The sequence below is a fragment of the Argentina anserina genome, chromosome 3 (assembly GCF_933775445.1).
Source record: "Argentina anserina chromosome 3, drPotAnse1.1, whole genome shotgun sequence".
NCBI classification, from domain to species: domain Eukaryota; kingdom Viridiplantae; phylum Streptophyta; class Magnoliopsida; order Rosales; family Rosaceae; genus Argentina; species Argentina anserina.
In genome coordinates, this window is record NC_065874.1 from 27,642,316 (window position 1) to 27,713,869 (window position 71,554).

General features: G+C 38.7%; 7 protein-coding genes and 1 long non-coding RNA gene across 17 annotated transcripts; 4 read left to right on the forward strand and 4 right to left on the reverse strand.

The window, feature by feature from the left end:
* The first annotated feature begins 9,461 nt into the window (after positions 1 to 9,461).
* LOC126789282 (BTB/POZ domain-containing protein At5g60050) lies at positions 9,462 to 12,091 on the forward strand. Its single transcript, XM_050515409.1, has 2 exons — positions 9,462 to 10,344; positions 10,937 to 12,091. Exons 1-2 carry the CDS (start codon positions 9,754 to 9,756, stop codon positions 11,885 to 11,887), a joined length of 1,542 nt encoding a protein of 513 aa, XP_050371366.1. The 5' UTR covers positions 9,462 to 9,753; the 3' UTR covers positions 11,888 to 12,091.
* Positions 12,092 to 21,219: 9,128 nt separating this feature from the next.
* Positions 21,220 to 22,659, reverse strand: LOC126789291 (uncharacterized). Its single transcript, XM_050515420.1, has 4 exons — positions 22,251 to 22,659; positions 22,031 to 22,150; positions 21,863 to 21,946; positions 21,220 to 21,712 (listed from the first exon to the last, which is right to left on the reverse strand). Exons 1-4 carry the CDS (start codon positions 22,335 to 22,337, stop codon positions 21,644 to 21,646), a joined length of 360 nt encoding a protein of 119 aa, XP_050371377.1. The 5' UTR covers positions 22,338 to 22,659; the 3' UTR covers positions 21,220 to 21,643.
* A 13,552-nt stretch (positions 22,660 to 36,211) lies between these two features.
* Positions 36,212 to 37,227, forward strand: LOC126789288 (nucleolar protein 58-like). The gene has a single exon (XM_050515417.1). The coding sequence runs from the start codon at positions 36,308 to 36,310 to the stop codon at positions 36,971 to 36,973; it is 666 nt and encodes a 221-aa protein (XP_050371374.1). The 5' UTR covers positions 36,212 to 36,307; the 3' UTR covers positions 36,974 to 37,227.
* A 716-nt stretch (positions 37,228 to 37,943) lies between these two features.
* On the reverse strand, positions 37,944 to 39,654 carry LOC126789284 (chitinase 2-like). The gene has a single exon (XM_050515411.1). It carries the CDS (start codon positions 39,269 to 39,271, stop codon positions 38,309 to 38,311), a length of 963 nt encoding a protein of 320 aa, XP_050371368.1. The 5' UTR covers positions 39,272 to 39,654; the 3' UTR covers positions 37,944 to 38,308.
* A 412-nt stretch (positions 39,655 to 40,066) lies between these two features.
* LOC126789280 (laccase-17-like) lies at positions 40,067 to 42,969 on the reverse strand. Its single transcript, XM_050515407.1, has 6 exons — positions 42,815 to 42,969; positions 42,549 to 42,700; positions 42,200 to 42,444; positions 41,860 to 41,988; positions 40,739 to 41,719; positions 40,067 to 40,555 (listed from the first exon to the last, which is right to left on the reverse strand). Exons 1-6 carry the CDS (start codon positions 42,923 to 42,925, stop codon positions 40,425 to 40,427), a joined length of 1,749 nt encoding a protein of 582 aa, XP_050371364.1. The 5' UTR covers positions 42,926 to 42,969; the 3' UTR covers positions 40,067 to 40,424.
* Positions 42,970 to 43,805: 836 nt separating this feature from the next.
* On the reverse strand, positions 43,806 to 44,847 carry LOC126789286 (chitinase 2-like). Its single transcript, XM_050515414.1, has one exon. It carries the CDS (start codon positions 44,810 to 44,812, stop codon positions 43,904 to 43,906), a length of 909 nt encoding a protein of 302 aa, XP_050371371.1. The 5' UTR covers positions 44,813 to 44,847; the 3' UTR covers positions 43,806 to 43,903.
* A 7,231-nt stretch (positions 44,848 to 52,078) lies between these two features.
* LOC126789290 (aspartokinase 2, chloroplastic-like) lies at positions 52,079 to 55,119 on the forward strand. Of its 10 annotated transcripts, none has more exons than XR_007671502.1 (7): positions 52,079 to 52,237; positions 52,506 to 52,579; positions 52,683 to 52,722; positions 52,817 to 52,927; positions 53,355 to 53,476; positions 53,680 to 54,020; positions 54,632 to 55,119. XR_007671502.1 is itself a non-coding variant. In XM_050515419.1 (4 exons), the coding sequence occupies exons 1-4, from the start codon at positions 53,348 to 53,350 to the stop codon at positions 54,739 to 54,741; spliced, it is 363 nt and encodes a 120-aa protein (XP_050371376.1). In that variant the 5' UTR covers positions 52,936 to 53,347; the 3' UTR covers positions 54,742 to 55,119. The 10 variants fall into 10 exon arrangements, 1 of the variants encoding a protein (XP_050371376.1); XR_007671507.1 differs by having other exon boundaries at positions 52,849 to 52,927; XR_007671501.1 differs by having other exon boundaries at positions 52,079 to 52,579.
* Positions 55,120 to 58,426: 3,307 nt separating this feature from the next.
* On the forward strand, positions 58,427 to 59,793 carry LOC126789293 (uncharacterized). Its single transcript, XR_007671510.1, has 3 exons — positions 58,427 to 58,629; positions 58,713 to 58,788; positions 59,622 to 59,793. It is a non-coding gene; the product is annotated as an uncharacterized LOC126789293 (long non-coding RNA).
* The last annotated feature ends 11,761 nt before the right edge of the window (positions 59,794 to 71,554 follow it).

Below are 71,554 nucleotides of genomic sequence, written 5' to 3' on the forward strand. Positions count from 1 at the left end.
ACGTATTTCTGTACGTATAAATATTAATACGTATTTTTGTACGTATACGTACGATTTAAATGTAAATACAACTCAGTAAATAAAATTTACTAAATTACCCTTTTACAAATTACTTTTTACATTTACTGAAAGTAATTTATAATTACATTTACCGAAGGTAAAAAATAATTACATTTACCGTAGTAATTAAAATTTACATTTACATTTACCGTTACACAGTAAATTACCAAAATACCCCTTTCAGTCAAAACTATTTACACCGCCGCCACACGGCGGCGCGTGTGGCACACGCGCCACCTCCGGCCGGCCGCGCGTGGGACCCACGCGCCGAGGCTAACCACGGCGCGTATCGCGCCACCGCCGCCTCCAAAATCACCCTCCTTCCTCCCTTCTTCCTTTACTCTGTCTCACGCTCCTCCAGGCCACCCCACAACCTCACACGCGCCGCCTCTAGGCGGCGGTAACCTCTCCTTCCAACCCCCTCCAACCCCCCTCCGATCTCCACACATCCAATCCAAAATCATCCAAAATCCACACACAACATCAATATCATCAATCCTTACCTTGAATCTCACAGTAGAGCTCTTGAATCGACGATGAAAGTGGAGGAGATCGAGCAGCAGTGGAGGTAGACGGCAACTAGAGGCTCAACCCTTCGGCGCGGGTGCGAGGGTGAGGCGGGGCGGTGGCGAGCTTGCCCGAGCTCGTCGACGACGGGGAGGCACGGTGATGAGGTCCCCAAGCTTCAATCTGTCGCGTGGAATCGGGGAAGGGACTCGGTTTCGAGAGGAAGAGAGAGGACCTCGAGAGAGAGAGAAGAGAAGAGGGAAGGGAGGAACTCGGGTTGAGAGGGAGAGGTGAGATTGAGGGAAAGAGAGAGTGAGGTTTTCGGGGTGGGAGAGAGAGAAGCCGAGAGAGAAGGAAGAGAAGAGGGGAGTGCGGCGGGGTGAGTGAGGGGAAGGGGTTTCCACAAATGGAAACCCTAAAACAAAATGGTTCTATTTATACCAAATTCTAAAATCGGAAACAACTTCTATCGTTAATAACTTTTACATACGACGTCCGATTCGAACGCGTCACATACTCACGAACTCGTATCGACGAGCTCTACAACTTCCGTGAAGAAAGTTTTCACAACCGAGCGACGAAATAAAAGTCGATAAATTCGTTCGGAAACGTAACGTTTTCTTATTAAACGTTCTCGGAACGTTTCCGTTCCCGTTTCGTAACGTTTGCAAGTAATCATATTCGGTTTAAATCAAACTTCACAACTTAATAGAATTTAATTCGATTCAAATAATGTTTGAAAACGAGGGTTATTACAAAATCAATGTTGTGGATTTTGGGGCTAGACTAGGATGAAGCTCAGAGAGAGAGCGCAAAGTCATTCAGCTTTAGGGCGCGCCGCTCACTGCAAAATGTATATACATATATTTTTGATTCCACATACTTGGTCAGTGTGATTGGAGAGATCGTCAGTGTATGATGTATTAACTGAAATGTGATGCGCATCATTTGTGGTTAGCTGTAATACTAATATCATGTTAGTTATTGAAGTGTTTGTGTTGTTTATTCTAGGTCATTACAAAATATTTATTGAGCTCATTTTCTAGCATATTGTTATTCTATAATGTTTTAGTAATTAATTTGTTATTTTATATAATATATTTTTAGATATAAATATATATTATTTTATTATGACGCTTTTAAAACATACTCGCTTCTAAAAACATTCAAAAAAATCGTTTCCACGTTTCCACGTACCCGCACTAGATTTCATAGAGCTTACCTCATTCGTTCCTCAAGCCTAGCTTATGCTTATTGAAGACTTAACCCATGTTTGGAGCAAGTACGGCTAAATTACAGTCTTCCATCTGCTCATAATCAAGTGTTCTTTGAATTCCATCATCATCACCGCCCTGCAAAATTATAGTAGTATGACCCACTAAGATTTGCACCAATTGTTAAACTAATAAACAAATAAAACATAAATATCAATCTGAATCAAAGCCATTGAACCCAGAAAAGCAAAAATATATTGAATTGAGAAGATAAAAACCCAGAAAGACAATGATCAAGCATCCATTGGTTGAATTGAGAAAATCCTAAAAAAGCAAAAATATATTCAAGCAACCATTGTTGAATTGAGAAACTAAAAACCCAGAAAAGCAAAAATATTTTGAGAAGGGAAAAAGCCAGCCATGAATCAACTGAAATTCACCAAATCCTTAAAATCAAATCAATAATTTTTTTTAGCAAAATCAAACTACCGAGAGTCCAAATCCTTAAAAAAAGTGACAACCCATATACAAATCTTCAAGTTTAGTGGAGAGAGAACGATGAAGTCTTCTAGCACTAGCAACAATAGCGCAAACTTGGGCTTCAACAATACCAAGGTTTTTTGTATCGCTCCTGTAGACGTTGGTTGTGGTTTGGGGACTGCAAAGTCCAATTTAATGTATCCCTACTTATCGCCAAACACGGGTTTCGCTCTAGCACAGTACCCAATCCCATCGGCATCCAATCCTACGTACCAAACATCTCCCAAGATCTCGACTGACCTCGGTTTATCGAAAACAAAAAAACAAAAACAAGCAAACAATCGATACATGTAATTGTTGAAGGAAAAACATTATTAGTGTGTATTCGTTAAAGTAAATAACGGAATGAGTTAATGTCGTTTATGGTCAACGGATGTAACATACCAATCACCATTATGTAGCCTTAATTATCATTATAATTATCATTTATTCCTATTGTAATCATGACCCATGTATAAAGGGGATTATCAACGAGATGAGTAGACAATTCAATTTTTCCCTACAACAATAATTTGTTTATTTAAGTGTTGTTCATTTCAGATTTTATCATTTCATTACATTTTTCCCTACAACAATAATTTGTTTTTCCCTCTGGACACCCAACCCATCTCCGATATGCCATGATCTGCCTCCGCACTTCGTTGCTGCACGTGTGAGGAGCCATCGACGCCATCATCGTGAGCGTGGCAGCGTGGTCCACGCTTTCAAACATGGCTGGATTGACATCGATTCTGATCGGCAGCGGCACTAGGATTAGGAGTTGCATGGGCGATCCACTGCTGCGGGCTTGAACCGGCAACTCCCCGATTCGGTAAGCCACGACGATCCTCAACAACGCAGATCTTACAGATCATTTCCCGACCCAGATCGATGGCACAAAATGACTTCAACTCGGATCCCCAGCGCCGCCAAGGACAGTCGCGCTCCGCTCCGCTTGTCGCCCCGACAATCAGCGCACTGGTGAGGACGAGATCCATCGGCATTTCGCAATAGCGACCAGCTCCTCGAACTCGAAGTATCTACGTCGCCAACGCTGCATGGAGAATGAGATCCATCGGCGCTGCCCAGATCCAACGACGCCTTGCGGTGATCTACGGTTGCAGATCTACAGTTGTAGACCTCGACCCGGCTACCTCCAACCCGGATATGCCCGACCCAACCCACGAAGAAAAAAGGAGATTCTTCTCTTGGTAAATTCGGGATTTACGGTTGTTGGTAAAACAAATTTTTTAAGACTTTGTTACTCAAATATAAATTCATTTAAATTAAACTTGTCTAGTTACAAGTGACTAATCATTTACATGTGATTGTTTTTGCATGTGATTAATTAATTGTCATTCACAATGGAATCGTGAGAGCAACCGTTTCACATGACGATCAAATTCGACATATGTAAGAATAACCGTATTATATATAGTTTATTTGGTAAACTGACAAGTAAGATCTAAATTAGTATTGCCGGTTGTATTAAATTTCATTCATATAAATGAAATTATATATATTACGTGAGTAAAGTAGTATCTGAATATCGTGACATGGTATATGCTATACAGATTTAAATTTATTTTTGATTGATTAGCATGTAATTGAATCGTAATGTTATGATTTACATTTTACGCATTATATTTATACATGGTCTTTGGCACGAGTACAATAATTGCCTTAATCATGTGTATTATGTAACCATGTTACATGCTATGCTTATTATTAAAATTTAATTACTTAACATGTCATTAAATCGTGATGATGCTATGATTTAAATTTTTAAGCATTATATATTTATACATGGTCATTGGCATGTATCATGAATACGATAATTGCCTAAGTTTTGTAAATTACTTAACCATGTTAAATTATATGCTCTATTTGTTGCATATGCTATGTTTATATAATTTGTATAATTATGTTATTTAGCATATGATATGAGCATTGTCATGATAATGAAATTTCATGATAATTTTATCAAAAACAAAAAGAGGACAAACATATTCTTGTGATAAAGTATTTTCATGAAGTATCGAAAAATACGACCATTTTAATTCTTAGTCTTGCAATCCGATTTGTATTTCTTGGAGATTCATTAAATTGTATATCTTTACTGTGATAAAGAAACTTCATAAAGCTTCAAAGTTGCCATAATGTATTTTGGTATGTTTAATTTTCGTGTAAGTCTATTTAGAATTTTAGACTGCGAAATTAATAAGTCTCGTACTCTATTTACAGTTGGTTAAATCAACACAACATATATTGGACTCTAAAGAATTTGAGTACCAACCTTCCCTACAAGCCAACCAAGGCTCAACCATGATCGAATTATGCAAACATGTTTTCTTGCACGTAACTTGGAAGCATATTTACAATCTTGAATGACAGAAATGTCTCTCAAGACAAAGAAATGTCTTTCAGAAAAAAAAAATTTCTCAGAACGAATTATGGATAATAATAACCCTAAAGCAAAGGGAAAATATTATGAACATGTCGATTCATACAAACCGATCCATGTCAATTGATAATAATGTACCGTTTGAAATATGCATAGGGGATATGATATGAGCAATGGAATGCCCTCTTATAAAAAGAGTATAGAATAATGAGAGTATGACAATTTTGAAAATATATATTCAATATCAAACTACGAGGAGAAAGCTCCTCAATTTTAAGAGCGATACAAATCTATGTTAATTCAAAATGTTTCAGACTTCGATTACAGTCAGCCACTAATTTTTCAAGATATAATTGCAATGACTATTATATACCTAAAATTTTATTAAACTTCGGTATTAAAGTACATTTAGATTGGACAAGACCTTGATGCAATCGTTGACATACAATCAAGGTTATGAGTTTTCTCAATAAATTGAGAATATTTAAATATTAATATACATGGTTCGATTTTTAATATTTTGACTTTGCGAAGTACTGCATAAAGTAAAGCAACTTCACAAAATATTAGTATGACATGAATACATAAATGCAAAGAAATGCATTATGTGATTCCCAAAAACAATAGTATTGAAGAATAATACATACCTTTCTAATCCTTTGGGATTCACAAAATGCATACCTTATGGGATGAGCATATCGTTTTACAATTCTATCAAATTACTCTAAAGAAAATGAGTTTATATTCAATTTTTATGTCACAACTATGTCCATTGGCATTTTATGTAACAAGAGTCAACAAGAGACAATCGAACCGTTATACATTTTTAAATGTTTTTATATCAACGACTATTTCATGTGAAAAAAATAAGTGAGATTACAGTTTACTTCTTTTGCACTATCTCTAAATGACTGCGGATGTAACCGAGTATTAGAGAAGTGTATATGTCCATTTATCAAGTATATATGAAAATTGCTTAATGAATCCAACAACGTCAAAATAAATTGACCTTCGGGATTTTAACATATTTGGGTTTGACACGATTTACTGGAATACACAGGTCGTGATATGTATGTCTATATATTATAGGAGTTACACCAGAACACTCATATTTTGGATAAATAGAAGTAAAGAAAAAAGAAACAAAGAACTGTGAAAATCTATACAATATAATTTTATGGAGAAATTGAAGATGTGATTTAATTCCCATATTTCGTCGCTCCTCTAAGACGGAACCGTAAAATATTTGATACACAAGTTGGTTGAGGTGTTGACACGCTGGTCACGTGTCATCACACCATTCACTACTGAAACTATTGTTACTTATGCTAGTTACAAACTCACTTGGTCTCACGGACAATGACTAAAATACTAGCCTTGATATTGGTAAATGGTAATGCGCACCAATTTTTCTGTTTAGGATAATGTAATTTTTGCATAAACAACTTATTACTCACTAGTTTTTTGGTTATCACCTTAATCATTGTAAAAGGAATTACAATCGATAACATCGAAGGGTCGAAATACTTGACCTCGCCAGGATTGACACGGATCTACAATCCTTGAGCTTAAACTAGATTAACCTACGTGCCAAATTGCGACGATACATCGCATAATGGTGAAGCCAACTAATGTGAATAAATTTTCTTGCTGGAGACGAGCATCCAGATAGTCCGCTATATTGCAACTTTGACAAGCGATCTCTTTTTCCGCTAGATATGTGGAATATCACTTTGATGTGACAGTCTTCCCGTCGTTAGGGGGAGATAAGAACAAAAAATGTTCAAGTGGAACGACATGAATTGTTGTGGTTTGTCCCCACTGTGTCTCATCTTGATCCCCACTATTGCACAAAGTGATGAGATCACATATATTAGCTGCAAATATGCTTGCAAGGTTCAATGTCCTAAGAACAGGACATGACGCCACCCAAAAGGATTTGGACATTGCGTTGCCACCATAAATTGTGACATGTTGACATCATAAAGTGGCATAAATGGTGTCATAGGCCGTGGCTCTCTAAGGAAGAGGGGGAGACCACCTTATGTTTGATATATACTCAATTAAAGGAAGAAAGCGAGTTTGGCACGATTAGATCCATAATCTCAAATTCGTCTCATGAGAATTCCTGGATTTTGGTTATCACTGGGGGACACCTAAGATGTTAGAACAAATCCTTGAATATATAGAGATCTCTACAAATACAAACCACATGAGGATGTAGGATATTGAGTCTTCATATCGAACCATACTTCGTTGAGAAATAACAACGTAGTAATTTTGGCTTAATGGAAAGAAGCGATCCAACATGAACCAAAGTTCACTAACAAAGAGATATGTATTTGGGCAGGTGAAGCCGACACCGCAAGTGTAAACCCTATCATATATCTTTGTTAAGATGCGTATGAGAATTAAGAGTATAGACTCACTTTATGGTGCAAGGTTTCTCACTAACGCACTGGAATTGACTACGAGGAGATATTCTTTTGTAATTGACCACAAAGAGATATTCTCGTAATGGATGTCATTGCACTCCACTACCTTATCAGTTTGGTAGTTTTCGAAAAACTGATAAATGCAGCTTATGAAAGTTGTAACAAGATATCTCTATGTGGGATCGAAATTAAGAGATATACATGAAAGTCATAGAACAAACTTTATCCACCCAAGAAATGGTTCTAGATCACGTAGCATTACAAAAAGAATTGAAACGTTCACGAAGTAAGATACTTGATTATGAATAGTGATCATGTGTTATATCATTGCGTATTCAATATGGATTTGCAGAGTATTTTGATGAACTAAAAAAAGGATGTCGCCATTATAAATCATAAGTCGAAAATGAAAAAGATCATTGGGAAGACACAGTCTTAAAATTAATCTTGAGAACTGTAATATTGATGATTAACCATCAATCGGTTTTAAAGATCTCTAAAAGTTAAAAGTCAAGCTTATATAGCTCGCATGATCAGTCGAAGTTTTTAAATATAGATCAGTTTTCGTCTAAATGAAAGATGACGAATAAGTGTCAGGAAATGAGATTCACTATACAAGTGCAAAGACGCATTATTGCACTTAACACAATATACTTGACTCGACATCTCATTCGCTATATAGCTTAGCGCCTATGCAACAACAGTACCTAAATGTTTAGGTTTATAGTCCCTATAAAGAAAAGAGAAAACGACATGATGAGAATGAATTTTATTCACGTCGTTGCATATTTGGCGTAAAGAAATACGTATCAAATAAGATGCATAATTAAATATGCAAAAGTTATCAAAGCTCTCATGATTAATTTAAAGATCAGAGTGAGGTGCAGACATCAGGGGGAGTGTAGCACATATATGTTAATCTTAAATGTAATAGGTGCGTTGTGCTATTTTCCACTTCGATCAAAATTTTATTTTCTCCCATTGGGTTTTGTTACTTGGAAAGATTTTTAATGAGGCAACACCTTATGCACCATTATATATTCAACTCGGCATAAGGGGGAGTGTTGAAGGAAAAACACCATTAGTGTGCATTCGTTAAAGTAAATAACATATTGAGTTAATGACGTTTATGGTCAACGGATGTAACAAACCAATCACCATTATGTAGCCTTAATTATCATTGTAATTATCATTTATTTCTATTGTAATCATGACCCCTATATAAAAGAGATTATCAATAAGATGAGTAGATAATTCCATTTTTCCCTACAATAATAATTTAAGTGTTGTTCATTTCATATTTTATCATTTCATTCGTTTGTCTATTGTAAGTGAGGGAATCCGTTAGTGAGAGCTGCGTGAGACTTCTTTGTATCTCCTTAATCCTGTGCTTCACGGCAACTCGTGCCCAAGTAGTTAGGGTAGGGATGTTTCCCGGTAGGTTAAGGATATCAATATACACCTATTAATGATTTGTAGGGCATCCAAACCAAACAGCTTGGAAACACCGTTACATGAATGTTAGAATCGTAATCAAGTTTTGGTGGACACATAGATAGAATGCACCTTTTTTTTTTGGACGTGAAATGCACCTTAACTTGGCCAAGCTTAGTGATACGAGTCGATCTCAAAATTCTCATTTATCATTAAGATGTTGATAAATAAAAATTAATGTTCATCAACAGAAAAAACAAACTAATATGAAGTAAAAATGTATAGAATGTAAATTCAGAGACAACAATAATTGATCCAATAAAGGTTGGAGACATGTCAAGTTGCCCCATGCTTGTTTGTTGCAATGGCAGGCTACTAGTTTAGGGGCTAGTAGACATGACTGATAGGACAGAGACTCACTGAGCAAGCACAGAATGAGCAGAACTAAGCTCAGAGGCTCTCAATTCTATAACCCACAAATTCTAGGTCTAATACTCTTTCCTAATCAATCCCCATCAACCCAGAAACAAAACAAGAAAATGAACCTCACAACTGGTTGTTGTTACCAGTAGAGTAATATTCAAAGCCGAATTTGCCAATTTGGTGTCTCCGCCCCAAAACAAAGAGAATCTCCAACTATTTTCACCAAAACAAACAAACAAAGGCTAAGCTCAGAGCTCCCCTAATAAGCTACACTCACTGGCCTTGTGGGTTGGCATTACCTGTGTCCTCCTCACCTCTTCATCTTTTTCTATTAATTAACTCTAAAAAAGCTTAAGAACAGATTACCCTATAATTAAACATGATCTACACAGCCACCTTGTTGGTCCTTAAACTCCAGTCCTACCTTAAAAGCTTAATAGTGGGCCTTTCGGGATTTATAATCACTCCCATCATTACATCACAAATCCAAAGCTCCATTTTCTTGGATTCCTACTTTCCCCTTCCAAATTTCTCCAACTTCCCAAGAAGGAAGCTTTAATAGAGATTTTCCTTTAAACCCTTCTCTCTCTCTCTCTCTCAGATAAAGTTTACATCTTTCTTTGACTCATTGATTACCCACTTCAATTACTTCAATCCTTTAAAGAACCCAGTTCTTCAATCTCTCAATCTTTGCTTCCTAAAGAAACCCAGTAAAACCCTAATTACTGGGTTTATCCAAGCTTCACACAGACCTCCAATGGCGGCCGAGAACGCACTGAAATCCAAAGAAGTCTCGGCGATGATCAAACACGGCTTCATCTCCGACCAATCCCTCTCATTCTCGCCGTCAAGATCCACCATTTCCAAGCTCCACTACTCCTCCTCCTCCCCCACCTCCAAAACCCCACCCTCCCCTCCGCCGCCGCCCTTCTCCGCCGCGCAATTCACCCGGCCGAGCAACTCCCAGACCCTCTACGAGATGATGTCTGGCGAGCACCACCACCGGGACTCCGACCGTAGTAGTAGTAGTCTCCACCAGAAAGTCCACAAGCTCATCGAAACGGCGCCGTTTAGGAACCCGGCCCTTGTTTCTGGTGACGTCAGGCTGACGGTGGTGGCCAAGGATGGGTTCAAGGTGTCAATGGATGTGCACAAGAGTGTGCTGGCTTTGAAAAGCCGGTTCTTTGCAGAGAAGATGAGGAAAGATAGAGGGGTTGCACATTGTGTGGAGATTTCTGATTGTGATGATGTGGAGGTCTATGTGGAGACTGTGGTGTTGATGTACTGTGAGGATTTGAAGAAGAGGTTGATGGGTGAGGAGGTCTCCAGAGTTCTGGCTTTGCTAAAGGTGTGTGCTTTTTTTTATGCCTTGCATTTTATGTGTTTTTGGATTTTGCTTTGTTTCTTTGTGCTGTGTGATTTGGGTTGCTGGGAAAGTTTGGATGAACACATTGGTTGAGTGGTTGTCGGGTATTCACTTTTTCCTGAGTTTAGTGATTGTGAGGTTTTAGTGATGGCAAGACATGTCTCTAAAAAGAGGAAGGATTTTGTCTTGGGGGGATTGTGAAAGCTGCAGGACCTTAGGTTATGGAAAGCTTTGGGTTGTCTTGGCTTGGTGGGTTTTGGCTTTTGAATGCAAGTGGTCATGACAATAAATTTTGGGGTTCTGAGGTTCCTTAAGAGGTACTGAATGTAAAGTCTATTTTAGGTTTTTCAGTGCTTGTTGCTTCACCAGATGTTGTGAGAATTAATGTAAGTTATATTACAGTAGCTTGAGAAAATGGCATGGTTGGAATTTTAAAATGGCATGTGTGTGTTTTAATGCCATTCAGATTACAGTCTTTTTTCTGTCTTTATGTGACTGTTTGATCTCTTATTTGATCTCTGAGCTTGTTTATGGTGGAATGTATTGGTGTAATCCTCTGTTTGTTCTGTTTTAGGTCTCTGCGGCTCTCATGTTTGATGAAGGCATTGCCTCATGCTTGGAGTACTTGGAAGCAGTTCCATGGTCCGAGGAGGAAGAGGAGAAAGTTAAATCTCAACTCAGTGATCTTCAGCTTTGTGACAAGGCCAGTGATCAAGTTTTGCTCAGAGTGTCCTTGGAACCATCCACGTCTGCTAGAGCTGATGAAATCTTATCAAGACTGCTCACTGGTGTTCTTCAAGCAAAAGATGATAGAGCCCGTCGAGAAATGAAGACTCTCATTTCCAGGTTGCTGAGAGAAGATGCAGTGAATGATGGGAATAGGCTTGATGTGTCTAAAGAAACCCTTTACCATCTTTGCCATAGATGTTTGAGTTCCCTTGTCTTGTGCCTATCCGAAGCTACAGGAGTGGACGAAAAGCGAGACCGGGGGTTATTGATGGCCGAGATAGCAAGAGAGGCTGACAACATGCAGTGGATTGTTGATATAATGGTAGACAAGAAAATGGGTGAAGACTTTGTGAAATTATGGGCAGATCAGAAGGAGCTTGCAGTCCTCCACTCAAAGATTCCAACCATGTACCGACATGAAATCAGCAGAATCACAGCCGGGTTATGCATCGCAATTGGGAGTAGGCATTTGCTGGTGCCAAAAGACACAAGGTTCTCTTTGTTGTCGACCTGGCTGGAAGCACTTTATGAGGACTTTGGATGGATGAAGAGGGCGTCGCGATCTGTTGACAAGAAACTCGTTGAAGAGGGTCTAAGCCAAACGATTCTTACACTTCCTTTGCATCAACAACAGGCCATAATGCTGAACTGGTTTGACCGATTTCTAAACAAGGGAGATGACTGTCCCAACATTCAGAAGGCGTTTGAAGTTTGGTGGAGGAGAGCTTTCATTAAACATGTGGCAGAGCAGGAAGATCATAGGTTGCAGATAACTGTTTGTGATTATCCCAGTTGAACAAGTTTATAGAATCGACACGATATATAGAAAGCAGCAACCTTTTGTTCTCAATTAATTCTTTTCAACCCTTGGTTGAATCTTTCAACGAGTAGTGATTCCTACAATAGCGTTTGAATGATGTTTTCCAAAGACCCATCTTCACCTATCACCCTCTATACTCGTTGAAAAAGAAAAAGGCTTGAATTACAATATAACTATGTAGATGGCTTGATTTTTCGTTTATACTTCGGGTTTCATATGAAGAAATGGGCTGAATTCTGGTTTCAGTGGTTTGTGATTCTGACTTGTTTTGACGAAACAGAGAAGATAACTGAATAGCTAAAATTAATTACTTCATAGACAACTTTATGATGCAAATCAAGGGGAACCTTGGGTTGATCAGTCGATCGGAAATTAGAGCGTACGACATTATTCAGGTGCATATCCGTCAAATTATGATGCAAAATAAGGCAATGATGAACTCTTATTCGCTTTCCAGAGATGCACAGTTTTTTTTCCCCCAAAGATGCATAAGTTTATGAGAACTCTAGTCACAACCTATTCAATTAGAGCAGGTATACATTTTCTAATAGTCACAAGTTTACACGGTTAAACGATACTCTGTTACTGTTAACAAAGTATCAGGATCTGCTAATTATCAAGCGGCACCGTGGGTACCAGTCTCGGCAGGTTTGGTGGTTCTAGCCATCTGGTTACCAATTTGCGTCTTTAACATTCTGCATAAGTATGCTTGTGCCGGAAGACAATGATGTTTCCATAAACGCAAAGATGGTTTCACATTGCAGGGAGGCTACATGATATGAAACTACTCACCCTGAATGTCATTACATCCGCTAAAAGCATCATATGGCGATCATCTATGTTCATCCCGTGTGATTTCATAGTATACTTTATCTCCTCAATGATACAAGTTCTTGCAGCTTCAATTCCAAGTGTCTGCTGCACTTCAATAATATCATTACTTGTGGTTTTACAACCATCTACTCCTCTAGTGCTCATTACTTCCAGAAGACCCTTGCTAAAAAGTTACACGATTGATGTTAAAATTCGAGAAACAAGTACGGTAGACAAACAATTTTGAAATTCAAACAAATTTAACCATGACAACCAAGAAAAATACTACAAAAAGCACCCAAAATCATGCCACCAAATGTGAGAAAAATAAAAGACCATGACATAGAGGGAAAATGAGTAACATAACATGCCATGTGTATGCTGATATCGACATAGAGTCGAGGAAGTATCATTACAATATAATTTGACCCAGTATTGTTATTAAATTTCAATTGTCAGCAAAGACAAAATTCCAAAATTTTGACAATTTGATTTGGTGAACTTTAAACTTGAGCCAATGCCCTTCCATTAACTCTTCCAATATTATCTTTTAAAAGTGAACAAGCAGAGTGGTCAATAATGTTACTCGAGGAAAAATGTACCCTATGAGGGAATTAGACTTGGCATATCAATCTTAAGACTTGATAAAGTAATCATGTCTGCTCATTTTGTTACTTCTGAATTACTTTTGAACACATTGATAGAGTTTGCCGTATGTGCAAATTAGCACACCTCAAAACCAGAAGGGTATGTACTGAACTCAGGCAGGGTCGTAGTTTGGGCCTAGGGCAAAATATTTCTCATTTGATTATTATGTGCAGCCACTGATATTTACATGGAAACATGAAAATATTTTAGTAAGCAATGCAACAAATTGTATCAAAAATATGCTGAAATCATCAACAATTTGCATGACCTAATAATGAAATTAGAAATTTAAACATGCCAACATCAAAGGAACTCAGTCATTACTAAATCCAGAAATATATATTCCAAGAGATACAAACTCACCCTTCAGCAAACAACTTGTACTTCTTTGCTTCTCCACATTTAACGTCAATATCTTTTTTGTCCCTTTTAACTTTTTCTTCATCAATGACAACACGTTCGATGGTCTTTATACCCTATTATTATAGGAAAAGAATTGATTCATATCTTCATGGAACAATAATTTTGAGATAAAAAGAAAGACAAAAAGTAAACAATTCTAGAAGCCTCACCCGTACTATGACATTGGGGAGCATACTCTTCAAATAGTAGAGGTGAAAATGTAGCTTTCTTCTATCTTTCTCGTGAGAATGTACTTCAACTGTTTGATTATCTGGAACCCTAATGTGCTGCATATAAGACGTGATCATGAGATATATATATATATTGAATCACTTATGTTGAAAAAATTTGACCGAAAAGTGTGCCAAAATTGGAACTTCACTCTGAAACTTCAGAGTGAACCTTCACTCTAGATAGAGACTGTATATATATATATATATATATATATATATATATATATATTTGATAACTGACAATTAAAATACACACCTCATGTTTTAATTTAATCCTTGGAGTACCCAAAATTGATTCTTTTACAACATTGGAATCTATAGACAAGTGTGCGTCTTGTATCACGGCCATATCAAGCTTGATAGCTACATATGCTGCTCTTGGACTCATTACAATCTCAATATAGTCAGCAACCTTCAAGACAACAAGACAAAATCTAAGTGAAACCATGCAACCTTCACGACAATAATCCTTAATTTTTTCTTCAACTTATCACTTTCAGTGGGTAGAGCATCAAATACTATAGACTTGATTGAGAGATGGATATGACCAGACAAGCTACTGACTTAATTGAGTGATAGATATGAAAAGCAAGCTACTAAAATATAAGGACAAGTTAACTCTTAAATGTCATTGGAAAAATAGTTTCACGCATACCTGCCCAAGATTTGTTTTTCAATTCGACCTGCTACCATCCGTGCAATCATTGGATTATCATCACACTCTAGTACTGCAGTAATGATAGGAGTATTGATTTTTTTTGCTCCATTTATTATCTCCTTGATGCGAGGGACTCCAAGCGTAACGTCTAACGATGTGTTAAGGATCAAATAACCAACCAAGTAATAGCCAATAGGTTATGCAGGTATACATATTCATCTTCATTAGTTCTTATGAATAAGAAAATAAATCAAGGATACTCATGCTTGCAACTCCAGCAAAGTGAAAAGTTTTTAATGTCATCTGTGTCCCAGGCTCGCCAATACTTTGAGCTCCAATAACTCCAATTGCAGTACCAGCATCAACTTTTCCCGAATGATATCGGGAAATACAAGTATCAAGAAAAACCTACAGTTTGAACAAATAGGAAAGTTAATATAGGCAGACAACAATATTTCCTAAACACTACCAATAAAAATATATTGGGTGAACTACCTAGAGTTGTATAGGGTCATATATGCAACGGTTAAACTCACGGTTCAAAAAACTTCTCTCCTCAATGTAATACAAAAACAGAAGAGCATTCACAAAATGACATTTGCTAGTAAAACAGAAAATATAACAAGTACCTCTAGCTGTCTACGAGTGACACCAGATATATTTTGGACAATCTTCTCCAGAGTTGCAGACTTCACCTTCCAACCAGGACTTTGATTTAATAAAAAAGCCTCCTGTGTTTTACTTAATGCTTTTACATATTCATCCAGGAATTTCTCTATAGAACTTTTAAAACCCATAGAGCAACCACCATCAGGAGTCATATCTTTTTCCAAAAGCCTGCTTCTCACTATTTCAGATACTTCTTCAGGAGAAAGGCTTTCGCGTTCTCCAGCAGGGAATGTGGCCTGTATACAGATATCACATTTAAGCATTAACAAAATATTATTTTCACCCTTATCAGGAGAGAATGATTGGTTCATACCTTGGCTTTGAAAAACAACCGGTAGAAGTCTAATGGTGCTCCACCTTTTCCTTCCATCATTGCAGGATCCATACCGTCATCTCCATAATAAAACTGAACAATACCTCCATTTGCGGCCCGAACTGTTTTATCATACTGAACAGAGAGGTCCTCTAGAACTTTAGACAATATACGAGACATGTAACCTGTGTCAGCAGTTTTGACCTGCATCAATCACAAACAGTCTATTAAGGAAAGGGGCCAAGGCACAAAGATCACTTTCTAATAGGTTGATAAAAACTGAACCCTAATAACGCACTTCACCATTATAGAGTGAGACCATTAATAAAAATACAGGAAGAATATTAGAAAGATATCTAATCAACATTATCTACTTCAGCACCTTTTTTTAATTTTTTTTAACAACAGCTACTTTAGCAGCTTAACACCATATCAAATGTAAAAATAAGCACAGGCCACAGGGTAACATTATTAAAAGGTATTAGAGATACTATTACTTCACAACTACAAAAAAGTGCAGAACCCATAATCTGAACCACAACTGATAAGTCCTAGCTCAATGATCCAAACAATGGTTCTGTATATTTCATTTTAGGAGAAACACAAACAGGGAGATGCATTGCCTGAAAGTGCACCAATGAAAGACAACAAAGAACCAACAACTAATACAAGCATAGCATTTGCATAGCATACAAAGACAATCCCTAAACCCTGAAGAAACCAGAGCCTGCAAGATATAAAATCGAACTCAAGTATCCTTAGTTCCTTCCCATTTCTCAATCAAAGACCCAAAACACTGCCAGAACAACATATCAACCTGATCAAATCCCTCTTCCCTATGAAAAAACTTAGAACTTCCCCGACCTCTTGACCTGTAAACTTCAAAATTTTAAAATTAATGTAGCCGAATCCTAGACACCATATACACAGAGATTAACAATTGGGTACGAATACCAGATATTTCACTTCATAAAATCAAAACTGTATTGATGACAAGATAAAATAAAGTGAATAAAGGCTGACAGGAGGTCCAGAACAGGAAGGAAAGAAACAGAAAAAAAGAAATCAGAAAACAACAGCTAATGCACTTATTAGTGAGTAGAAATCACAGTGGAGATACTAATCTTAAACTCGATATGCCTTCCAGCTGGTTCAAATATTCAGCAACATTTCTGTACATTACACAGCATTACGGAGAGATGCACCAAAAAGGTTCCCCCTCTAAACCATATCACACTTAATCAGCTTACACAAAATCTAAGGACATAGTATAGCATTCCAATTTGCATAAGACATTAAGAGGGACCAAAGAGCAAAGGCTTAGGAATGATCTTTAGTGAAGGAACTTTTAATGTCACTGAGAGATGAGTATCTGATACTAAACAAAGTCCAAATTCACCGACTCAATCAAATCTCTATAACTTCATCTGCTGGAATGTTAGACTGAATTTACCCAGGAAAGATTTGGAACTATTTGAGCCTGGGATATGCATGATCATGAGAATGCTACAATGGGACTTTGACGGTATCATGATTTTGACCACAGGGGTAACTACTTTTTTACCACAGGGGTAACACAATATTCATGACTTCTAGCCAAAATCAAAAGAGGGAAGTAAACCACGAGTTGTGGTTAATACGACTTGCAAGAAGAATGACATTATTTCAAACACCCTACATTTTTATCCTGCTCTGATGAAACAGCTACACTAATTCTATAATAAAAAGGTCATGAACTCAAATAACAAGATACAAGAAAACAAGGATTTAAACAAAAATCAGTAATGGCAGCATTATAACAACGATACAATCCCTACACAAGAAGGCATAGGCTTGAACCCATAAAATTTCAAAACATAAACTTCATGATTATGATCAGGCATCAGACTCAACTGCGTAAATTTTTATCTCATATGATCTTCTCTCTCCAGTATATACTTTAACTACATGTCTACAGGAATGCTGCAGTAATTCAATTAAAAATTGCTACAGTGGCAGGTAAAATGCAAATTCAAGTGCCACAAAATAAAATAAGTAAAAACAATAAACAAGAAAGAAAGAAAGAAAAGCAGGTGTATGAAAATGTCAAAATAATTAAATGAGTGGGAGTCTATTCTAAGCAATAAACATACAGCTGTATCCACAAGGCCTTCTCAACCTCCCATTGTATGAAAAAAGAACTCTGTAGCTATCAAGCCACTGTAAAAAGAACTAGCAACAAAGCCTTTAGCCTGCATCATTAAAGAGAAAAGGACCATTAATATATTTTCTTTTATTTTTATTTCGAGAAGAAAATAAGGACCATTAATTCACATAAATATAAATAATGGGTTATGTAAACAAATTCATATATATCTTATCCAACTAAGAATGTTACAGAACAAGAATGGAAGCACGACAATCAATAATAATACCAGAACTTTTTGTCATGCAAATACAAACAAAGAATGTTATAAACAAGAATAGTTTACTTTTATATTTTATCGAATCACAGGGGCAAATAAGAATGAACATAAAATAAGTAAATAACAATGAATATGTACTATTATAGCGTATCATTTTGTTTTCTAACACAAGTAGAAGGTTTTAGTCACTTATCTATAAACCAAAAAATAAACCACAATGAACTTGTTAAACACATGAGACTAAGGACACACAATCAGCTTACTGGCAGTTACAGTGGCAACAACTGTCGTTGGAATGTGCAGTTTTGCAGCAAAGCTTCAGCAATGGAAGTAAATAATCAAGAATATTTAATATAACTGTAGTAAGATTGCTGGCAGCAGTGGCGGATCTATCTATAGCCTTGGGTGGACCTTTCACCAGAGATTTTGACAATAAATCATCAAGCATACGCCTAATGAACAAATGTTGTAGTTTTGCACGCTTGGTTCAGTGTTTTGCTAAATACCAAGCCCACCCAAGTTTGTTGAGGGCTGCATCCAAAATAAAGAAACCAATGAAGTAAAATTGAAAACATATAAAAGGAAAAAGGAAGTAAAATAGACCAGATGGTTGCATTTGTTGGGAATATTCAGTGGACTATTTTTCCATTTACTTCCTTTTTCCTCAATTCCTTTTATATGTTTTATATTTTACTTCATTGGTTTCTTTATTTTGGATACAACCCTTGTAATACCCCGACTCAGAATTTTATCAAGAAAAATAATAACACCCAAGCACTGAAATCGCGGGGGGGGGGGGGGGGGGGGGGGGGGGCAGGCTTTATAGAAGGGAGGATGAAGAAGCTTTTAGGCTTGGATTCCTCATCTGGTGCCGGATGGCGGTGGTGCTTGTCAATAGAATTTGTGGAAGGAGAGAAAGACAAGTTGGTGTGTTTATTTTGGCATTAATTTTGATCAAGTTCTATGCTCAAATCCCAGAAACTTCTTCCGATTATATATCGATTATATATTGAATTAATGCTGTGTTTGGATAGAGGAAAATAAGGAGGAATTTCATTAAATTCCAGAAATTTGATATTTCTTATTTTGTTTGGGGTGAATTTTCAAGAAAAGTACAAATTCTATTGGAAAAGATAAAGGGAATTTGAAGCCTGTTTCCTTGTTTATTTTCCATGAAAAAGAGGTTTCATTCTTCAATTCCCAATCTTTTACATGCAATTCTAACCATTTTTAAAATTCTAGGGAATAGTATCCAAACAAAAGAATTCTCGATTCTTAGAATTTATATTACTGAAAAATAGAATTCCCATGAAAATGAAATTTCCAACAAAGTAAGATTACTCCATCCAAACACAGCATGATAGTAAATTTTAATGGATTTCTGTTTTCCCATCAGTATATTTAGCTAAATATTTAATATATCTAATACATTATAGTTAAATATTTAGGATGCACTATATTCTTATCACTTGTCAATCTTAAATGTCGTTACTATTAATGAACTATTTTTTAGTGATCAGTGCTATAAAACATGTATGAAGATGTCATTTACATGACTGTATCTTTATCTTACAAACAGTAAGACAGGTTAAAAGCAGGAGACAACTTACTGCAGCGGTATTTTCTTTTCTAGGAAAGTGAGGAAGGCTTCGGTCTATGAACCCATTCGGTGCACGCCGACCACCAACTGATTGTTGACCAACGCAAGCAACCATCTGGCTTATATTGATAGCAGATCCTTTAGAACCACACTGGGACATAATCAGGGGACTATTTCTCCAATGTAGCGTTTGCATGCACAACTACAGAAAAATAAAGAATATTTCAGAATCAATCATCTCTCGAAACAACTCAAGATATAATTGCGAAATGAAATAACCCGATAAGCTAAGGAGATTTCTTACACCAACTCAAACAAACATTAAGAGTCAGCTGAAGAGGCAAACGAAGTAATTCTAACCAAATATTCTTAGGTTTTAAATGCTTCCACATATTTTTTATAAATACTTTTGTAATCAATTAACTGACCTTTCCAGTTTGGTCTCTAATATCGTTTAATACTGCAGTAATCCCAGATTCAAGTGATTGGACAGCATCACAATTAGGTGCGAGTCGTAGCTGTCCTTTTTTATACATCTTTATCTGATCGTCACATTTGTCATAACCTCCCTTGATGATTTTCTCTTTCTCACCATACAAGAGGTCACTAGGTTGTACATCACTAATCCCAATTGAGAATCCATGGTTACCAATCCATCGGGCACTGCAACCCAAGATAAGTGACATTAAAGATCACATACTAACAATGAAATCATAATACAAATACCTCATACCAAAAAAGCGATAAAATAATGAATCAACAAGCAATCAGCTGAGTTAATGACATGAAAAGCACAGAAAATTGAATTGAATGAAGATTTAAAAAAAAAAATGCTAAAATAGAAAGCTTCTGATGGTATGAATTCTCATAAATCCAACTCCATTTAGACTTTTCTTTGTTAATTATTCATGTCAGAAAATATTTAGGTAGAAACTTCTTGTCCATGTTTTTCTATCTGAGCATCAAATTTTTTTTTCAAGAATAAGAAAAGAAAGGGACAATGTTGAAACTATCCAACCCAAAAGCAATCAGCAATATGTGTATGCTTCAAAATTAGTGATGTGACACTCCAACATACCCCTCCATAGGGCTACCACATATTGGCCGATGCAGAATCAGGCCAACATATTAAATTTAGCATGGGAGATATAGAGCACATGCAACCAATTCCCCATCAGGAATTGATCAGATTTGAGCGTGAACCCACGTGAATCCAACCACAGTAAGGCCAGGCAAGGAACCAAGGCTGTGCTAAGGTGTGTTGCACCCTATGATGCACCAGTACGGGTACGGGACACGGATACGGGTACGGCATGATACGGGGATACGTTTTTTCTAATATGTAGCGTTTTGGATACGTTTTGTAAATTAATAGTTAATATATGTTTATATAAAAATAAATTCTAGAATTGGATTAAAAACAAACGATTAGAAATTTAGAACACCTAAATTCCAACAATTTTACAATAAACATAAGTCCATATCAAGCTTCTTGTTAGGTACTAAACTTAGACATTGAAAACAATATAACAAATACACTTACATAATCCTAAAACGACATTTTTAGACAACTCAACATGATTGGAAGCTCACAGACAGACAAATTGTAACCAAACACAATAGTGGAACTCCTTGGGCCATTGACACTCAATTCTTTAAGCAAAAACAAAAACAAAAACAAATGCAGGGAATCAAGAACAGAGGGGCAATCAAAAAGACATTCACGCTTGGTGGTAATTGTCAATCGAGGAAGTCCAGATGTGCAGAAGCTCATGATTAAGGAAACAAGCAGAACCATGTTATATAGTCCAGATGTGCAGAAGCTCATGATTAAGGAAACAATCAAAACGATACGGATAGTCCCAGAGATGCACAGAAGAACTTTATATACGAGTCATGAGACCAAACACAGAAAAACTGTTGCAAATGAAAATTTGAAGTGTAGTTGCATCTAAGAGATGAAAACAAAGGTTCAGCTATCTAAAGTGTAGTCACCTCTTCAAACAGATGTTAGTGAAAAGCTTCCTTGCAGCAGACCTAGTGAACAACTTAAAACCACACTGCGATGCATGAAGGATTCTATGTCAGCATTATAAATAAGTAGCTTTATCAAGATTCAGTCCACTGTATTGTAAAGAGGAAATGTAGTGACCACGAGCAATTTTCAAGCTGGAAGAAGAAATAATGCATGGAAAAGACTAAGCAACTACCTGAGTATCACGAATTCCAGGACCAGCAGCCAGAAGAACCACAAGATGGAAACTTTTCATTAAGAAATTGCGGTACCACTTCCTCTGAAAACATGAAATGAATATAACTAAAGACTTGTAGAGCTAACAAGAATACAAAAATCGCAGTGAGCAGATAGCAGAACTAACTGAAGCTAAGGCCTTCTCCTCGAGATGAGCACGGGAACCAAATGCAGCAATTGGGATATCAGATATTTTAGAATTTGAATTACTAGAAGGCGAGTTCCCACGCATAAACTCTGTATGGATCTGGGATATGAAAAAGAAGCTTCATTAGCATTTCCACGAGATTTGAAAAAGGTTTGGAAAATTGTGCAGGGCATTTCATTTGATTACAACAAAGACAAACCTGTTTTTCAAGTTTTTCTACATCATTAACCTTTGTCGCACCATCTGCATCTAGCATTAGAAGTAGCTCACCCCTTGAATGAAGCATTCCCTGTTTTACAATGCTTTCACAGAAGTAAAAATCTTTAATTAATTATTGTCATTCCATAAGGAAAAAAGGACGGTTCAACAACATGGGTACGGCTTATACATTTGTCATGGTTTTATCAACGTTAAAATGACAATTGTATCCTAAAACGTATCCAAATCGTATCCGGACCGTATCCCCTGGGTTGACTTTGCACTACATAGTTAGGATACGTTTTTTTATCCAGGGATACGTGTATATGGCGTATCCAGACCGTACCCGTATCCGATACGGATACGATACGGACATACCCAGTTTTTCCCGTATCCATGCTATATAGGTTGCACCACATCCCAACTTTCTACTAAATTTTTTCTTTTCTTTCCAGTATTGTCAAAAAGGGGCCAAAGACCCAAAAACAAGAAATAAATGGAGAAATTAACTATCTTGGCCATCATCAGGCCTAACAGAAATGGTAAAGGAAAGGAAAGATGACAAGGACCCAATTGAAGATTCTCTTTGGCTCTTATTATTGTATGATGCTGACTTTGATTTCTGAAACAAAATAGAGGAGGCCTTGGTATTCCAAGTTCTTGATTGGCATTATGACCCAGCCAGTGTGAATGGAAGGTCTAAAAAAGGAACTATGATCACCCCAATTTATTCCCTGGAGTGAGGCAAATCAAAAACTGTAAACATCAAAATCAATCAGATATCCCAATATGAGATCATTCTATAAAAAATCCAGCTCAAAAGGGTTTATATTTACGATGATATACAGAGAAGGACGAACATTTTTCAGAGAACCAGTGTGATTTTTCAAATCTACAGCCACTGGAATAATCCCAAATAATCAGAGGTCACTGTATTTATCCTATATTGTATACATCTCATGTTGTTATCTATGCAGATTGGGGGTTGCCTTTTCCTAGAAGGACTGTATATTCTATTGCACCTTGTATGGTTTTACAGTAGCTGCTAGGCTTGGTTGTCAGAGACATCTTGTACATTGATTAAAATTCATGAGCAGTGTGTTTGAAATCAGTTTCATTATACAGATTTTAATTCTCAATGAAATTAAATGAAATCCTTATATTCTTTTAAGTGACATAGAAAATCGTACGTCACACTGTCACTACTGTTGCAAACTTGCAAGCTTAACCAATACCGACATATCTGTGCAAAGCTATTGTCATAGGACTAGTAGTCAGAAAACTCACCTAAAGTGCCCTTCCCAAGTTGCCCAGATAATAGCTCACTGTTACGGAAATAGACAAACCCATCATTTGGGCACATTGCTTCTGTTTCTCTTCCATCTTCAGTCTTTGTGTTGGAGTAGGATTTCTCTCTAACAGTTAGGTTAAGATATACTCTCACATTTGAATTTGGGCGAACTAGCACACTATATAGTTGCTTTCCTGTCCATAGCTCTATTGGCTGCAAAGCAACTTCAACTAGTGAGTTAAATGCTAGGAATGACAAACAACCGACAGAAATTGCCATGTGCATGGACCCGACCGTGTTAAAGGCGAGATAAGAGATGGCTTTAGATTCCAGTAACTCACCTTAATTACAGCAGGTGTTGGCAAATCCACAGTTTCCATACCATCCCCCATGTACGAACACATGAGTGAGAAAGATGCACGATCATAAAACGTGTCCTTTCTTGTTATAAGGAAAGAAGATGTCAGAAAATCTTGAGTGGAAGCAACCAAAATCTCCCCATTTTTGGGAGTGCATAGATTGTTTTGAACCTGACAAAAAGTCAACACCCACATCAGCAACTTGTCATGATAAGTAAAACATCAGTTATATTCATGTCGGATAAAAATAAGAACCCTTATTTATTTTTACAGAAGGGAAAAACAAATTGATACAAATGAAGTTGGACTAATAATGTTCAAAAAAGGCCTACCTAAGCCGAAGTACAACAGCCAGTTAATGCCTAAATGATGTAAGGTTCAATAATAATGTTGGTAAAAAAAACGTGTGTAATGTAATGAGAACTAAATGGTTAAGTATACCACTGGAATATATCTCAATAAAGTAAAATCATGAAATCTATCTTACCCCCATCAACATAACAGCCTCAGTTCGAGCCTCCTCTGTTTGAGGCACATGCATGTTCATTTCATCACCATAAAAATCAGCATTATAAGGGTTGCATACAGATTCATTAAACCTCAATGTTCTCCATGGCATAATTCTTGCCTGCATGCAGGAAATGATTATATGCCACATTTAGTATCAACACTAAGCTTCATGTGAAACAATATACATATAGAAAATCAATTCTAAACATGTGATCACCCTATGACACATGATGGACATCTGATGCAAGCTTGGTTGTCTATTGAAAAGAACAATGTCCCCATCTTCTGAGTGGCGATGGACTATGTCTCCATCTTGGAGGTTATCTGCACGAATCATCCTTTCCTCCGATTTCCCCTTCTTCAAAAGCCTTCACCCAAATCAAGTTAACTACTTATCACTAACAATACTGGTATTTCATTATAACAAAAGGTACAGAGAAAAGTTAATCCCCCTACCAGTCTTCACCATTTCGTTTGTGCAGTACTACAGCACCAGGGTGCTTAAAAGGTCCATTAACTACACACCGCCTCAACTTCTCAATATTATGTTGTGACACACGTTCTGGATAACTCAAGATCTGGGCCATTTTGATGGGGATTCCAACCTAAATCCAGCTAAAACGTTTAGAAATAACAAATTCGCACAAAAGATTTTAAAGTTAGGGTGCTGTACCAACCTCAGTAATTTTAAGATTAGGGTCGGGTGAAATAACAGTTCTACCAGTAAATTCAACCCTCTTCCCACATAAATTTCCACGAAAACGGCCCGTCTTCCCTTTGAGGCGCTGCACCATTCCACTTAGTGGCTTTGTATTTGTATGTTTTGGTTGCATGTGAAATGGAATACCACGAGCATCACTGTTTATGTACATCGCAACCTCCGCTTGAAGTATTTCGCAATCTGACTGAAACACAATTCCCAGCAAATGCAGTACAAAATCACACCCTATGAACAAGTAGATTCACCAGCAAAAAGCATAATAAAAAGAGAATATATCACACATTCTAGAAATGTAATACTGTATGTGTCCAAAAAAGTTGCTTGATAACTGGCAGTCTTTAATGGCAAAATATGCTTATACAGTGTAACAGAAACAACAAAGAAAAAAGAAGATATGCATGCAATTTTTAAAGAAACGTTTCAACATAAATAAATGGTATTTGTTTCTTGCAAAGTAAGGATATCTTTGATAGGTCCAACACAAAGAGTGCTAAAAAAAATCTGCATATGATTCTATAACACAAGGAGTAGCATGAACACTATAAATCAAACATGCACTTTGATGTGCAAATAGCCAAATAGCAATAATGGGATTACACTGACACTATATTTAAATTAAATTTAGAAGTATATGATTTTTTTGCAGTAAAGAAAAGGAATAAAATGCAAGATCAGAAAGATACATTACAACAAACGATAGCTTCTAGATAAATGTAGCTCTAATAATTCTGACTCCTCTATCATCAGGAAGTCAGGAACATTTCCTTATCAAAATAAAATCATACTGAAAATCTTGTGGTAGAACCTTCTAATATGTCCTGTTGAACATTAGCATTTGTTTGAATAATTTTTTTCAACCGCTCTGTAATGTCATTTTCATTACTGCAATAAGAAATTTGGAAACTTGATGAGCATCATTAACAACTGTAGCACTACAAACCCACTGAAAAATGTTATAAAACATAAGAAAAGGAGATAAGGTGGCTATTACCTCTGTGATCCATCCACAAGAACGGAAGGACGAATGGCTATAGGTGGCACAGCGATGGTTGTCAATATAAGGTTCTCTGGTCTACTTTTCAGATTAAGAAGTTCACAATCCTGTAGATGACAATATAAATCTGTTTCATGAGGAACAGATATGCAAGAAAAAGTCTAGCTGTCTTCTTTGTTTAACAAATATATACAACATCACAGCTAATATACAGAAAGTGATAAACTCAAACTAAATTGACAGGTTCATAAATCTGCATTTGTATGAAAAAATACCTCATCAAGCATCCTTTTGAACAAAGAAAAAACCTTTTTGTTGTTATAAGCGTCTTTAGATCTTAATAGTTATTTGCGATATAAGCAAAGAAGAGTAAACAGAAACACACCAAAGTTATAGTGGTTCAGCTGAAGCCTACCTCCACTGTGATCTCTCTTGAGAGATTTACTAGTACTGAAGAATTTAGGTACAAGTACTTATTGTAGACCTTAACCCCTCCCTGTCTAGCTCCTATCTCTCTATCACCCTTAGCTCTCCCTTTAGGATTTCTGTCTCTGTGTCTAAAAACCTCCCTGCAGCCCTATTTATATCAATAGGGGCTGCTTGATACAATATGGACTAGGATTACTAAACCTAACACAAATCCTAATAGAATATTGGAAGATATACTCTCCTAAAACATATAGAAAAGCTGTGCTAACTTATTTCCTTTCTAAACCTGGATTTGATTACTGAATCCTAACTCCAACATGCATCAACGAGCCAAAAACACAACAATCACCACCTTGGTGAGTTGATACCAAATGATTGTTGCAACCTTCAGGATGTCTTGTATCTCTTGAAGTAACCCTGAACAAACCTCCAAGATCATTCACCTTGGCAATACTCCTCTTGCCTCATCACACCTCAAGTGAGGAGGTGCTCCACCACAACTCAGCATGTTGTGACACTAAGCAAGTTCAAGCAGTGCTTGAACTTCTCTACAGAAACTGGCTTTGTTAGACAATCTGCTGCATTGTCATTTGTGTGAACTTTCTCCACAATAATATATCCAGCTTCTATCCAATCTCTGATCCGGTGATAGCGAACATCAATGTGCTTTGTCCTTGCATGAAACACTTGATTCTTCGCCAAATGTATGGCACTTTGGCTGTCACACTTCACTACCACACCTTCCTGGTGAATACCAAACTGTCCTGCCAGTCCATTCAACCAAATAGCTTCCTTAGAAGCTTCTGTCAACGCCATATACTCTGCCTCAGTAGTAGATAGAGCTGTAACCTCTTGAAGATTTGCTTTCCAGCTCACAGGCCCTCCACCACAAGTGAAAACATAACCTGTTGTAGACCTTCTTCTATCTAAGTCTCCTGCAAAATCAGAGTCAACAAAACCAGCCACACAAGCTTCTTCTTGTTTTCTTTCAAACTTGATTCCAAACTGCCTAGTTCTCTTTAAGTACCTTAGAATCCACTTCACTGCTTCCCAATGACGCTTTCCCGGATTTGACATATACTTAGAGACAACACTCAATGCTTGAGCTAAATCTGGTCTTGTGCATATCATTGCATACATGAGACACCCTACTGCATTAGCATATGGAACATTCTTCATCGCATCAATCTCCTTTTGATTTGATGGCTTATGCTCTGCACTCAGCCGAAAGTGTGCAGCTAATGGGGTAGAAACAACCTTAGCTTCATCCATGTTGAACCGTTCAAGTACCTTCATAATGTACTTCTCTTGTGACAGCCATATTTCACTTGTGTTTCTATCCCTTCTTATTTCAATTCCAAGGATCTTCTGTGCAGCTCCTAGATCCTTCATGTCGAATTCAGCCCCCAACTTTTCCTTAAGTTTCTGAATTTTCAACATATCCTTGCATGCAATCAGCATGTCATCTACATACAGTAGTAGTAGAATTACCTCCTCATCTTCGAATACATGGTAGTAAACGCAGCAGTCATATTGACACCTTGTGTAGCCTATCTTCAGCATGTATGTGTCGAAACGCTTGTACCACTGCCTTGGCGATTGCTTGAGTCCATATAGAGACTTCTTTAGTCGACAAACCAGATTCTCTTTCCCTGTTTCGACAAAACCCTCCGGCTGCGACATGTAAATGTCTTCTTCGAGGTCCCCATGAAGAAACGCAGTTTTAACATCCATCTGCTCAATCTCCATATCATACTGAGCTGCTATAGACAACAACAACCGTATTGAAGTATGTTTGACCACCGGAGAGAAAATCTCGTCATAGTCCACTCCCTCTTTCTGCGAATACCCTTTTGCCACAAGACGTGCTTTGTACTTTATGGCATCATCATCATGTATTCCTTCTTTCTTCCTAAACACCCACTTGCAGCCAACAAGTTTTCTTTCTTTGGGTTTAGGAACCAGCTCCCACACGGAATTCTTATGCAGAGATTCCATCTCTTCTGCCATAGCACCAATCCAACCTTCCCTTTCTTCGCTTTCTATAACTTCTTGATAAGTACTTGGATCACCTTGACTTATGGTCAGAGCATGACTCACATCTTCTTCGGTTTCAAATCCATACCGTTGTACCTTCTTTAAATTCCTCTTTGGTTTGTCAAGTGCTATGACTCGCCTCATTGGCTCAGGTTCTTGTGGGATGGGAGGATTTTGACCCCTACGTGGGGATTGCTCCACCTGAGCCCTAACTGGTGACTGTTGTTGCTGCTCTGGTTCCTCAATGGCTACTTGATCATTCCCTACTTGCTCCACCTGAGCTTGAGAATCTTCAACTGATCGTTTAGCTAATGATATCTCGATTGCTTCTTCATCTTTTTCAGCAACAGTCATCTTCTCCTCCTTACTATTAGCTTCTATATTTAACGGCATAGTCTTCTCATCAAAAACAACGTCCCTGCTGAGCACTCTTTTCTCATTGATTATATCCCACAACTTATAACCTTTTACTCCTCTCTGAAAACCAATAAACACACATTCAAGTGACTTTGGTTCCAGCTTGGTTCTTTCATCCTTGGGAATATGCGCAAAGGCGTTGCATCCAAACACTCTTAAGTTGGAATAATCAACTGGTTTTCCAGACCATACCTCATCTGCACACTTGAAGTTAATAGCCTTTAAAGGTGATCGATTAATCAAGTAACAAGCATGATTAAGCGATTCTGCCCAAAACTCTTCAGACAACCCTGCATGAAGCCTCATGCTTCTTTCTCTCTCCAAGAGAGTTCTGTTCATCCTCTCTGCAACACCGTTTTGCTGGGGAGTTTTCTTAACAGTAAAGTGTCTTGTAATGCCTTCATCTTTGCAGAATTGTAAGAACTGATTACTTATATATTCACCTCCATTGTCACTTCTCAACACTTTGATTTTCCTGCCCGTTTGGTTCTCGATTTCAGCCTTCCACTCCTTGAACTTTGGAAAGACCTCATCTTTTGACTTCATAAAGTAAACCCAAACCTTCCTTGAAAAATCATCTATGAAAGAGACAAAGTATCTGGCCTTACCCAACGATTTTGTTGATGCAGGCCCCCAAACATCTGTGTGAATATAGTCTAATACTCCTTTGGATTTGTTCTCACTGCTGCTCACTTTGAATGATACCTTGGTCTGCTTACCGAGTGTGCAATACTTGCAGAAGTCAAGGCTGCAACTCGTTATGCCTTCTAGCTTATCTTGCTTATGTAATTCTTGCAGCCCCCTTTGACTCATGTGCCCTAGCCGTCTATGCCAGAGCTCAGTCTTGTCTTCTTCCGTACAAACTGATGCTCCACCTACTATTGTAGAACCTGTGAGTTTATACATATTATCAGGCTGCAACACACCTTTCATGTAGACCAACTGACCCTTTCCGACTTTGAGCACTCCATTGTTACCTTTATACCACAATCCTTCCCTATCCAATAGACTTAGAGAAATCAGATTTCTGCTCAAATGTGGAATGTGTCTGACCTTTCCCAATGTTCTGACAATGCCATCATACATTGAGATCTTTACTGTGCCGATTCCCATGATTCTACTTGGTGAATCATTCCCCATCAAAACTGATCCGGTGTCCCTCTCTTCATATGTGTCAAACCAATCTTTGTGTGCACACATGTGAAATGTGCAGGCTGTGTCCAAGGTCCAATGTCTAGGCGCGCCGGAGCTGGCTGAGATTGCAAGGAGTTCTCCATCATCGCTATCATTCCCAATAACGACATTGGCTGACTGGGAGCTTCCTCCAAGCATCTGCGCCTTCTTCTCCGTCCATTGTTTGCAATTTCTTTTCCAGTGGTCGGGTGAACCACATACGAAGCAACCATCCTTCTTCTTTTCTTTGCCTTTTCCCTTGGATTTAGACCTGCCCTTGTCTTCAAATCCACCACCTTTACTCTTAGACCTTCCTCTCTCATTCCCTCGGACACTCAGTCCTCGTGCTTGGGAATTATCGTCTTCCCTCTGCATCCTGACATATTGTTCCAGGTTCTCACACACTCCTGCAAGTGTGATGGTCTCTTTGTTGAATATCATGGTGGTCTTGAAGTGTTTGAATGATGATGGCAAAGACTGTAGTAACATCATAGCCGAGTCCTCATCTCCCATCTTTGCCCCAACCTTCTCCAAGTTAATTATGCACTTCTGAAACTTGGATATATGATCAGTAAGATCATCCCCTTCCTCCATCTTGAGGCCAAAGAGTTGTTCCTTCAAAAGTAGCTTGTTGCTGATGGTTGTACCCATATAAACGCTTTGCAGCTTGTCCCATGCCTGCTTTGCAGTCAGCTCCTCTCCGATCTGAAGCACAACATTATCAGCAAGATGCAAGTCAATGCAACTCTTTGCTATCTTACACTTTTCTGCCCAATCTGCATCAGACATTGATGTAGGCTTTGATGCTTCAAGAGCTACATCAACCTTATGCTGGATCAGAACGTTCCTCATCTTCCTCTGCCAAAGCGTGAAGTTGTCCTTGCCATTGAATAGCTTTATGGACGCTCTCACCTCTCCTGCCTCAGCCATTCCTTTGCCAATCGACATCGCAAAATAAACCAGCTCTTGATACCACGTGTTGTTATAAGCGTCTTTAGATCTTAATAGTTATTTGCGATATAAGCAAAGAAGAGTAAACAGAAACACACCAAATTTATAGTGGTTCAGCTGAAGCCTACCTCCACTGTGATCTCTCTTGAGAGATTTACTAGTACTGAAGAATTTAGGTATAAGTACTTATTGTAGACCTTAACCCCTCCCTGTCTAGCTCCTATCTCTCTATCACCCTTAGCTCTCCCTTTAGGATTTCTGTCTCTGTGTCTAAAAACCTCCCTGCAGCCCTATTTATATCAATAGGGGCTGCTTGATACAATATGGACTAGGATTACTAAACCTAACACAAATCATAATAGAATATTGGAAGATATACTCTCCTAAAACATATAGAAAAGCTGTGCTAACTTATTTCCTTTCTAAACCTGGATTTGATTACTGAATCCTAACTCCAACATGCATCAACGAGCCAAAAACACAACACTTTTTAGGGTCAAGCATATGAGGTTGCAGATTAATGGATGCTTTGGACTCCTTCATGACAGGAGTCACTGATTTAAAGTCATCCACAACACCATGAGCAATTGCCAGCATACCTTGAGCTCTTTTCACTGAACCTGTAACAGAATTGATACGAAGGTGATCCTTACCAGAATATATCGAAGATATCAATATATTCCACCATATGAGGCACTAAACAAACAAGTGGCACACTTAAGCTGGAACAGACAATTGTAGGTTGAAAAGATGGAAACCAATGCAACATATGACAAAATGCCAAATATGTGTTATCAGGTCCACCACATCGAATGCAACATGTTACATTTACAATTGAAGCCCATTCTTATTTACTAGAAGAAGCATGTCCCCTATTTGAAAACTAAGTTTAGAACATAAAAGCAAAGCACATCATTTATTTTTCACTATCTGTGTAATTTGGTTTTAAAGTAACATCAAACTTATGAGGAGCATAGGGAGGAGAAGATAGAGTTGCGGGCAAAATTGTCATTGATCCTCTTTTCACTTTTGTGTCAACAGCTTTTACGGGTCTATGTCTGTGTGTCCATATGGTAGAAATGTAAGTTGCATACTTTGTGTTGTTTTGGGTTCCTGTAAACTTTCTCATGCGTGGACCTTCTCACAGTCTGGGATTTCTCAGTTTGTCATAAGAAAGTTGCCACTAAACAAATAACATGTCAGTTGAGCCTCTCTCTCTCTCTCTCTCTCTCTCGAAATTCTCTTTATAGAAACAACTAGTGAACAAGAAGATCACTAGCATATAAAACCATATAAAGATTCTAAAAAAAGCTGCTTTTCATGAATATATGACCCATAAAATAAAAGATGCAAACAAAGCATCCATAAGCATGACAGAAGCTCCCAGAAAAAAGAAATGACAAAATTTTGAAGTCCTACCATTCATATATCCACATTTCAGGCACTTCACTGATCTATTATTGCTTGCCATGCTAGTACACTTCTTCACTATTGCTTTCACCGTGACGCTTTTATCCTTTTTGGGATCTCTCACAGTATTTAGAAAGCCACTGCGTAATTTGTCATCCACAATTATTCGAGAGCATGACTGTACAAGAAACATAAGGTAGTTAGACTAAATCAACCTTTGCAGTAATAGCATCCCTTGCAGAAGGCAAGCACTTACAATAGATTGAAAGATGCAAAAATAAAACAGAAGGCAAATTAGTATCACCGTACCAATTGATAGAAGAGTTCAGATGTTGCCAGACATTAAACTCCCAACCGCCCAAAAAAAAAACACATATATAATGTAAGAACCTATGAAATTCCAATGGGGAAGTTTTGTGTTGCAGTAAGATAACATCAAATCAAAAAGATCAAAGCGGCCTTTTTTATGTCTTCTAGGGATAGGGTATCTGGAAACAAAATTGAACAGGCACCAAAGAAAGCAAAACCGAAATTCTAAATAGCAGTGCATTACTGTCTCTGAGTACAAAGACAAGCCCTAACAAGGCAACAATGAATATTCAGAAATACTATAAAATGAAAGTTGTGGAGGGGTGAGTGTTTTGTCATGTTGTTCACTGTGAAGTTGCTTCTTTTCTCCGGAAAGGTTCATTTAGGGAAGCTATAGTCACTTGGGAGAACCCAGATGAAAGCCATGTTCTTTTATGCCATCACAAAGTCGGGTTTGGATAGGGAAGAAAGGCAAGGTTCTCCAAGAGTTAGTGTTCCCGCTGTCATCTGAGGTCCTGTAGATGGAAAGAAAGAAAAAACCTTTGAAGACTACTTACAAATACCAAAGGAGGAGCCAGGTAAAGTAAAATAAGGGGCAGCTCTCTGGCTTCTGGTTCAAAGGCTTTTAAATACTATTTTTCTTCCATTCTATTAGGTTGGAAGGCTGCTGTAATCTAGGGCGCAAAGCTGTAGTCTAGGAGTGGGGTATTGTCCTACAATGTTTTATCTGGTTTGTTTTATTTGGTTGAGAGAAATCTCAATTTCCTACTATGTGGACTTCTGTCCACCTACATTCTGCTGTACCTTTTTCTTATCCAATAATTTTATACCTTTCAGAGAATAACCTCTTGTGCCTCAATTTATAGTTCTGTAGACAATCATATACATCAAATTAGAAGTTTGAATCCCACTGATAATGATCAACTGTAACCAGAAACCCTTTTTCAGTATACCAAATGCCGCCCCAGTCCTTTCATAAGCTACACCTTTTTCAGTAATTACAATTTGAGCTGATGTTTTAACTTGATCATTAATCTGGTCTGGTGTTCACCACATTGTTCTAGCTGGCCCAATAAGAAACTTTCCACATTCACATGTATGCCAAACTTAACTACAAAGTTTTTCATGACTGGTACAATATCTTTTGAAGCTTTGTTGATGTCCTTCTTGGATTAATACAACTATCTATAATGTAAATAAATGTCCTAAATCTAAATATCGAGTGTACATCTGACTATGTCAAGCCACAATCTAACTGATGAAATGTATGACAAGATGTTAAGCAAAGTTGTTAGGATATTACGAAATCATAATACAGAAAGGCATAATTAATGACATGTATCCAAAATGGAATAAACATATCTTTGTACCTTACAAATGCACTTCAGAACGTCCACAACAGTACTTAGATATCCAACATTAAAAACAGGGACATCAAGCACTAAATATCCAAAGTGGCCAGGACAATCCACGAGTTTTGCACCACATGTCTCACAGTCACCAGAATTCTTATTTGCAGGGCCCTGAAGCCAAGATTATAGCAATATTTCAAAAAAAGAAAGAAAAAAAGAGAAATAGACCGCCATTTAGAGAAGGAAAAAAAAAAACAAGCATAATCCACACTTAAAACACTACTACATAGATATACCAGTGTGGGGGTGAAATTGGCACTCTCTTTATGGAAATCACACCCACCACCTACCCCTCCCTTCATTTTGTCATGAACATGTACATCGTAGAACACTGATGCAAAACGATATTAAGGAATGTTGTTTTCGGAAAAGAGGGTGCCAATTTCAATTCATTTCTTTGTTTTATATTTCTAACTACACTCGTCAGAAATCAATGTAAAAATGCATGGGAATTGCATCCAAACAAACAGGATATCCACCAATGCTATTCAATCAACAGGATATCTAACCGCCATATTTTTCTCTTTACCCTGCCTCATATGTTTAATACCATTATTACCACAAAATTTCCTTCAACAAAGCTACAAAGAACTTGAAAGAATAACTAAAGAGTGAGAATGTACCAAGCGGGCATCCAACAAGCCACCTTTGATTGGTTTTCGATTGCCATTGTAATATCTACCAAGAGAAACTTGAGTTGCAGGCATTTTGCTGATCTCTGATTGGGACATAGCATTGAATTGCCATTGTGCTCTTCAGGAAAAAACAACAGCGGGCATTTAATGGTAAAGACATCACTTTACTTGTAAGAAGTATACAGAATAAATGGAAATCAAAATGTCTTACATTCTGCAATGCCCTTCTACTTCGATGAAAGGGCTCTTTTGTGAAGGCTATTGTTTTGGTTTGGACTTTATTCATCATCGTGTTTATCAATATCAGAGTGAAAAAAATCTAAGAGAAATAATAAAAGCAGAGAGTATGAGATTCATGCCCTTGGTTTGGTCCATAGCAATGACTAACCATCATCCTTGATGAGGTATTGCTGTTTTTAAAAGAAACGACAACATACACAAGGATTTGCAACTACTGTAACAAACTTGTGATTTATCTAAAAATTAAAAGAGCCTCGATCGTTGGCGAAAATTAACAGGGACATCTCTTATCAACTCAAAGAAAAAAAACATAGACTGAGTTCAAATGCCTAACACAACCAGCATTCATAAAAAAAAAAAGCAGGCTCTTCTTTACATGACAAACAAGCAAACTGACAGAGAAATCGATATTCGAATTACGCAACATAAGCATATATCTCATTTAGCATAAGCAAACATAGGTTTTGAAAGTTAAACAGGATAAAAGAGCAGCCGCAATGAATTGAATCACTAAAATATATTGAAGAACAGTGTGGAATCAAATCAATTAGAGACCAGATTCTGAAGCAAATATATATAAATGCGCAGATTTTAAGGAATTACAGAAAGCATAAACTGTAAGCGGAGATTAGAATCAATTTCAATTGAATTGGAGTCAGTGTTCTCTGATCAAGGAAGAAGACCCAGAAGAAGAATGATAGAGGAAAACGTACCGAGTAGAGATTAGAGAGGAGAAAGCAAACAACAAGGTTTTGGGTTCAAAGGGCGGGAGTGCGTCTCTTCGGCAAGGACTGCAGAGTTGAGTTCTACCACCATCCACTGTCAAAACAATATTACTCGTTCAATTATTGCTTTTACTGCTAACCTAGGTTAACCTAAATTACGATTAACCCAATTGCTGATTCGTCAATATCATTCCCAACCTAATAGAAATTCATAATATCAAATTTCACCCAATCAAATGTGGAAATAGAGCGGCACACATAAAATACCATCAAGAAAAAGCAAAGCTAAAAAACGGTGAGGTGAATTAAACTCCAATAGTATTTAGGGAACCAGTTTAGGGTTTTAGCTCTCCTCTTAAACCCCTGAGTTATTGATTCACAAAGAAGAGTCCGCCTCCTCCCTAAAAGAATGAAAGCCCTTTGAAACCTTTCTTCTCTCCAAACCATGAAGACCGTCCAAAGCCACGTCCTCTCCTCCGACCCAATCTCCCTCTCCGACGCCACCTCCTTCCTCTCCGCCCACTCCGTCTGCGGCGACCCTGGCGCCGCCTCCGTCGTCGCGTCTCACGAGACCTGCTGGTTCGTCCGACGCGCCCTCGCCTCGTTCCAGGAGCTCGAGCAGCTCCATCTCAAGCTCAAGGGCAAGCGGAGGCCCGACGAGTCTCATAACGACGACGCCGAGACCACCGCCGCGGACTACCCCTCGCAGAGCTTCGCCGCCAGCCGGGACGTCACTTCCAAGCCCAGAAGCCACCGGCATGTTGACGCCATCGAGGCTGAGCTTGGGAGCCGTAATTTGAAGGATGATGGAGGTGAAATTGCAGAGGTTGATGATCAGAAGAAGAAGAAGAAGAAGAGTCATGTTGGTGAGAATGGAGGTCGAATTGGGGATGGAGATGGTGAGAGTGAGATGGGTAAGAAGGAGAAGAAAAAGAAGAGGGACAATGTGGACGAAAATGCGGGTGGAATAAAGGAGGAGGAGGAGGATGGGGAAAGTAAAATGGGGAGTGAAGAGTTAAGGAGGCAAGAGAAGAAGAAGAAGAGGAGGAAGAAAGAGGTGTTGGAGAACGGCGAGGGTGATGCTTCGGAGGAGAAGAGGAGGAAGAGTTGATGAACATGTTTCGAGTCAATGTGGAATCTGGTCTTATGGATCGACAGGTTGGGGTAATTCGATTTAGGAGGGGGGAATGTGTTTGTTTGTTATATTATTGATTGCAATGGAAATTTTGGCTCAGTTTCGATTCCTTGTGCAACTGTTGTCTTGTGTTATTGCAGTTTCTGTCAACTGTATCAATTGCATTGTTATAGATGGGAATCTGGGGATCATGATTTCAGTCAATGGAACAAACTGTGCCAGTTATCCTTTGCTTCTTGTTTGTTATCGCTTTGATATTGGATATATGATCGGGGTCCTTGTATTGTGCATATCTGCTACGGCATGTTATTGCATGGTTTACTGGCATTACATTGAAATGAAGATGTGGAGATGCTCAGATGCAGATGGTTCAATCTGTGCGGAGATGTTTTCCAAAAGCTTATAATGATTGGAGTTTGATCAGCTAATCCGCCCCTAAAGGCAATGGCATTCACTTATATGCTTGAGAGGGTCCACAAGGTATGACTTACTCATTAACGCTTCCATATTCATTTCTTTATCCGAACTCTTTCCACCAAATTTTTTTTCGGTTGAAGTCTACAGTGTTAGTTACTTTTTTGTTTTAACAAACTACTAATAAGTATCAAATAATATTTTAGTTCACAAAAAAGTCACTTCTTGATTTGTTTACCAAAATTTACAAATAAAGACTACATAATATAAAACCGTCACATGTCATATGATATTTTATTAAATCTGAGAATGACAGTGTGGTAATTTTTCCGAAAATAATGATATTTTGGACATTTCAACATTAATTACTTAGTTAGTTTTGGTACACTTATTTTTGAGCTTGGACTTATGTCCTAATTTGTATAAGAAATGTAGAAAGTTAGTTTTTAGTTAATTTAAATGTTGTCTAGTCCTACTAAGTAATTTTCTATTATTATTTTATTTAGGGAAACTATGATGTTAGTTACTTAGTTTGGTTAGCTTTTGAATATTTCATTTCGGTTCTTACCTTCTACTAGCTCATTTACGTTCTTACTTAGTTTGGTTTTGAATATTTCATTTCGGTTCTTACCTTTATGCTAGCTCATTGGAATAAAAAGAAATGGTACTGTATACTACAAAGCTGAAGAGTTTTACATACAAATTATTCAATTAGGAGTACAGATATGTTCTCCAGTTCAGGTATTCCTGCTTTGGTTGAGGTGCACATTTGCAACCTTGTCCAATTCCTCATATATATAAATACAAGTAATGGTGTATAAGTTTTCTGCATAGTACCTGCTTGCTTAGATGAACACAATAACAACAAATAAAGAACTAAAAAGGAAAAAAGGGTTTCTAGCTAACAAGGAATTCTTGTGATTTCTTCTCATAACGAAAGTCAGCCTTCTTAGAGTCATCTGCCGACCAAATGAAAATGCCATGAAGCTTCCCCTGACTTCTAAGCCTACCACAAGCCTCAAAGAACCCATTTCTAGGAGACAGGCCCCCACTATTATCTGTTCCGAAGCTCACTAGAACCTTGCCACCTTTGTAATTTGAGCTCTGGGTCTCAAAATGTTTCATAAACTGAGTTATTGTTGTGCCCTTATTATACGCATAAAACTGAAAATTAACATAGTCGATGAGATGCCCATACTTCCTCCACAATGTAAAGTAATATGGCCGCAGAGAATCATTGTCATATGGTGCAATGGATGTGAAAGACACAACATTATTATGCTTAAGGTGGGATAACAGTTGCCCAATGCATTCAGCAAATGTATTGGGATCTGTCTGGAAGTGTTCATAGTCGATATCAATTCCATCCAACTTGTATTCTTTCACTATCTGAACTATTGAAGAGATAGCATTTTTGACCCAAGAATTGATTGATGTAGGACTGAAGTATGCGCTCTGTTTACCTTTTACGGTATCTCCTCCAAGACTCACGGCGACTTTAGCATTTGGATGACTGGCCTTAATAGCGGAAACATGAGAAGGGCTTAGATTCTTTGTGTCCCAGAACACATTAAACTTGCCATTGGTGGGTTTTGGATGGGAGGGTGTTGTGAAGTTGAATCTGCTATCCGTGGGTTTTGCATGGGAAATTGGTGTGTAGTCAATAGCAAAGGAGAGGATGAAGTGAAACTCGACTCGGGGATCTATCGGTACATCGGAGAATGTGACACCCTTGTCCTCAGCTCCTATATATTCCCTGAAGAGCTTCGAGTTTCCTGGGGCTGCGTCGGCTGATGACAGTGTCATGAAAAACAATGGCATTACAACTAAAAGAAAGAGTTGGATCCTGGTTGAGTCCATATCTATCAAATTCAGGAATATTGGATTCCTGTAATCTTTAGTTCTGAGATGCAGCTGTACAAACTTGTGGGGGAGGCTTTATACAAGTGAGGTATGGATGGAATATTGGTTATTTACAAGAAATTTGTTTTGGAGCTGGTGTGACTTCTTTACCGAAGGATCCTGCCGTTCATTTGTAAACCAAGTGCATTTGATTCCCCGTCCAGGGTAAAATGTTTTAGGGGCAGACATTAATCAATAGATGATGCATAATCCCTCATTTTTGTAACTATGTAACATTTTTACAAGGTATACAAACCTGTAGGTTGTTTTGTTAAGACCTATATGGCATGGCTCACAAAAAAACCTTCACTAATCTTTGGGTGTTTATAATTATCCAAGGTACATGCATGTTGGCCTCTATGGCGCATGTTGATTATATGCAGATTGCATTGAATGAACTGCTATCTATTTGACTCAATGCGTATATGGTACTGGTCAATTATTGTGAGGCTCCATCGAATGGAAGCATCTGTTTATCTATCGTATGACTCATAAAATAAAATTTGCTTCTGGTAATATCAATACACACTAAAACTTGCATTTGTTATCATTGATAAAACAGAAGAAGAAGGAATTCGACAAGTTGAAGGTTGTAGTTTGTAGCCTTGGTTCTAGAGGTAAATTGAATTTACTTTACCATGTTCGGCCCCGGAATATTATTTCCTAACATTACTTGTTATATAAGTTCGGGGGAAAACACAATCCTATATTTATGCTCATGGGCGGCAATGGCACAAAAAGCATAGAGAAGTTCTTATGTGCTCTAAATGGTCTCATTGTTGGACTATAAAATTTGAACTTTGTAGAGATATGCCTAGGTATAAACATAGCAAGAAATGAGAAGAGAGGCAACAATCTGATTGTGACATTATTGTTGTGAGCCCTCTTACATCAAGAAATTAAAATGTTACAGATGGATATCATTGCCTTTAAGCTGCACAGGCAACAATGACAGAAAAATGAAACATCAATTAGGCCAAAGAATAAAACCGATGGGTTACAAAATTCTTGGTGAAACGTTGTGATCAGACTCGGAGGTAGTTCAGCATGTATCAACATTTGGGAAGATCCAGTGGGGCGGAAGCAACTTTTGATTGGGAAGCTTTCCGTATCAACATTTGGGAAGATCCAGTGGGGGAGGAAGCAACTTTTGATTGGGAAGCTTTCCGTCCAAGACTACCCAAGCCATCTTCAAGCCCCAGCTTGTATGGATCTCCAAGTGACAATGCATGAACCAAACACCTAATTCAATTGAGATTAAATTCATTAGCAAATAGTTCCATATAGAAGTAGTGCTAGTCCTTCCATGAGTATATAAGACCCTATGTTATCCGACCTACAATGTCAATCAAAGTACTAAAACAAGATATAGTTTATTATCTAGCTTGCTAATAGAAAATGTAACACATTAGATTGCTAGCTAACCTGGGTTGTCTGCAAGAAACCGAATCGCAGTCCACCCGCCAGAGGGAACACCTACGGTGTTTCTTTCAACAGGATCAACCAGATTGAACTTCTTAGGATCTTTATTTTGGTCGAAGTTCCCAAACCCTTGACCAACAACAAAGAAGTTGAATCCATGAAGATGAAGAGGATGACTTTCAGCACCAAGAATACTAGTGTCCTGCAACACCAACTCCACACTAGTGTTAAACGGAAGCACCATTAGCTTTGTACCATTACCGACGTTAGTGTTGTTAAGCTGAGCTCCAGTGTAATTAAATGGGATTAAAGGACTTATAGGAAAATAAGGGGAATAAATCCCATTGGATTGGCCGGAGAAGTGGGATTGAAGCAAGGCAGTGTTTGGCATGGTGAAAGAAATATTGTTGATTGAAGCAGCAAACATAGAACTATTATTGGGTCCCAGGCAAGTCTGGTTGTTGTGCTTTTGTTGGCTGCATGGGTTGGTTCCGAGCCCTACTGTGAAGAACAAATGTTTGTCAACTTTTTGTGGGACATTTGCTGGAAATTGTGGAGTGTTTAAACTGCGGAGTTTGCTGGCAAACTTTGTTGCAAAGGATGTGTCATTTAGAGCTGGGAGAATTGGTTTGTGGAGTGAAAGTTTGTTCAATGGGAGGGTTGAGTGAAGTGTGGTCGTTTTATACTCAAGAATGCCGGCAAGAGTAGAGTTGTCAAAGGTGCCTAAACCGGTCACATATGGCCTTGCGGTCATGAAAAATGTGGCATTTGGGTAGTTGGGTTTGGTTTTGAGAAGAACATTGGTGGTTTGTCCCGGGGCAATGTGAATGGTGCTGGTCTCGAAGGGTTTGGTGTAAACTGCGTCAGTTTCTACCACCTTGACCGTGTGGTTTGCAATGCTGAAGAAGAGCTCATCGTTCAGTGCTGCATTGATAATGCGCAGAAGGTATGTCTTTCCAGCTTTCACCTTCAGCTTGAAAGTATCTGCATAATCCATATATGCAAATGTATCAACAGGTATGATATATTTGATGTCTTATTGGTACAAATGTTGACACACTTAATTAATTTACGGGTCATATAAAGTATAAACAATACACATCATGTAAACTTGACTTTGTTACCTTTGGCAGAACAGTTATACAAAGGCCCTGGGAGTCCATTGATGGTGTAAGCATCAGAAACATTTGGTCCTCCTCCGGTTCGCAATGCCTGGTTGATGACTGCTTCAGGATCTGCATTCCACCATTCTCCTGTAGTTTCAAGCATTTTACCAAGTTTTCTGATTAGCTAGAGTAATTTTTCTTGACAGGAGAGTAAAAAATTGATACCACATAGAAACATAACTGGGGTAATGATCGAAGTGGCTCTTTACTACCACTAACTGCTCATACCCGAATGCAATTTAGGGAATATGAACTAATGATCATTTGCAGGTAATATATGGACTAATGAGAAACTTACCAAAGATGATGGGAACTTCCTTATAGGGTTTGGTAAATGGATAAGGAATACCACGTTTGGGAAGAATGATTAGGGGGCCATAGATTGTTGATCTTAGCCATGAAATGTGAGCATGCCACCAAAGAGTGCCTCTTTGGCCAACAATGGTGAAATTGTACACATAGCTGTTGCCGGTTTGAATCGGACATTGTGTAATGTATGCCGGACCGTCAGCCCAGCCACTTCGAAGCTGTCGAATTCCGTGCCTGCGGATTGTTAAACCTCCATTTGTTAGATGCAGGTGTGACGACTATATGTGATTACAGTATATGCCAGAGTTCTCTTAATAGCATTGGTCATTATTCATTACCAATGGATGGAGATGTTGCTTTGAACATGGTTAACAACTTTGATGACGAGGCGATCACCCTCCCTAGCAACAATTCGAGGCCCGGGAAATTGGCCGTTTATGGTTACAATGCTCTTCGTGTGGCACAATCTTGTCACATTCTTCAGTTGAACCTATGAAGCCATTCAAAAACGTTAAAACAGACAACCGTGAATTAGAAGCAATGCAAAGGGAAGTTGTATTATGTGATAGAAAGTGAAAGTTACATAAATATGCAATGCACGTACATTAAACGTGTACTTTCTGGTCATGCTTGCAATAGCTTGCTGAGGAATGAGACCCAATGTAATGAAGGAGAGAACAAAGAGCCTAGCGAGTGAGAAAAGAGCGACACCCATTTTTACCTTCTCTGCCTTTGTTCTTCTTGCAGAGAAGTGAGAGATGTGAGCTATGATGCTTCTCGAGTGCAAGTGTGTGTTGAAAAGGATGATCTAAATTGTGTTTATATAAGGTTGATGAAAGAGCAAGTTTGGTCGGTTAGGTAGTCATAGAAGTTTGAAGTAGCTTATAGGGGAGAAACATAGCCAGAGAAGATAGAGCAATTCACATGAGCTATTTTATTAATCAGGATGCACTTGTTTGAACAACTTTAGAGTGGTGTCAAAGACAATCAATTTCAGATGACCTCCCGGCCTTTCCTTTCAAGTCCAACCTCTGCTAAGTATCACCATGTCTCCATATATGTACCCGTTGAACTATGAAAATGGAGATGATGATTTTGACCTGCATATATCCGGGCTTTAACAGCAACATGCCAACAACTATCTGCATGCTCTGTCATGTTCTAGGAGATAGAATTATAGGTGCATTTTACTGGGAGCATGGCTAGCTTGTACGTCCTTTTCAGCAGTGTAGGTGCAACAAGCCATATATAATTTTGAAATCTCATCAAATTTTAATACGTTCTAAAGTGAACGTTCCAAGAGTAATTATAGAGGTTTGTTCCATTAATAATTTATCTTTTTGTTTACATGTTAAGAGATCGAATGTGATTCTCGTTTTTCAATTTCATAAATACAACTTCACCCTAAACACTAAATCTTAAACCCACCATACGATAATCTAGAAAAAAACTCGGGTAAAAGAACAAGCAAACATTTCATGCATCATTCTGTAATTACCACTCCTCCGAGCTTCATCCTTACGGATGCATTAGCATCTGATCCTTGTTTAAGTTTTTAGATATGTATACGTAGGACATGTTTGCTATAAAAAAAATAGCCAAGCTGGAAATCAAAATTTTAATTAGGCCGAAATACAATTTCAAGCATACAAAACAAATATAATTAAGTGGAAACAAACTAGCTAGGAAACATTTAGCTAGCAAGAACGCTTTGTGATTGCTTCTCATATCGAAAATGAGCCTTCTTGGAGTCGTCTGCAGACCAAATAAAGATGCCATGAAGCTTTCCCTGACTCTTAAGCCTAGCACAAGCGTCAAAGAACCCATTTTCAGGAGACAACCCCCCACTATGATCTGTGCCGAAGCTCACTAAAACTTTTCCACCATTGTAATTCGAGCTCTGAATCCCGAAATATTTCATGAACTGAGAAATAGTTGTGCCCTTATCGTAGGCATAGAACTGAAAGTTAACGTAGTCAATGAGATGTCCATACTTCCTCCACAATGCCAAGTAGTATGGTTGCACAGAATCATCGTCATATGGTGCTATGGATGTGAATGACACAACTTTATTTTGTTTAAGGTAGAAAAATAGTCTCCCAATGCATTCCGCAAACGTATTAGGATCCGTGTTGAAGTGTTCATAGTCGATATCGATTCCATCCAAGTTGTACTCTTTTGTTATCCGAACTATCGAAGAGATAGCATTTCTTACCCAAGAATTGATCGATATAACAGTGAAGTTTGCAGATTTACCAGCTACGGTATCTCCTCCAAGACTCAGACCTACTTTAACATTTCGATGACGGGCTTTAATGGCTGAAACATGAGAAGGGCTGAGATTGTCTGTGTCCCAGAACGCATTGAAGTTGCCATTGGTGGGTTTAGGACGGGAAGATGTTGTGTAGTCAATACCAAAGGAAAGGAGGAAGTGAAACTCGACTCCGGGGTCGATTGGAACATCTGAGAATGTGACACCGACGCCCTCAGCTCCTATGTATTCCCTGAAGAGCTTCGAGTTTGCTGCTTCGGCTAGTGACATTGTTGTGAAGAACAAGATCATTAGGAGGAAAAGAAACAGTTGTGGCCTGGTTGAGTTCATTGCTATTCAAAGTAAGACTATGATATCTGTCTGTATGTCTGGGATGCAGGCATGCAGCTATGCAATATTGAGGGAGGCTTTATATAAGTGAGATAGGGTCGATTATCTACAAGGCTTTTGTTTTGAAGCTGGTGTCACTTCTTGTGTGAAAGCATCATGTTGACCAGTTTCATATGATTCCACGTCCAAAATGTGACCAAGGGAATCAAATTTCTTCACAGATGGCACCAACCACTAGATGCATATAATCCTTTGTTTTTTATACACTTAGGAAATGCAACTGCTATCATTCCTATCAATCAGCCTATCATTGGCTTTTTCTTATTCAACAGTGTGTAGGTTGTTTTATTCTTTTGTTGAGGGACTAGATTGAATAACGCATTTGAGCATGCCGTAGTCTGTGGACGTTTATACTTTATAACTACGTACGAGACATATTCGTTATGCAGAAATGGATTAGGTAAGTTGCGTTTAAGTACTATCTATTTGACTCGAATGTGCATGTCTACTACGTATTGATCAATTATTTGAGCTCTTCATTGTATGGAAGTACTTGCATAGCTCTCTAGCTAGCGCGCTAGTAGAACGACTAAATTTATTTATTTTTTTGATCGAAGACTAATTCTTGATTCTTACTAATTGGTTGTACCATAGTACGTCGTGTGCAGAAAGCAATTATTCTTTATACAGTACGCGAAATCAGTAAAGGGCAAGCAAGGATTTGGCCTCTAATGTCTATTTACGATCATGTACTGTTACTTTTTCTTCTTCTGTAATTTATGTACTGGAACAGTGATGCTCTAAAGCATGAAATGGCTTTTATGGATAGTTTTTCTATTCATTCTATCTTAAATAATCAAGTTCTCTTGGAAATTATGAAGAATCAACCTTTGTCTAGCCGAATCAGTTATGGAGTTCAATTATACTGATCATGAATCTGCTGATGGTGACATTATTTATGAAGCCCCTTAGGCTTTGATTGCATCAAGAAACATAATATATATATAGGGAGGATCGAGAGCGGATGCCGCAAGTCGGCGACCATCGACGTTAATGACGGCGCGGAAGATGCCGGCCGTGCTTCTCCCCTCCTAGTGCTTCTATCCCCTGTCGATTCGTGGTAGCGCCACCCGCCATTTCGCCGCCGTTTAGGAGCGGTGAAACCCGGAAGTTCTCCCGAAAAAGCATATTTCGCCGAACTTCAACTCGTCGGATCTCCCTCCTCCGGCAACCAATCGGTACGATTCTTGTCCCATTTTGAAGGTCTCCTTCCATACTACAAACCCTCCAAAATATTTAACCCCAAAAGTTGTGTGCTAGGAGAATCGAAGAAAAGAAATTTTAGGTTTTTAAATTGGGGTTTTTCGATTCTTGTTAATTGAAATGTTTAGGCTCAGAATTAGACTTTGTGGTGAACTAGGAAGTTGTTAGGAATGTCATTTAGATTGTGGTGGTGAAACTTGGTAGTCATTGGTGACGGTCGGTGAACAGTGGCGACGCATGAATAGTACCATGAATAGTAACTATGAACATCGTTTGGTAAAACAGTAACTGTGAACAGTGTTTGGTAAACCAGTAATTGCGAACAGTGTTTTAGTAAACCAGTACATTGGACCAGTGATTAGTAAAACAGTAAACCATGAACAGTGTTTTGTGAACAATGTTTTATGAACAACATTTAGCTGTACTGAAATCGTCACCTGATATTTTACGTATCATTTTCTAAGCATTTTATCATGCTATTAGGTGACTGACGAAACGAGTGAGGAAATTACTTTCAGTGTCGTGGAAGTTGCACGCAGGAAAGAATGTGAGTAAAATCTCACAGTGACGAATCTACCCTTTCAGAGATTCATGATTACGCTAAATTTAAAAGAATGAACTATGATAAGTATATGATATAGTGGATTGTGTATGTGTATAATTGGTAAAATAAGTACATATATATGGTTTGGTATATTATATACTGTCGTAATTTCCGTTTGCTAATGAATTCATTATAGCGTCGATGTTTATTATTTGAGCATGTCGATTGATTTGTACAATATCATGCGATGATTGTTTGTACGTGGTTTTAACTTGAGTTGTGTCAAAATGTTTTTGTGGTCTGTGGACCTGTCTTCGGACGTGTTGGCATGTCGGAACCTAGCCTTGGCCGGGCGACAGTTACGATTCAGTTAGAACTCTAGTCTGTCTGTCGGGGTACTAACATGAGGGGTAACAGAGGTGTACCAACGCTTATGAGTACCCATATTTTGGACATTGGCTAGCGAGAGGTTACCCAATGTCGGGCGGCGTACTAACATGAGGGGTAACATAGGTGTACCAGCGCTCATGAGTACCCGTATTATAAATGTATTTGGGTAAACAGATGGGTTGCCCGATTTCTCATGAGCACTTATATTTTCATAACTCATGAGTACATTTATAATTAAATGTTTTCAGTATTTTTCTTTTGGATATTGGGTAGCGAGAGGTTGCCCAATGTCGGGCAACGTACTAACATGAGGGGTAATAGAGGTGTACCAGCGCTCACGAGTACCCGTATTATAAATGTATTTGGGTAAACAAAAAGGTTGTCTGATTTCTCATGAGCACGCATATTTTCAGATATTATTGAACAACCAGATGGGCCGTCCAATGACTCATGAGCACATTAATAATTAAATATTTTTAGTATTTTCTTCTGTGTTTATGTGCGAGTTATATTATTGATTTACTCATACGAGCTGCAAAGCTTACCGGGTTTGTGTTTACAATCCCGGTGCACCTATTCGATGGTGTAGGGGATAGTTTTACAGGTGTGGATTAACAGAATTAGAGGGATTTCGCTGAAGATTGTCGAAGATTTCTTTCTGTTGTTTGTGGTGAGGATTGAGTGAATTTTACATTTCCATTGGTTGTGTATTATTCGAGTTGACTGAGTCGTGATGTGGACTCAGTTTCGATACACTGTTATGATAAGATGATTTCAATATATTTGATATTATTTTTTAATTTTCATGGCTTCGAATTCGACTTTTTATCATTCGAAAATTCGGAGTCGTGACAAAAAGTATACGTGAGAACTAAGATTTGAATCCTATTTTTCCCATTATTTTACTATCTGTAATCTCTCTCTCTGATTTATCTCTTCATTGTTAATAAGTGACACCAACCACTAAGATGCAATGTATAACCAAATACATTCTCAGATCAGGCGCTACAATGTGATTATGCACCAAGTTGAGATCTACATACATTTGGGTAAATTCCAGATCATAACAAAAAGAAAATTGAGTATGTTTGAGTTAAAGAAAAGGAGAGCTGGGTTGAATGGAACGGCCGACAACTTTGAGAAGCATCTTAAGGTGATTTTTTGTAGAGCTGTAGTTCCGGTGGAGAGAGAGGGAGAGAGTGAACGTGCTACGATTTCAAAATTTCGAGCATAAAACTCAAAAATTGAAAACATGAAAAACTCTAAAACAATCTCAATAAATCGAAATCATTTTATCGTCATAGCGGATCATTACTGAGTTCATAGCACAACTCAGTCGAATTGATTATTACAAACCAAATTTATAATTCAAGCATTATATCAAATGGAAATGTAAAAATCCTCTGAATCCTCACCACAAAATAAAATAAGGCAACTTCAAAGTCTTCAGAGTTGTCCGTCGATTCTGCTAATCCACACCTGCAAAACTATCCCCTACACCATCGAATAGGTGCACCGGGATTGCAAAACACAAACCCGGTCAGCTTTGCAGCTCGTATGAGTAAAACAAGAAAATAACATGCATAGAAATACGAGAGTAAATATTGAAACATCCAATTATAAATGTACTCATGAGTCAAAAGACGGCATATCTAGTTGTCTAATAATATCTGAAAATATAAGTGCTCAGTGCTCATGAAAAATCAGGCAACCCATATGTTTACCCAATTAAATTTATAATACGGGTACTCAGGAGACCCAGGTACTTATCTGTTACCCCTCATGCAGTATACCGCCGGGAATTGGGCAACCCATCTGCCACCCAATAATCCCAAAAATATGGGTACTCATAAGCCGGTAACCCATATGTTACCTCTCATGTCAGTACACTGGCAAACATATTAGAGCTCTAACTGTATCGTAACTGTCGCCCGGCCAAGGCTAGGTTCCGACATGCCAACACGTCTGGAGACAGGTCCGAAGACAACAAAAACGTTTTAACGTAACTCAAGTTAAAACCACATACAAAACAATCGTCACATGTTATTGTACAAAATCAAGTGACATTCTCAAATAAATAAATAAATATCAATGAACTTATTTTGTAAACAGAAATATGACAGTATATAATATAGCAACCCATATATATGTATCAATTTTTACCAATTATACACATACACAACCCACTATATCATATATATATATATATATATCATAGTTCAATCATTTTTAAAAAAATGTAATTATGAGTCTCCGCTAAGGGTAGATTCGTTACTGTGAGATTTTACTCACCTTAGCTTCCTCAGCGTAATTCCCACAATACTGAAAGCAATTCATTCACTCGATTAATCGATCACCTAGATTGATGAAGAAGTGATTAGAAACGTTACGTAAAACCTCGAATGCCGAAACAGTATTAATGCTTTAATGTTCAGCAATTTTCGGTTTTTACGAAATTACTGTTCACGTAAATTACTATTCATGTAATACTGTTTATATACATAATGTCTACGTATTATTTTTCACATACGTACTGTTTACGTATTACTTCTCATATACCTACTTTTACGTATTACTCTTCAAATACGTACTGTTTACGTATTACTTAACCAGTAAATACAATTTACTAAATGACCTTTCAGAAATTGTTTTTACAATTACTGTATGTAAAATAATTTTTACATTCACCGTATGTAAAATAATTTTACATTTACTGTACGTAAATTGCTTTTTTACATTTACTGTACGTAAATTACTTTTTTATATTTATTGTACGTAAATTACTTTTTTACATTTACCGTACAAAAATCATTTTTTTACAAAAATTACTGCTTGAAAATTTACTGTTCACGCGCCGCCGTACGTGACGGCGCGTGGGGTTCACGCGCCACCTCCGGCGACAGTGCATGGCGCTCACATGCCTCCATATAGTGGCTCCACGCGCCGCTCAAACCGGCGCGCGTGGCTTGCCCACCGCCGCCCAAATTTCCTACTTTTCTTCCCCTCTTCCCCTCCACGGCCCAAGGCCGCCTCCTACCCTCCTCACGCTCCCTCACGCGCCGCCCAAGGCGGCGGTGCTCACTTTCCTTTTCCTCCTCCGATTCTCCTCCAATTCCTCCACATATCCACCCAAACCACACACAATCACACAATACAATCATCTAAATGCATTTCCATACCTATGTGAAGCCCTAGGACGGCTGGAAGTCGCCGGAAGAGCTCGAGGTGCAGGCGGGGTCGATTTCGCAAGAGGTGAGACTGGCGGCACGATTCAGCTTCCCCTCGCTTGCAGGTGGCTTCGGTGATGAGGATCAGAGGTGGTGGTGTGGTCCCCGTGCTCTGGTCTCGCCGACGACGTGTTTGGGTGGCGGAGGAACTCACTGAATCCTCAATTTGGCGAGGGAGCTCCGGCGCGGTGAACGGTGGCGTGTGGAGCCAGAGGGTGGAAGTTGGAGTTCGTGCGGTGCCTTTGGGTTAGGCGGTGAGGGCCACGGAGGCAGTTGTTGTTCGATCGCTGGAGGCGATTTAGAGCGAGAGAGAGAGTCGGGGAGGGAGAGAGAGAGAGAGAGAAAAGAGAGGGTTTCCGAAATTGGAAACCCTAAACCCAAATTATTCCTTTTTATACCATTTTTCAAAATCGGAAACTAACTTCCGTCGTTAATAAGTTTCACGCACAACGTTCGATTAAAACGCATGATGTGTTCACGAGATCGTATCTCTGAGCTCTACAACTTTCATGAAGGGAGTTTTTGGAAACGAGCGAAGGAGTAAAAGTCGACTCTTGCGTCGCGGAAATGTAACGTTTTTCCGATTTAGATTTCCGATGACGGTTTCATTTTCGATTTGACAACGTCGCGAAGCGAAACAAATGCGATTTGTTAATTTTACAATCTTTATTAATTTCTAAGAATTCAAATAATTTGATTCTGAAAAATCGGGTCATTACAAACCGAGTAAAATAAAAACACTGAATTTGAACTTTGAAGGGCATTTGAGGATGTGAGAAGATAATTGAAAGAATTTTATGTCAACGTTAGTGGTTAAAGGACACTATAGATGGAATGTGATGAAAAAGATTTATTAGTTGAAAATTGAGAATTTAAGGAGTGATTGGTTGAAATTAAAAACATAAGGACTATACTGTCGAGACTTACAAAATGTAAGGAGTGACTGGTATTTAACCTAAATTGTATGATAGACAACGTTGTATGATAGTTAACTGAAACATAGATTTATCAAAGAATAAAACCAGTGAGTTACAAAATATTGCTTAAGGCAGCTAGCCGGCCGGGAAAGGTTAATTAGTTAAACACATTTATCTATTAATTAACATTTGGGAAGATCCAGTGGGGGAGGAAGAAACTTTTGATTGGGAAGCTTTCCGTCTAAGACTACCCAAGCCATCTTCAAACCCCAGGAGGTATGGATCTCCAAGTGACAATGCATGAACCAAACACCTAATTCAATAGAGATTGAAGCAATTAGCAGCCAAATGAATATGTAAGGTAACCCTAATATGTTCGTCAATACGTGGATATATAACACGTACATGATCTCGCAGTTAATTATGTGTCTATATATATTGATGGTGTGAAAAACAAAACACCTTAAATTGTTTGGTTGCCTAACCTGGATTGTTGCTGAAAACCGTATAGCAACCCAGGCCACCCGCCGAATGGCACACCCACGCTGTTTCTCTTAACAGGGTCGATGGGATTGAACTTGTTGGGTTCCCAAATTAAACCCTTGACCAACAACAAAGAAATTCAATCCATGTACGTCGATGAAGATGAAGGCTTTCAGCACCAACTCCACACTAGTGTTAATGGAAATATGGAAGCACTGAAGCACCATTACCTTATTTGTACGGTTGTACCATTGCCGACATTAGTATTGTTCGGCTGGGCTCTGGTGTAATTGGACGGAGTTATATATAGGACTGAATGGAAAGTCAGAGTGACACTACTAGAAAAGAGGCGTAATATATATATATTAGTGTCTCTAATTTTATTGGTTTAGGGACACATCCTTATATGTGTGCCTCTTAGAGGGTAAAGGCACATATGACTCTTAAGTGCCCTTCTAACAACTTTATACGGATAAGTTGACGAGTACACACCCGTATAAGGGCTCTCAGATCTGCCGCTACGGTGCTACTCTCTCCAGTAAACACCGACAACTACCCATAACTTCCTCCTTCAGATTCGTAACACCACCGACGCCCGACGGTAATTTCCCTTTCTCGCTCTCTCAATTGCTTTTGCATGTTGTTCTCCTAGTAAAAGGGTTCGTCGAAGTATGCGGTTCAAATTGCCTTGGAATTGAAAACCCTTCATCTCCGATTTGCCTCGTATAGTTTGGTTCCAAACCCATCCTCTCCCGAAGTCAAAACCTTCAAAATCAAACTCCTCACCCTCCACTATCCTTCCAAACTTCAGCTCCTCTTTATTTGCAAACGCATCTTTTGACTCTTCTCTTCTGGGTTTGACTTTGAAGGCTTCAAGATCTCTAGGTCTGTGCCTTGGAAGGCTTCGATTATGGGTTCAAGTTGTCTACGTTTGCTAATCAAGGTAAATAGCACTTCTGGGTTTCTCAAATTTTAAGGTTTATCTTTTTCAATTCTGGGTTTGAATGAATCGATGTTCAAAAAACATTGGGTTTCTTAAATTGTAGGTTTCGATTTATTCCCCCCATCAGAAGACCGATGAATCCCGTAATATCTCATCTACCAAGTTGTTTGTTTATATTGGGTGATTTGATCCTGATCATAGAAGTTTTCTCAGCTAATGTTTTATGTTCATTAATAGGCTCTCAAGCAAGATTTGGTATTGGTACACAGGGGTAATATGCACCTACTATTTCTGGACAACCACAGTATAAAGGAAGGGACTTTGATATCACAGGAGAGGGTTATGCAGGTACACAATTAATTTGCTTATATACACCAGTTATTTATGTTACCATTCCTTTAAATACACTAGAACTTTAGTAGATGTAACCGACTTGTTTAAGTGACCTGGTGTTCTTGTTTTAACCATCCAAACTTGTCTACCAGGACATTATGTTCCTCAATTAAGCCAAGCAATTGTGAAATACAACTATATGGTGTTCTTTGGTAGATGGACTAATTATTTTGGTTGTTCTTACTCTTTTTACTTATACATACTCCAACGTCTCATAGTAGTGCTGAAACCATATACTTAGCTAGTTAATGAACAAAATTTACCTAGCAGTGATTTGCTCCTAATGTAACTTTAGAGGAACTCCTAATTGTTGCTTGTTTGACCATTCTCGATGATAGCACAACTGGTTTAACTTTAGATATATATGTTGTTCCCATGCAAGTATTTACAACTTTTGAAGATTTGGGAATATCGGTCGATGTCGTTGCTACCAGTGAAGTCAATATTTTCTTGACATTGGACCCATCAAAACTTTGGAGCAGGGAGCTTATTCAGCAAGCAAGTGTATGGTACCATGCTCTATGTTCTCTGCTTGTTATTCTTTCTTGAAGTTCCCTTTGTCTACATGCATTTAATATTTCTTAATTTAATATTTATCCATACTTGTTCAGTACATACCAGGGTTATAATTGTAGTCATGACAAGATTATGCTGGATATTGAAATTCTGAATGAAGTTTCATTAAAATATTTCACCTTCCTTGACAGGAACTTGACCATGTTGTGGAAGAACTGAAGAAAATTGTTGTCGTTCATGAATTAGAGGATGATCATGGAATTTGTTAGTATATTTGTGTTAAACTTTGTCATTGGAATAAGAGTGTATGTATAGTTGCAGTTGCATATACTGGATTATCTAAGTTCTAAGTATGAATTAATATGTTGTCATGCTAGTTGTACTTTAAGGATTGGTGTCCGTATTGGGATATGTACTTCTGTTATATGTTCTCTAAGGTTCTCTAACTCAGAATTTTACTTGTTATTGTATGTACTTACAGCTCCTTGGTGCTCTGGTATTGTACCTTCTTTTATTACTGTTGAAGAAGAAGGTACTTACAGTTTTTAATTTGTTTACCTTTCTTAGTAACCCGTAATTAATTTTAATGAACTAATTACTTGATATACGACAATAGTGGTAGTTTGGAGCTTAGTTGTTTTGAGGAGAATGTCAATACTGGGTTTCAAATTTTGTTGATATATTGGTGAATATAATATTTCAATGGCAAATATATACGGAGATTGTGTGATTAATTTTTTATTGATATGATGATATTCTATATATTTTTTGGGACTGGTTTGCAATTACTTCCCATTATAGGGACTAGTTGCAAAAAGTAAAGTTATGTTAATGGGCACATGTAAGTGTCCCTAATTGGTGTAGTGTATCTATATACATGTTTGGTATTTGTACTCTAGTTTGTGTTTGAGATACCATGGGACCCACTCTTATATTTGGGGACACATGAATTAAGTGTCCAAGTTAGCAATAGGAACACCTTCAAACACATTTACACTAATTGTCTTATTTGGCCCTATAGGTAGCAATAGACACATAATATGTCTCTTCAAGCCTAATTTCTATATAGTTAAATTGGTTAAGGAAATAATGTTTTTGACTGAAGCAGAAAATATAGTTAAATTGGGTACACGTCCTTGGCAGGTTTTGTTGTTGCGTTGCTGGCTACATATATGGGTTGGTTCCAAGTCTGGTCCTACTGTGAAGAACAAACGCTTGTCAACTTTTGTTGGGACGTAAGCTGGGAACTGTAGAGTGGTTAAGCTGCGTAGTTTAATTTGCCGGCGAACTTTGTTGCAAAGGTTGTGTCATTTAAAGCTAGAAGAATTGCTTTGTGGAGTGGAAGTTTGTTCAATGGGAGGATTGAGTGAAGTGTTGTGACTGTTGTCGATCGTTCGTAATCAAGAATGCCAGTAAGACTGTAAGGGTGGAGTTGTCAAAGACTCAAAGGTGCCTAGACCAGTCTTGCAGTCATGATAAATGCTGCTTTTGGTTGGGTTTGCAGGGCTTCACTACTACAAAAGGGGGCAAAGCCCACGTTCTCACAAAAAAATTAACTGATTCGTGGGTTTATTTCGCACGAATGTGTATCTGTGGTCAATTAATTCAAAGTCCCCACATTTAACATTAATTGTGAGTCACCCAGAATTTTTAATTTTTGTTTTGTCAGATGCCAACATTTTTTTTTGATTTTTTTCACTATTTTTTTTAATTTTTTCACTATTTAGACCGAACCGACCTGAAATAAAACCCTAAAGAATTGAAGTATGGAATGCCGTCGTTTCCATTTTCCCCTAATCCTTATTACCCAACATGAAAACCCTCAAGTCGACTCCTCACCCCTTGTTTTCTATTCTGCCGTTTCTCGAAATCCCGAGACTCGAATCTCTTGATTCAGCAGAGACCTATCGCGTCGCCGGCATCGGCATCAGAGTCTCAAGTCTCTCTACTCTAGCTGCATCGCATCCTCGTAGAGTCGCAGTATCTCTACCCGACGTCAACATCGCAGATTTCTCCTCCAAGTAAATCCCTAATCTCATTTTGTATGCCATGCCCCTCTAATCTCTCTACGTTTCTCATGTTGGTCGGCTGGTCCTCAATGAATTTTGAATTGAATTTGAAGTAGAGAAAGGGTGGAGGCGTTGATGTGTTCAAAATTGGATTACAAATGATAATGTTTCCATAAGTCATGAGCTCACTACGGAAGAGGTTGAAATATGTCATGAAGTTGTTGAAGGTAACATTTGTCATTTGATGTTTCTAATATTTGATGTTTTAAAGTTTATATACATCATACTTTTCTAATATGTGATGTTTATCTTGTTAATATTGGATGTAGAATTATGAAATGAGTCATGTTCAAATGTGGTGGTGAGAAATGTTTGGAATGATATGTTGATACCAAACACCACTTCATGGTCTTGAGAATTGATGAATGAGGGATTATGGCATTCACAATGAGACTCATTTGTTATGAAAAATTTCATGTTTATTTGGACTTTGGTGAACTCAATTTACTTTGAAGTTTGGACTTTGAATTTGTGTTTTATGGTGTATGAAACTATACATTGTGTAAAATCATAATGTTTTTATTGTTAGAAATGATTTTTTTAGGGTAAGAAAAAAGTTTAGATCCTCAAATGGAACCATATGTCTCATTCCCTTATTTAGTCTTTTTTTTGTAAATTTACAAAAAAAAACCGAACCGAACCGGTCGGTTCAGTTTTCAATTTGATCTATTTAAGAACTGCGAACCGAACCGAAGTTTAATTTCAGTTTTTCAGTTTGAGCCTAAAACCGAACCGTTTGGGCCAAATTCGACCCCTATGGGACATGATGCAATTTCCCCTCTTTAAAATTCTTGAAATATATATATCTTGTTTTAAGAGAGAGTATGAATTATTTTGTTTCTATGTAGACCATGGTGATGTTAGATATCATTATTAGTATGCTATGGTGATGTTATATAATTATCAGTCTATTACTATAAACTGAAACCTAGATTGAAACTACAATTTGAAAGCTGGGTTATTGTATAGACTAGAATCACTAGATGCTTAATCACTTCTATTAAAACATGAGGAAACTTCTGGTGTTCATTTGTCTTCCAGTGTCATTAAGTCATCGACAAGGATGAGTTCAAGTTACCACAAGTCCAAATGACTTGTAACTATGTAAGCATGCAGTGTATTAGTAATTATCAAGTAATATAAATAAGATGATATTTTAAATTCTTTATAGAAGTGATTTACTAATTGTTGGATAAGTGTTGTGCTTCATAGATGCAGTTTTAAAAGGATCCATTGAAAGTCATTAAATAATGACCCCAAGTTTTAGTGTCCACCGAATATCTTAAAGATAGTAATGCTTGATTGGCTAATATTATGTACTTAATTCATAAAATTAGATATTATAAACTCTTATATGGTTGATGCATGGTCAGATCTTAACATTTGAATCATTGTTTCAAATACAGAATAATTTTTGTACCATTATAATTTTATTCCAGCAAGTCCATATGTTATATGTGAGTTGTAAATCATTATTATGAGCACCTTGAAGCACATATTTTTATATATCATTGCTAAATGTATATTTTTTTTTATGCAGAATGAATGTGGGATCATCTCATGAACTGGGTGATACACTATGTTTGAGGAGTTGCAATAGTGATGAAAATATTGTGTATTTTTTTAGTTGTGGTTGATGTTGCTTAAACATCAATCTTGCATTGATTATCAAATGATATGTAGTACATTCATAATTCAATATAAATTGTTGTAGTATCTCATTGTAATTTCAGTTGATTCTTCCGCATTGTTTGTAATTTTGTCTACAACTAGAAATGAATAAATGAACATCTTTCTCAAAAGAAAAGGAAAAAGCAAAGAAAATTGAAGGTTCTTGTTCCAATAGCTTTGATTGGAATATATATATTTTTTCTAAATTATATATTGTAAAACCCACAATTAAAAGGGAAACGTGGGATTGTTTGCACATGTCTGTGGTGGTGGGTCCCGTAATTTGTAGAGTCACATTTGCATAAATATTTGTGGGTAAGGAGTAATAGCCACGGCAGTAACAAACACATTTTCTTTAAATATTGTTGCACTGTGGTTGTATGGCTTCCTCGCGATTATATGTGGATATATGTGAGTATTAGGGTCAAATCCCACGATTGAAAAATGTGCCTGCTACCCAGTTTTTTTTGTAGTGCATGTTTTATTACTGCTTTAGGATCTGCGTTCCACTATTCTCTCCTGTAGTTTTAAGCATTGATTATTTGCATGCATGCATGCATGCATGTTAGAGCGACAACTAAATTAAAGTAAACTTAAATCACTTAAATGTTAGATTTATTTTGGCACACTTTTCGGTCAAATTTTTTCAGCATAAGCGATTCAATATTTAGGTCTGCTATTCAAGATCATCTATCCAAAATTTCATCCAATTCGGACATCGTTAAGGTATTGAAATTATATTAAATCAATGAATGAATTAAAACTGTTCAACATGAACCGTTCGTGTAAATCTCAATTTTGAAAGCTCAAATCATTGTCAAATTGGATGAAATTTTATAGAGATGATATTGAATAGTATACCTAAATATTGAATCGCTTATGCTGAAAAAATTTGACCGAAAAATGTGTCAAATTTGAAACTTCACTCTGAAATTTCAGAATGAAACTTCACTATAGATAAAGAATATATATATATATTTCCCTAAAATAAAAACCCTAGCTTCCTCAAGCCTCGTTTATGTTTCTCGCCTCCATATCCCTTAAGTCCTCACCCCTTGACCTCACCTCACTTACTCTCTAAAATCCCCAACTATCTTTTCCTCGATTTAGCAGTGCTCTCTCGCTCAGCCTAATTCTAGCCTCATAAATCTCTCTCTCTCTCTCTCTCTCTCTCTCTCTCTCTCTCTCTCTCCTCTCTCTCTCTCTCTCATCAATTTGTTTGTTGGCATGGGTATGTTAAATCAACTCTCATTTCTTCATTTTCGTGTTCTCGGTCACAAAATTATTTTGGGTTTTCTTCGATTCGGTCATACCAAGAGGAAGTGGTTGAGATAATTATAGATAGAAGGGATTCTTTGATTGTCATGGGCTCATGGCCACTGGAAGTGGCAAGTCTTTGTGGTAAAGTGTTCTCCCCTCTAAAATTTTGACTTCCACTGTTTTGGAATATTGGGTTGATTTAAGTTGTTTAATTTGGGTTTCAGTTATCAAGTGTCTTCTTTGGTTGTTGGAAAGACTGATGTGGTTGTCAGCCCTCTTATATCCTTACTACAAGATCAGGTGAACTAGCTTTCTTGGTTTTTTTTATTAGTGATCAATGAGACCCAGATTGCATGTCAGTAATGTGTTTAATTTTGATGTAAAGGTAATGTCTTTAAAACAAAGAAAGTTCAGAGCCACGAGTATATGGGTAGTATTACTCAACGGCCTTGTTGGGTACTTCTAGTTTGACTAAAAACAGAGTTTACAATGCCATATAAATTATGAATTGGAAGCAGGTTGGGGTTTTGGTGTTTGATGTGTTGGGTAAGGGTTCTTAGTAGCCAGTAGGTAATGTTATTTTATGTTCCACTTGCATTTGTAATTTGTTTATTCATCTGTTTCACCAACTAATTGTTTGATCCTCAATTGAAATCAAAGTCGTTTGAGAACAAAGAAAAGGAGATGTGATACAGGACACTCCTTGTTAGTCATATTCCAAATAGTTCTTATGGAATCTTACCTTAATTACTTCAGTACGTAGGCTTGTTTCTTAGAAGTTTGTTGAATTACCTTAACTACAAGCTTGTCTACCTTATCAGTAAGTGAGATTAGTTATATTGTGTTGTACTCTGTATATATGCAGAAGTAAAATTTGTAGTTATTTATTAAAATGGTTTTATTGATGATGAAACATAATTTTGTTCTCTTTCTCTCAAAGATTTGAGTCTAGTTGTTGATTAAGAAATTAGTATTTCAGGAGACTAGCTTTTAAAATTTTGATAGTTTTCTCTTGTTATTACTACTTGTAGGGTTGTGCACCTTCTCATTGATTAAGAATGTCATTAACAGATTAAGTAGTACATCAAGGTCAATCATTGTGTTTTTTCTATTAAATATGGTCATTGTTGCAGGAGAACTGGAGAAGCATCTTATAATGAAGGGAGGAAGTAGCCTCTAGACTTCCTCTAGAGTGTTGGTCGTGTCATCATGCTACTGTAACACCATTACATAAAAGGAGAAAACTATAAACTTTGATTACATATTGTGTAGTATAATTCATATTTTACTTTTGGTATATTTATGAACTTTGTATTGTTAGAAGACAAACTCAATAATCCATGTTTATATTAATAGTTCTTTTTTCACATAAATAAAAAAAATTGAAAAACAAAATGGACACAACCAAACTGAAATGTTCAGTTCAGTTATCAGTTTTAGCTGTGGAAAAACTGCAAACTGAACTGATGTAAATTTTCAATTCAGTTTACTGTTTTAATCCAAAACCAAACCGAACGAACCAAATTCCACCCCTACATTCACTTACCAAATATGATGGTGTTTGAGCTGGGAAAACGGATCCTCCTCAGAGAACAATCAGCAAGCCCCGGTACCGAACCCTAGACGGTTCGACCCTTCGTTCTTTGTTGTTGTTGGCGTGCCAGTACCTTTGAGTTAGGTACAACTGTTGCTTTGTTTGACAATAATCGTACTGTCTTCCTCTCAGACGATTGCTCCGCAGTTGCTGATAAACCGCTGAAGTTCGAATGACCTATACACAACCGGAGTTGCTAGGTACCTTTCACTCCACCTCAAGTAGATGGCCGATCTTACTTTTGACCGCTTGGGGAAAAGCATAGCTTATATTGTGTCGTTAATAGCAGGACTCTCTCGTGAATGGAATTTGCTGACTAGTGCAGAATTTTGGGTTTGCTAGAAGCTAGGCTAGCGACTCGATGTACTTGACTCGAATTGCCGAAGTTAATCGGACTTGTTGCTACATGCAGCGCGAGGCGTGCATCTGGGTAGCTCCGCTCCGATGAGAGACTTGGTTGCTGACGCGAGTCAGACTTTTGCTCTGTGAGGAGACTTGACTATGCGGTTGCGCAATAGTTTGTTAGACGTTGCGTGTGTTATTCTGCACATTCGACCCCCTTATATAGAGAACACAAATTGTTCTTTCTTGCAAATCAAGTCTTGAGAACCTCTTAGTTGATTTAGAGTCACTTTCCTTAATCAACTCAGATTCTATACAGCGATAGTTCCCTAAATCTATTCCAATACGGCAGGTAATCTTGCTCTGTGATATATTTTCCCCAAATAACCGGTCCACAAGCCTAAATAGTCTAGATTATACCGGAGTATTATTTTAGGCCCAAACATTGCCCCACAGGCCTTGAAATTGAAGACCCCGCGAAATTGAAAAGGGCTAGAAGAAAAACCCCAAACGGGTATCTTTTCAAAAATAATCTGAAACGCTTTACGTTCCCCCGCCGTAAGCGAGGGAGAATAATTTATTCTGACAATGAAGAGGACGATCCTAACGCTGTAGACTTCAATCTTGTAAGTCTTCATCCATATTTGATTTAACAACAAGAAAGACTGTTGCAACATTCTCCACTAACCAACTCCCGTGAATATCAGTTGAATTAAAGAAGAAGAATAGATGCCTCAAGCACCTCTACCCCAGTCGCGAATGATGCAGAACCATGCTCGTCAATTGACCAGGTTAACCCTGAGACAGTAACTGGGAATAGCAATCCATAGACAACAGTTGAGGTAAGAAGAACACATTATTTGTTCCAATTGACTGCCCATTCATGAACCACTTTGATTGATTCTTATTTACTTTGTAGGCTCGCGGGAACCCAACTTCACCATCTCTATCCAACACTCAAGCTGCTGGAACCGCGAGGAAAAACGTCTCTGTAAGTAGTTAAACACCCTGTTGCCCCCCAAGCAACACTTTGTTATTTGCTAGGATGTAGTTCTTTTATCTTATATTGTTCATCTGTGAATCAACGATGTACTAAATTGTCTTTTAACACAGGCTCATGCTGAAACTCAGTCGCCTACCATAGAAGTCGTGACTGCTATCCAACAGGTTGTGATCGTGTATGGGAACCAATTTAAGCCACTCCCATCAACACGGTGGCGGGAACTCCGACCTCTGAGCCACATGTCGTAATCAACCCAACAGTTGTACTCTCCCACCCTTCTTCAACTCAGATTCTGGAGTGTGAGGTAGAAGATGAAGAAGTTGTGACCAGCTCTCCCCAAGAAGGTGAAAATGTGGAACGGTCCCTCGTGAACGTGGACTCAGCAAGCATTAATGCTGCACCAAACCCCCTTCCAGAAAACAGCGCTCCCTCCACTAAAACTGATGAGGTAAAACACCTAACCACCTCTTGGTTTATATGTTTCTTTTTCCTTTGTAAACACTTAACTATCTTATTAACTGTTCTTTACTCTCTGTAGGTTGTGGCAATCGCAACTACTTCCAGCCCGCCAATTGTGCTAACTGTTGGAGCCTTTGGATCCACACCAGCTGTTGATCCATTAGAGAATCATCCTAGTCCATCTCTGGAAGATCTTCTAGATGATATGCTGGGTCATGTCATCACCTTGACACCTCTCGAGTCTCCATAACTCGTCCAGGCCCGAGCACAACTTGTTTCATAAAACACTTGTCTTGTTTCAGTGCTGCATAACAAAAGTCACAACAAATTCTTGACCACAGGTATTGGTCCAATGTTTTTACAAAAAATGTCGGAGCATGATTAAGAAACTCAGTAGTTGCGAAAAAAAATTTCGGGGCTCCGCTCGCGACCGGCAGTAACGTTCGCGAACCGCAAAATTTTCTAGGTCCGCAATCGCTAAGTACTGAGTATCCATGGTGTTGCCCCCTGTTTACTTGGTTGAAAGGATGGAAACCAAGGAAACACTAAGTCCGAATACCAACTATTGTGCTTGCACCGCTGCCGGTGGATCTTCATACTCCCAAACACTAGGAAAGTACTTCTTAAGATGGAGACCGTTCATGGGATTTATGTGAACATTCCCATCAGTATCCCGAAGGTAGTAGGTGCCTTTGCCCATTACTCTATCAATCACAAAAGGACCTTCCCATTTAGCAGACCATTTACCACGACCATCAACTCGCTCACCATAAGGCAGACAAGCTTTCCAAACTAAGTCCCCAACTCCAAAGCTGCGTCCTCTCGTGCGTTTGTCATAAAGTCGTGCTATCTTTTTCTTTTCAGCAATAAGGCTATCGAGAGCTTCCATCCGGCACAAGTCCAAATCCTCATGTTCTTGAAACATAGCTTGAACATAGTCCTCACCAATCAACTGGTGCTGCTCGCGAACCCTCAGCGACTGAACATTAATTTCCATAGGAAGGACCGCATCATGTCTATACATCAATGCATAGGGTGTAGTACCAGTTGGAGTACGTTTGGAAGTTCTATAAGTCCATAATGTGTGATCCAACTTTGTGTGCCAAGATCGCGGATTGGCATCCAGCATGCGTTTGAGTATAGACATAATGACGCGGTTGCTAGCCTCTGCCTGGCCATTCGCTTGGGCATAATAAGGACTAGAATGCATAAACTTTATCCCATAGCCAGCTAAAAACTTATGGGTCCTCTCAGCCATAAAACCTGCCCCCCTGTCTGCAACCAAACACTCTGGAATGCCATACCTGGTGATAATATATTTGAAGATGAAGTCCGTGATCACCTCTGAAGACGTGGTCTTGACTGGTATGGCCTCGACCCATTTGGTGAAGAAATCTGTAGCCAGTAGAATGTGCTTGTACTGTAAGGAAGAATTGGGATGAATCTCCCCAATAAAGTCTAAAGTCCAACCGCGACCCGGCCAAGGTTTAATGATTGGTTGTAGAGGAACGTCAGGCACATGCTGGACTGGCCCATGCATTTAACATTCGATGCAACCCTGCGCGAAGCTGATGCAGTCCTTGATCATGGTAGGCCAATAGACACCATAGCGACGAATGAGCCACCGCATCTTGGGACCAGCTTGGTGAGAACCACAATTGCCACAATGAACCTCTCGTAAGCACCTCTTAGCCTCAACTCCATAGATGCATCGCAGGTACAAGCCATCTTCTGCCCTGCGCAATAGCTCACCGCCTCGAAGGATGTAGTTAGTAGCAAAATATCTAACCCTCTTGTCCACCGGTGCAGAAGGATCAGTGAGGTACTGGATGATCGGCTGCCGCCAATCCTCATCAATAGTGTCGATAACAGCCACCAACCATTCACCGTTAACCTCTTTCCTTGCCATAAAGGAAGGTAATGTGCGTCTCTGAACCTTCAAAATCTTTTCGCGAACGCCATCTGCCAAGCAAATGCCCGTAGCTAACTGTGCGAGTTCATTGGCAGCGAAATTTCGTTCGTGAGGAATATAGTCAAGCACAACGTCTGCAAATTGGTCTAACAATTCCGATGCCCGTTCCCAAAAAGGGAGTAAAGTAAAATTGTTGCACTTGTAGACCCCTTTGAGCTGGTTAATGACTAGGAGGGAGTCACCAAATACCTCTACCTCGGTGACCTCCAGATCAAGCAACAACTCCAAGCCAATGATGATTGCCTCATATTCTGCCTGATTGTTCGTGCACTTCCATTCAAGCTGAAAAGAGTAACAATGTCTGACGTCAGAAGGATTAACCAAGACAACACCCGCTCCGGACAAATGATCAGTACTGCTACCATCGAAGTACAGAACCCAAGGCTGAGTGTGAACAAAGGAAACAACCACGTTCTGGTCGTCAATGTCCTCCACAATAGGATGATGCAACAAGAAGTCGAACACTGCATGTCCTGTGAGCGCCTTTAAGGGTGTATACTGTAAAGAAAACTCTGATAACGCCAAGATCCACTTACCAATCCGACCCCTTAGCATATGTCTGGTAAGCATCTACTTCACTAAATCAGTCTGCGCCACCACCACTGTAGTGAAAGACATTATGTAATGGCGGAGCTTAGTACTTGCGAAGTACAAAGCTAAACATAACCTCTCAATTGGCGAGTATCTAGTTTCAGCGTCTAACAAGGTTCGGCTCAAGTAATAAACCGCATGCTCAACCTTCTTGCCTCCCTCTCCATCACTATCTTGTGCTAGGAGTCCTACAATAGAGTAAGGGGATGCTGAGATGTATAGCTTCAACGGTATTCCCGGCCGTGGGGGTCTAAGAACAGGTGGATGAGTAAGGTATTCCTTGATTTTGTCAAAAGCTGCCTGTTGCGCATGTCCCCACTGAAACTCTTGATCTGTTTTAAGCTTCAGTAAAGGAGAGAAGACTGCGGTTTTGCCAGCGGAATTAGAAATGAAGCGTCGAAGGAAGTTTATTTTCCCAAACAAACTATGAAGTTCCTTCTTGTTCCTTAGTGACGGCGTGTCTAAAACTGCTTTCGCCTTATCTTCCGTGACCTCAATACCTCTTTCATGCACTATGAAACCAAAGAAGTCTGATGCTCGAACCCCGAAAATGTATTTAGCTGGGTTAATCCTGAGCTTGTGGTTTCTCATCCTGGTGAACACTGTCCGCAAATTCTCGATGTGATCTTTTTTCTTCTTAGGCTTGACCACCACGTCATCGATATAGACTTCGAGAATGCCCCCCAGCACATCGTGAAAAATTAGGTTCATTGCTCGCTGGTATGTAGCCCCCGCGTTGGTCAAACCAAACGGCATATTTTTATATTCAAACACTCCAGTGAACCCTGGACATCGAAATGCTGTTTTGTGCCTATCCGGTTCATAAACAGGAATCTGATGGTAACCAGCTGTACCATCCATAAAAGATAATAGTTTATGCCCTGCGACCGCATCGACCAACATATTCGCCACGGGCATGGGATAGACATCCTTTGGCGTCGCGGTATTCAGGTTCCTATAGTCCACACACACGCGAATCTTGCCATTTTTCTTCCGTACCGGTACTATGTTTGACAACCACTGAGAATATTTGGCTGGTCAGATAATATCGGCTTGGAACATGTTCTGAACCTCTTTCTTGACTGCTGCTGCTGTGTCTGCACTCATTCGTCGTGAAATTTTTTGTACAGGCTTGTACCCTTCCATGATGGGCAAGCGATGACAAACCAAATCTGGTGACAAGCCTGGAATGTCCTCAAATTTCTCAGCAAAGCAATCGTGGAACTCCTGCAACAACTCCACCAAACGTTGTCTCAGTTCCTCATCCAGGTGTTTACTTATTCCAACCTCCATGGGCTCTTCTGTAGTCCATGGGCTCTTCTCCACTTAATCTTTTACTTTAGGTGGAGTATCATCCAAAGCTGCTAGTGCTGGTTGAATGAACTCCTCCCCTGCTTGAATTTCATTCAAATCATCCTCAATGCATTCAACTAGTGCCACTTCCCCCCAAGCCTCATGTTCATCTATGTAAATAGATAAACGTTGGAGAAAGGACACATATGTCTGCTCTTGCTCCTTGGCCAGTGATGTAGTCATGGATGATTACTTTTGGCTTTCATGATGAAGCCATGTCTATTTTATGTCTGTCTTAACCTGTACTAGACCCCATCGTGTCAATTCTGTAGAAGTCACCCCAACTGGACGACCCTTAATATCGATCCCAGCAACTCCCAAAGGCCTAATGTCACCATAATAATACTCTGCATCCAGAATACAGGAAGCGACTGAGTATGGTCGATCATCAGCTCTTACTAATTCTGCCTTGTTAGTTGCGGGATCCCACATCAACATCTCTTAGTGTAGAGTAGAAGGGATGCAGTAGGCTCGATATATCCAATCCCCACCCAGTATGATGCTGTATGGAGCGGTGCAATCCGTAACGAAAAATGTCTGAAACAGCTCAGAAGGTCCTATTTTGACTTTGAGAATCAAAACTCCCAAGGTCTTAGTTAAGTTGTCAGCAAAACTCATGACCTTGAGATTACTACTGAGAACCTTTTCCTTCGCGATGCCAAGTGCTTCGACTGTTTTCACTGTAATGATACTAACTGCTGCACCGCCGTCGACAAGGATTTTGTTCACTCTCTTACCCTTATCTCAGCTGATATGTATAAAGGTTTAATGTGTTGAGTCATGGTTGCGGTAGGCTTTGTGAATATCATAAAAAATATTTGGAGCTCTGTCATCGTGTGCGAACTATCAGCTCCCCCTTTCATCGAGTCCTCAACAGTTGGCACCTCTGTAAATGACAACTCTGCGACTGTGCCCACCTCCTGTGTAACGACCCTAAAATTTTGAGTATAAATACTCAAAATATTAAGGTCGTACAACACCAAAACAATCTCAAATAAATCGAAATCATTTTAAATGTACAGCGGATCATTATTGAGTTCACAATACAACTCAGACAACCAATTATTACAAACCAAATATATAATTCAACATTTCATAAAATGGGAATGTAATAATCCTCACAATCTCTCACAACTCAAAATAAATCCTCACAAGTTCTCACACACAAATCAGCAATAAAAACCTCACCACAAGCAGGATAATGAACAACTTCGTGTCTCCGGAGTCGTCCTTCAATTCCCACTAATCGACACCTGCAGTAGTGTCCCCTACACCATCGAATTGGGGCACCGGGATTGTAAACACAAACCCAGTAAGCTTTACAGCTCGTATGAGTAAAATAAAACAATATATCTCGCATATCAACATATACGACAATCCACAAATCAACAAATATAAATGCACTCATGAGTCAATAGACGGCCCATCTGGTCGTCCCACATGCCACACACGTCCGAAGACATAAACACGTACAATAATCTACTCATTATTGTACAAATTGCATCACATGCTCAATATATAATTCTCATCACCACTGTGATCATAATTCATAAACGAAATCCTAACAGTATATAATATAGCAAACTATATATATATATATGTACCTATTTACCATTTATACAATATATATATATATAATACACTTATTATATACATGTCATATTTCTTAAACACGTCCGAAGACAAAACGATTTAACAATTCTCAACGTTAAAACCACGTACAATAATCTACTCATTATTTGTACAAAACGCATCACATGCTCAATATATAATTCTCATCACCACTGTGGTCATATTCACAACTGAAATCCTAACAGTATATAATATAGCAAACTATATATATGTACCTATTTACCATTTATACAATATATATATATATAATCCACTTATTATATACATGTCATATTTCGTTCTTTAATATTTTGCAAAATGTTGAGTCCCCGCAAGGGTAGATTCGTAAATAAGTGAGATTTTACTCACCTTATCGACTCGAGCGTAATTCCACAATTTCTGAAGATAATTCCTTTCCTTGATATTATCCATCACCTTGAAAAGATAAGAAAAGAATTTAGAAACGTTTCGTAAACCTTTAAATGCCGAAACAGTAATAATCGGTTACTGTTCAGTAATTTTCGGTTTTACGAATTACTGTTCAATGATTACTATTCAATGTGTACTATTCACGTATTTACTGTTCATGTATTACTGTACAAATACACATCCAATACGTATCTCTGTACGAGTACATACTGTTTACGTATAAATACTATTCAAATGTACGTACTGTCTCCATAAATAATAATTACTGAATTACCTTTCCAAAATTACTTTTTACCTTTACTAAAAGTAATTTACATTTACATTTACCGTACGTAAATAAAATTTACATTTACCGTACGGAAATCATATTTTTACATTTACCGTACGTAAAAATAAATTACAAAATTACCCTTTCGGAAACACTGTTCACGCGCCACTCGTCGGCGACCGCGCGTGGGGCCCACGCGCCTACTCCGGCACCGGAGCGTATCACGCCACCTCCGCCCCAAAACTCTTCCTCTCCCCCTCCTCCTCCTTCCTAAGGTCTCAGACCACCTCCTACTCCTCCCACGCTCCCCCACGCGCCGCCTAAGGCGGCGGCATCTCCCCCAAATCCATTCTCCTCCAATCTCCTCCAAATCGAAACCAAACAACCACAAAACAACAACAAGGCATCACAACAACCTAATTAAGCTAACCTTCACCTCAATCGTGCTTTCAAACCACCGGAGATGGCTCGGGTACGGCGGAAGAAAATTTGCAGAAATGGGTGTCGTTGGTGGAGCTCCGGCGTGGCGTGAGAGAGAGCGTCGACCTCGGGTTCACCTGCGGGGGGTGGTGCGACGCCTCCTAGACCGGCGGTGAGGGCCACGTCTCTATGAGAAGGGAGATCGGTGGTGAAGCCGAGAGGAAGAGGGAGAGAGCTTGGGAAGGAAGAGAGAGAAGAGGGAAAAGGAGAAAAGGGAGGCGCGGGTATGGGTTTCCAGAAATGGAAACCCTAACTCCTATAATTAACTATTTATACTAGTTTCCAAAATCAGAAACAACTTCTATTGTTAATAACTTTTACGTACAACGTCCGATTAAAACGCGTCACTTATCCACGAACTCGTATCGACGAGCCCTACAACTTTCATGAAGGAAATTTTCGCAACCGAATGACGGAATAAAAATCAATATATTCGTTCGGAAACGTAACGTTTTTCTAATTAAACGTTTCGAGAACGTTTCCGTTTCCGTTTCGGAAAGTCGCAAACAAAAAAAATTCATTTTAATTGAATTTCAGAACTTTATAGAATTTGAATCAAACCAAATATTGTTTTGAAAAATAGGGTTATTACATCCTGGGCCTGCGTTTCACCTCCAATGAATAGATGAGATGGCATTGGCCGTGGAAGAGCATACTTCGAGGACAAAGTGAACACCATGTTGCAGCCTGGAACACTGTCTAGTTTCGGTTTGCCTTCCTCAAAGGTATCTCCATGACAGAGGTTAAACATGTTGCAGTCTGGGGTAGCGACTATCTCATCATCATACCCTTGTTCCAATTCGTTCTCCGGATCAGAAAACTTTAACCCTTGCTCATGACCGCCTGCTTCCTCCATATCATCATCTGGCATGGACCCAGTTGGCGTTCGCGAGGGGAGCTTACTCCTGAGATATTCCGTTAGCGATAGCTCCCGAGGAGCCTTGGGAGGAATAACCACTGCCGCAGCCTCAACTTCCTCTGGAACCACCAAAGTTGACTTTTGTGCTATTGGAAACACTAGTGCTGGTTCTTTGATCTTCAGTTTCCATTCAAACTGTGGCTTGGTTCCCTCTGGGACTGGTTCCTGATGGCCTGGCCTACTTACAGACCTTTTAGGTACCCATTTAGATTGCGTAGGTCGAGCAACACTACTTTGCTGTTGTTTCTGATGAATAGAAACACCCCGTGCGTGTTGTTTGTTTGTTGCTTTGCCGTCAGTAGACGCGTAAGACAACCTATCATGGATTTAAACTCTTCGTGTATGAGCAGTTTCCATTGGTCGTTCAATTCGATTATGAACGCTTTCCCTGGGGTATGGCTCATTCCTGTGGCGATCATTCCGGCGAATATGCACATATGGCTTGAAACTAAGCTTTTCAACTGTCTCTCGCAACAACGAAGGTGGCTGCTCTAGCTGGTCGCGAGAGATTTATCCTCGGTTAAATGCCTCTAGCATTCGCTTGGCCTTTCCCCATCTTTTCTGAACGTTCCTCTTTTGAGTTTTCGTAGCTTCCATAGCTCTTCCGTGCTCTTGAACGTACCAGACATCGGGTTTTAGTGACCTCGGCACATGCGGTATGTATGGCCATTGTAGTGCCTCGCGCGAAGCCTGAGCTTCTGACATATTTGTCCCCATTCGCTGCCCTTAAAGAATGTTCGCGACCTTGCCAAGACATGAGTGTGGCTTTTTCAATACTTGAGCATAAGTGTCTGTCTGAACTCTAGCTTTCTTGGAGTCCTTCCTCTCGGAAAGATTTGTCGGCGAGCGAGGCCTCCGGTGCCTTCTTGACTCCTCGCGTCTGTCAGCATTATCACAGTTTAAGGAACACTCATTCTTGCACAGATTGCAAAGAACATAAGTGTTGGCCTTTGCAACATTTTGTTCCTTGTTCTGGACAACGCTCTTTTGTTTACCCGGGTCAGATTGCTTGGCTCTCACAACCTCCTTCACCACGGGCACTACTTTCACTGTTGCCTCCACACCCATATCAGACTCTGAAGCAAAGGACAACACTCCCTCATCTAACCACTGCTGTACCTGATCCTTGAGCTGTATGCAAATACGAGTATCATGAGTCCAAACGTTATGAAACTTACAATACCGTTTAACTTTAACTTCGTCCATGGTCGAGAACTCAGTCCATGGTATAATGGTTTCACCCTCAGCAATAAGCTTGTCCAAGATCTCATGAGCTAATGACGCATCATAAGTGTACTCAGCAAACTTGGAAGGGCGATGAGTCTTCAACGGTGTTGTCAATTGAGTAACTTCTACCACTGACACTGTAGGGAAGGGATCAACATCGACCCAAGCTGCAGCTCTTTCAGTGTCTACCCCAATCATTCCTTTGTTAATCTAGGTCTGCAACTGATCCTTGAGCTTAACACAATCAGCTGTGTGGTGATTGGACAAGTTGTAAAACTTGCAGTACTTCTTCCTTTCAATCTGCGTTGTGGTAGGCATCGCAGTGTCATGCTTCACTCTTCCACTCGCGAACAACTCATCCAGAATTTCTAGAGCTTTGTGAGCATTGTAGGTATACGAGTCATACTCGGGTTTGGTAAATGCTGCTGTAGAAATCTTGACAGGGTCCCTAGACATCTTCAAAGCCCTAGACTTCAATGCTTGTCTTCCAGCTATCTCCACAACAACTACTTCATCATCCACTTCCTCGACCCACTGGTCTTCGTACGGATACGGTGTGTAGAAATGATCTACATGCGAGTAGATAGTGGAAACCCTCTTAGTTCTGGATGGAACTGCATAGCGTGGTTTCAAAGTTCCAGGGTGATAGGACATAGGTGGGCCTTTTGGAACTGTAGCACTGTCTTCCATCTCCCTGAGGAACACTTGGTAAGAACCTACCTTGTTCATTAAATCTGCCATGCTAGAAAAGTAGGCATCGTGATGTTTGGCCCGCTGACGGGCTTCCAAACCCTTTATGGCGATGCGAATGACATCCT

Coding starts and splice junctions, on each gene's coding strand:
- LOC126789288 (XM_050515417.1), top strand. CDS start 36,308: ATGAAGACCGTCCAAAGCCACGTCCTCTCCTCCGACCCAATCTCCCTC.
- LOC126789282 (XM_050515409.1), top strand. CDS start 9,754: ATGGCGGCCGAGAACGCACTGAAATCCAAAGAAGTCTCGGCGATGATC. Junction 10,345..10,936: donor GAGTTCTGGCTTTGCTAAAG/GTGTGTGCTTTT, acceptor GTTCTGTTTTAG/GTCTCTGCGGCTCTCATGTT.
- LOC126789280 (XM_050515407.1), bottom strand. CDS start 42,925: ATGGGTGTCGCTCTTTTCTCACTCGCTAGGCTCTTTGTTCTCTCCTTC. Junction 42,701..42,814: donor CCAGAAAGTACACGTTTAAT/GTACGTGCATTG, acceptor ATGGCTTCATAG/GTTCAACTGAAGAATGTGAC. Junction 40,556..40,738: donor GTTTCTTGCAGACAACCCAG/GTTAGCTAGCAA, acceptor CAATTGAATTAG/GTGTTTGGTTCATGCATTGT.
- LOC126789291 (XM_050515420.1), bottom strand. CDS start 22,337: ATGCTTCATTCAAGGGGTGAGCTACTTCTAATGCTAGATGCAGATGGT. Junction 21,947..22,030: donor AGGAGAAGGCCTTAGCTTCA/GTTAGTTCTGCT, acceptor TCATGTTTTCAG/AGGAAGTGGTACCGCAATTT. Junction 21,713..21,862: donor CTGGAATTCGTGATACTCAG/GTAGTTGCTTAG, acceptor CATGCATCGCAG/TGTGGTTTTAAGTTGTTCAC.
- LOC126789284 (XM_050515411.1), bottom strand. CDS start 39,271: ATGGACTCAACCAGGATCCAACTCTTTCTTTTAGTTGTAATGCCATTG.
- LOC126789286 (XM_050515414.1), bottom strand. CDS start 44,812: ATGAACTCAACCAGGCCACAACTGTTTCTTTTCCTCCTAATGATCTTG.
- LOC126789290 (XM_050515419.1), top strand. CDS start 53,348: ATGCAAGTATTTACAACTTTTGAAGATTTGGGAATATCGGTCGATGTC. Junction 53,477..53,679: donor AGCTTATTCAGCAAGCAAGT/GTATGGTACCAT, acceptor CTTCCTTGACAG/GAACTTGACCATGTTGTGGA. Junction 54,021..54,631: donor TATTACTGTTGAAGAAGAAG/GTACTTACAGTT, acceptor CGTCCTTGGCAG/GTTTTGTTGTTGCGTTGCTG.